This window comes from Megalobrama amblycephala, linkage group LG5 (assembly GCF_018812025.1).
Source record: "Megalobrama amblycephala isolate DHTTF-2021 linkage group LG5, ASM1881202v1, whole genome shotgun sequence".
Lineage (NCBI taxonomy): Eukaryota > Metazoa > Chordata > Actinopteri > Cypriniformes > Xenocyprididae > Megalobrama > Megalobrama amblycephala.
The window spans coordinates 32,558,324-32,630,412 of NC_063048.1; the positions used below are offsets into that span (position 1 = coordinate 32,558,324).

The window sequence follows — 72,089 nt, forward strand, 5'->3', positions numbered from 1 at the left end:
TCGGCTTATGTTGCAAGGCATGTGATTGGTTGCTCGCTACTGAATTCACACTTTCAAGTGCACAAGCTTCATCAACTCAGGATCAAAGCCTGATTTGACAGAGAAAGTTGATGATCAGCATCATGGTACCAACAAAGCCAGATTAGAGTGGTTTGGTTTTGTCAACTCAAAACTAATCCTGTAACTCTGAGTTATATATATATATACACCGATCAGGCATATCATTATGACCACCTTCCTAATATCGTGTCGGTCCCCCTTTTGCTGCCAAAATAGCCCTGACCCCTCGAGGCACATGTGCTGTGGTATCTGCACCAAGATGTTAGCAGCAGATCCTTTAAGTCCTATAAGTTGTGAGGTGGAGCCTCCATGGATCGGACTTGTTTGTTCAGCACATCCCACAGATGCTGGATTGGATTGAGATCTGGGGAATTTGGAGGCCAAGTCAACACCTCAAACTCATTGTTGTGCTTCTCAAACCATTCCTGAACCATTTTTACTTTGTGGCAGGAGCATTATCCTGCTGAAAGAGGCCACAGACACCAGGGAATACCGTTTCCATGAAAGGGTCTACATGGTCTCAACAATGCTTAGGTAGGTGGTACGTGTCAAAGTAACATGGATGGCAGGACCCAAGGTTTCCCAGCAGAACATTGACCAAATCATCACACTGCCACTGCTTGCCTTTTACCATAGTGCAGTGGTTCTCAACCACATAGTGTAGGCCCACCAACACTGCACATTTTGCATGTTTCCTCAATCAAACACACCTGATTAAGGTTATCAGCTCGTTGGTAGTGACTCAAAGATCTAAAATGGGTGTGTCAGACAAAGGAGACATGCAAAATGTGCAGTGTTGGTGGGCCTCCAGGAATGTGGTTGAGAACCACTGCCATAGTGCATCCTAGTGTAATGTGTTCATATCAAAAGTAAATGTCATGGTAAAATCACTTTAATGATTTTAAAATAGTTGTCTATTTATTCAGTTCTCTAGTATGGGAAAATACAGTTTAAACCATGTCTAAAAGTACCAGTTTTACTGACGTTCAGAAGTCAAACTGAAACCTGCTGTGGTTTGATTCCATCAGAGATGTAGATTGATCTGAACAAACATCTTGAGTGTGAAAGAACGGTGTGATTATGTTAGTTTAGGCAGTGGTGGATAAATGAAATCCACACTTGAGTAAAAGTATTGATGCACTTAAGGTCCGTGTATCTTTTGGTCAGTTCGTTTTTTGATTTAATAATGAAATCGAAAAAATGAAAAAACGGCACCTTTTTTGTTTTTCAATTTTTTTCGAAACAAAACGAAAACAAGAATTCCGGCTTGATTTTTAATTTTTCGTTCAGGGGTAGAAAATGAATAAACAACTTGAATATTTGATCTCAACATGTGGGCGGGAATGAAACGCCCCTTTCCGCTGATTGGTCAACCAAACATTAAACGGTGCCGTCATCAGTTCTTCTGCAGTTCAGCGCAGCAGAATAATAGTCCTTCTCTGCGATGGATTTAACGCGTTTATTGTAACTATTATTCTCTTTTAAATTTACATTTGATCTTAATCTCTATCTCTTTCTCATCAAACAGCCAGACTAACGAATGACTTGACACATAGGCTACCATATCGAGGCAGAGCCTGTGCTCCAGATTGTTTTTTTTAATGCTCCTTCCCTTGCTAACTTCCCTCCAGTCTCGTTGACTCAGATGTACGTCACTGATTACGTTGCACAAGTGCCCACTACTGGCAGAACCCTTGCAATGGGCTGAATTGGAACGTCCTAAGCCCTTAATCAATTGGAGTCCCCAATGGAGTTGATTTGTTATTTATTTTTTTCCCTTATGTTCTATATGTATATAGGTGTGTTTGGGTTGTTTTAAATATTCAAAAAAATTATGAATATATCACAGAGTGGGGTAAATTAAACGCGATATGTGGTGATGTCACAACCGTGTTGCATTGTAGTATATGGAGCTGACTGAAGTGTATGAAGTAGACTGTCCATATGAACTTCCCTCGTCCACTTCACAAAGATGTGGAACACACTTCAAAATGGCGGCAGGGATTCCCCCCGTGGGGAAGTGCTTAGGGAAGTTTGCGAGTGCGTGTCTAAAAGTGGAGTTGAATGCAGCCATGCTTGGCGAGAGCACAGAGTGATCATTTTGCCATTATTGTGTTGAGGAAAAAAATACAAACACGTGATTTTTAAAGGGAAGTCTTGTCACCATAAATGGTTCATTGGAGGCGTTTCTGAATGCTAATGACCGTGAACATGAACGAGCATGGTACTTACACACATGTGAGATTATCAACAATGATTGCTTAGCCTACTCATGTTGTGTGTTAGAATTGTGTGCGCACGTTTGATAAATACAGATTTTCTTGTACTTAGGCACATTCTAAATTTAATTCGTAGGACAAAATATAGAATCTTTTCTATGCACTGTTGATAAATGAGGGCCCAGAATATTTTGATGAAAGATACTAGATATCCAGTTTTCAATATCCAATCCAAATCATGGGATAGTTCACCTAAAAATGAAAATTCTGTCATCGTTTATTTATCCTCAAACCTGTATGAGTTTCTTTCTTCTGAAGAACACAAAAGAAAATATTTTGAAGAATGTTGAGAACTAGACAATTTCTGGTCCCCACTGACTTTTTTCATATGATTTATTTATTTTATTTTTTTTGTAGTTAATGGGTTCTAGCTACACTTGCTACAAGTGGCTGATTGTTAGCGACAAAGTGAATTTACACTGATGACATTCACTGATATGGGACAGTGATCATTGACAATGCATCATGTGATCAGCCTAATGCAAATGATCAGTTCATTACTGTGGAAGGAACACCTACTAGAAAATATACATCCTCCAGATAAAAATATATATATCAACTAGACAGAGATCATTAAATAATACTTAAGCTACAATCACTTGAAATGTTCAAATCTTAAAAACGATGACCTGTCAAAGACATTATTTTACAGAAACTTTAATAAGGTCTTGTAAAGCATGCATATTAACTCTGAGTGAATTTGAAAGAAAATTCTGTTATAATGTTTTTAAACCATTTCTCTTGATTGACTGTATATTTTTCCTTGCAGAAATCAAAGGAGCCTGTGCAACACAGTCTCACCCCCTACTCGTCAAATGTCTGACGCATGGTCAAGACAACTTGAATTCAATTAGCTAACTTTGCTAGCCTGCACATGTGGTGCAGAAAGCTATATTTTTATCAGAAATATCATCAGAAATATCATCAGTCATCAGAAATGGCCACCTTACAAATCTAAAGTTTCTAAACACAACTTCTTGTCCTGATTCAACAGTTTTTGATGTGTAATCCTTCTCTATTAATTAACGTTAACCCTTCTACTTACCGAGTGTAAAATCGCAATGGACCTTGGGATCGCCCATACGTTGACGTCAGTGTTATTAATTTAGAGGATTTAATAAAACAACAACAACAAAAAAAGATTAATTGAACTCAATCGTAGCATATTATATATATTTATTAAAATCAGCAAACCTCCGATAAAAACGTTATCCAGCATGCTATAATTAAAGCAGTGTCCTACCTATGACAAGAAAACTCTTAAAATGCTTACTTGCACGTGCCTTGAAGCGTTGTTAAACTCACCTTTTAATGCCGTTTTACCTGCAGTTGAGTGTTGCTTTGGTCAAACTCACCTTTTAATGCCGTTTTACCTGCAGTTGATTGTTGTTAAACTCACCGCTGAATGTGGTTGTACACCGTGTGCGTTGTTAAACTCACCGCTGATGAACGCGCTAAACCTTTATGCAGAGGGCACTTTGATATCAGATTGCAAGGGTTTTTAAACATCAAAAACCAGTTGGAGGGCCAGATAAAAATGATCTGGGAGCCGCCTTTTGACTCGCCCTGGCATAAATCACTTTTTGTAGACTATTCCTTTTTTATTTTTATTTATTGTAGTGTCGACCCATAAGGCAGACAATGGGTTGCGGTGTGCTGACCCAAGACGTCAAATTTCAATGCTGTTGAGTTCTATAGAAGTCTATCGGACTACCCTGCACGTTGAAAAATAACGCCAAAGGTATACCCAGTGCGTTAAAAAGTGACGCCAGGGTCTCTTGACCATGCGTCAGACATTTGACGAGTAGGGGATGAGACTGTGTTGGCCTGTGTATGGAAATATCAAAACCAAACACTAATCAAATACTCTGCCTGGATTTTTTTCTTTCTTTAATATATATTTTTCTTTTGCAACTCTCATAAGTTGATATTGTTTTATCTAAAATTGTGTTGCTCTGTTTTATTTTAATTTAGTGATTCATAAATGGCATATCATCCAGAAACTAAATGTTTTATTTGTATCTTAACACGCATGGAAGTTTACTAACTTTATTAAATATTGACCCTTCCTTCCCTCCCACCCTTCCTATTTAAAAACTGAACATAAGTGCACAGTTGCTCAGTTTTTCATGTTCAGCTGGATATTTTGGCAAATTCAGCACATCATCGCTCTCTAGTGTCCAAAGCAGACAATCAAATCTCTAATAATAGCTCTAATTTTACCCGACACAGTGCGCTATAAATAGATGCTGCAGTTCACACAGAGGAAGAACTGAAGAACCAATATAAGGAGCGTGTATCAAACTGCCACAGTCACGTGATTTCAGCACTGGTTAGAAAAGCCAATGGTGCGCCGCTAGGGGGCGATGATCACTGTGAACCCACGAACTTGTATGATTTTTACCTGATCTCAGATCAGTTTTTATACATTTGTAGGCATTAAATAACACATTTGTATAATAAAAAGTCTCTTGACTGATTAGCTCTCCATAAAACAAACAAAACAAGCCCGGAATTTTAGCCTAATAAGATAGGCCTATCACAAATTATAAAGATAGACTACTTCATCTAATGGTACTAGATGACTTATTAATTGTCTTTAATAGATTAGACCTTCAAAAAAAAAAAAAAAAAAAAAAAACATTTCTAATGGGTTTGTAAAAGCTTTTTTATGCATGTTTGGACTGAGTTTTCGCTGCTTTTACACTGTTCTGACCAGCAGGAGTCACCAGCGTGTGGCGATTCGAACCAGTGAATCATTTCGCGAAGCAATTGATTCAATTGATTCAAAGCTTTGAAAAGCATAATTTCTCACATTCCATCTGTCGGAATACTAATAAAACTTTGATTAAAAAATAATAATTATAAATTTTTGGAGAGTGTGGAAAAGTGAAAATCTGTGCTGTGAAAATGTCTTTCTGCATATGGATGGTAGGAGGAGAATTATGACTGGATATATCTCTCATAACACCTGCAAACAAACAAAGAACTTTACTGATTTACACCTTTTTCAGACTGAGACTCTTCCCCCAGTGTTTCTCATCTCAACAGTTTTTCATCTTTTTTTGTTCATTAGATTAAAGAGTCTTAAAGGGATAGTTCACCCAAAAATGACAATTCTCATGCTTATGTTGATCTAAACCTGTAGGTGTTTCTTGTTCTGAGTTACTGAACATAAAAGATGATATTTTGAAGAATGTGGGTAACCATACAGCTGATGGTAGCCATTGACCTCCATAGCGTTTTAGTTTTTCTTACTATGGACATCAATGTCTACAACTGTTTTGCTACCAACATTCTTGTGTTGTTCCAGATCTGTAAGAGTTTGTTTGTTCTGTTGAACACAGAAGATCATTTGAAGGGTAACGGAAGACAGAATTTAATATTTTTGGTGAACTATCTCTTTAAAAATCTGCTCATAGCAGGACAGGAAGACACTGTTTATATACAAACTGAACACACACCGAATGCCCACTCTCATCTGAAAGATGTTTACAGACCCAACAGATCAAACCACATCTCTGTATGAAACTGACCTCAGCCACTTTCAGTCTGACTCTGTGAGGATGAACCTGTGAGGTGGCAGTGTTGGGTTTCAGTTGTTAAATATCCAAAGTTTGTCAGAGTTGTAGAAACTTGGTGGCGTGTCTGATTACAACACTGGAAAAAGTACCAGTCCTTTAATTTACTGAGTTACTTTGCTTAAGCCTTGAATAATTTGAACAACCCAAAGCACATGGAGATACAAGGAGCAAATTCACATGACATGTTAAGAGAAGGACAGGATTAACGGGATGGGATGAACAGGATTGTCTTTAGTCACTACAAACCATACAAAAAACATAAATCAGTCTCATACAAACAATTCATCAATAAACATTAACAATATATATTCAATCCAAGATAATTATTAAACCCAGTCCAAATAATTCAAATAAAATTTGAATTAAAATCTACCATTTAGGTAGCAATATGAATTGCCAAAGAAAAGACCTTTCACACCAAACTCAAATCACTGATCATCTTCTGCTAATTCACACCTGCACACCAGGTGGCGCTGACCAACAATGCATTTTTCCTCATGTAGGCCTGCGTGTGTTTTAACATCATCCGCTGCACAATATACACTAAATTAAGATGAATAAAGTCCTACAGAAACACAAACTATAAGAATACTTTATACTGCTGGTGTTATTCTGACTGTAAAAGGCCTGATACACATCAGGATGTGCTGACAACACTATATCGACATGGTTTCAGGGTCTACACTTTAAAAATTATTATTTAAAATATGATTTTGAGAAGAAATAGGCCTATTTCGGTCTCTCTACTTCAAAATTCCACATTTAATTCTGTTACTTGTCAATTATTTGTAACTATTTGAGGAATTTACTAACAATTTCTGCAATAGATTCAAAGCCAGTTTTGTCAAAGACAGCATTAATCTGACTGATTTCAAAACACTAAACTGTATTTAAATGCAGCGAATGACTAAATCACACTCACTAATGACAGAAACACTGAAGCTGTTGATCTTTAGAGTCTGTGTTTCTGCTGTTTGTGATGTTCAGAGATCAGTCTGATGATCTTCAGTCTGTCAATGTAACAAACAGCAGAAGAACATCATTGATTCACACTTTCACTCCTCAAACAAACATACAAGAGACTCATGAACGATCATCAACAACTTAATGAACAACATATAAACACACATCATGATTTCACTTGTAATAAATCATCCCAGTACAAATAAACAAATAAAAAAAATAAAAAAATGGCAGTGTTAAATATAATCATGTGGTTCTGTTGTGTTTCTGTCTCTGTGTGAAACAGTTTCTCATGTTTCTGTAGATTAAAGTTCAAAGCTGTTCATGAAGCAGGACAGGAAGAAACTCTTCACCTACAAACTAACACAATCACACATGATCTCAGAGCCTGTTGTCTCACACATGAGATGTTTGTCCACAAAAAAAAGAAAAAGAAAAATCAACCACAGCAGGTTTCAGTTTGATTCAGAAGCTTTTTTTTATTTGAGAACTGAATAAATATACATAATTTCAATATCATTACAGTTTAGCCATTTAACACAGCTAGAACTACTTTTCAGAAACTATGTTAAATGATAAATATATATTATCCACAGTTAAAGTCTTATTAACAGTCATTAACTACATCATTATGCAAATGAAGCGATTGAACTGGGAGGGTCAAACTCTGTCGCTGGAGAATTCACACAGGTTTAATGATTGTTTTATTAGATCAGACACTGAAATGATGATGAAAATGTTTCACATGATTGTTTTGTTCTGTTTTTGCTGCTGGAGTCTGATTGGTAAGTTATAAATGCATTTTTTATTTATATTTTTTTCTATTTCAGAGTAAAGCGGCTGCTACACTCTCAGAAAAAGGTACAAAAGCTGTTTCTGGTGCGGCACACTTTCAAAACATACTATATGAATTTAGGTACTAATATATACCTTATTATATATATATATATATATATATATATATATATATATATATGCACCATATAGGAATAAATAAGTGTACTTTTTGAAAGGGTTCGGCTCCACTGACAGCTTTTTTTCTGAGAGTAAACTATTCAAATTAAATCATTTTTACTTGTTACGTATTAAATGAATAATGAATATTGTGAAATCCACCTACTTTAAATTCAGTTTCTGTTCAGAATTTTAAATTGAAATTTCCAGAAAGGTCATGACAATAATGGAAATCTCTACAGTGACTGTAAATCTCTGTTTTTAATCATTGAGGCTCAAGTTGGTTTCAAATATCAGGCCATTTTATATTCTTTAAAAAAATAAATTATATATACTTCTGCAGTCATAGACATCTACAAAAGTTATGGAAATGTATTAGCTGAAATGCACAGGAACCCTGAGAGAATTTGAAACAGATTCAGTCTTTAGTCAAAATGTTTCATTTAAATAAAATTTATTGAAAATATCCAGCAGTTTAATCTGTAATTTGAATCTGTAATTATTATATATTTGTTGTCAATAAATGATGTAACTTTAAACACTGATTGTCCTCTACAGCAGATGACTTTAAAACAAATGATTAAAGTTGTGTTGCACCAATAAGGATCAATTTTAATTAAAAAAAAGTTTATCTAATAATTGTTGCAATAAAATTTATACTTGTTTAAAAGTTACAGACCTTTGCTTTTACTTTACAATAAATAAATGTAAGTGCTGCTGTAATGTTTTCTCTGTCTGTTTTATTTCTCTCTGTATCATTAACAGCAGTTTATTATGAACATTTTCAATATTTTAACATTCAAGAGCTAACTTTTCTAGACAGTCAAAATTACAATTGTAAATCCATTGTGGACAAAAATAACCGTAATTTAAGTTCACATGTTAGAATTATTATCCCTGATTTTGTTTATCTGTGTTTAAAAGTAAGTCGCACAACTAAATGTTTGTCTTTACGTATCTCTCACCTTTCTTTGTGTTTCTGCTGCTGTTCTGGATGTTCTCGACTTCACATTTAAATGAGAAAATTTACAGCAGATTTCATACTTTATAAACCATCAGAAGAATTCTGTTCATCAGGTGTGTTTGGTGATTCAGTGTCAGTGATGGAGGGAGATTCTGTCACTTTATACACTGATCTTACTGAAATACATGAAGAAGAAGACATATTTTGGAAATTTGGAGCTGAAAATTCTCTGATAGCTAAAATGAAGAAAAATAACCAAATCTTCTGATGTTCCTGATGGGATATTCAGAGACAGACTGAAGCTGGACGATCAAACTGGATCTCTGACCATCACAAACATCACAACTGAACATGCTGGAGATTATCAACTAGAGATAAGTGGAGTGAAAAAATCATTAAAAACATTCAGTGTTTCTGTCTATGGTGAGTAGAGAAAGCATGATAAAATATATGAAAACTGATTAAATATTTCAATACGTGAGATGATAGATACTCACACAAAATTCACTCAACACACTGAATTAAAAATAAGATTGTTGATTAGATGTTTTCACAATTCACAAACTTCAACTGAACATGCTGGACTCTATGAAGTAAAGATAATCACAGCTAAACTGACATCAAAAACATTCAATATTTATGTCTATGGTGACTAAAAAGATCATTTGTCCAGTGCTTCTTGTTTATTAGCTATCTCCATATTTATTCCAAACAGGAATTTACAGGATTATTGAGTATTATAGTAAATATACTATTAACTTAAATATCATAAATATCATATTCATAACTGTCTGTAGATGGATCCTTCACAGTAGTGAAGAAACAAGCATTTTTATAGATTTCTATTCCTTTTATTCTCTTATTATGTTTTTCAGTTCGTCTGCCTCTTCCTGTCATCAGCAGTAACTCTTCACAATGTTCTTCATCATCATCATCATCATCATGTTCATTGGTGTGTTCAGCTGTGAATGTGAGTCATGTGACTCTCTCCTGGTACAAAGGAAACAGTTTATTGTCCAGCATCAGTGTGTCTGATCTCAGCATCAGTCTCTCTCTACCTCTGGAGGTGGAATATCAGGATAAAAACACCTACAGCTGTGTGCTGAACAATCCCATCAGCAACCAGACTCAACATCTGGACATCACTCACCTCTGTCACACATGTGCAGGTACAGCAGAGCTGATATATGTGATTATTTACACATTCACTTACATTAATGACTGTCTCTCTGTTTCTCTCCTTCAGTTCCTCCAGATTCAGTCTCTCTGATAGTGTTGATCTCTGCTGGATCTGTGATAATTATAACTCTATTCGGGATCTTCTGCATCTGCAGAAAATGTAGAAAAACTGATCAAGAAGGCAAGTGTTACTGCATTTAACAAGTGTTATAACAAATAATAATTATTAATACAGTAACTGTATGTTTGTAAAATATACTCTGTGGTTTTTTAGACTGATCTGAGCAGCTCTTTACACACACACACACACGCACACACACACACGCACACACGCACACGCACACTGATTCTGTATTTACTGTTTTACTTACTAGTGAGTGTGGAAAAAGTAATAATGTCATAATAAATGAATTTGTCATTTTCAAAACTAAAGCATCAAATATATTTCATTAATTGTGTGCAGTAACGCTTCAACTTCGACAGCACTAATAACACATGTTGTTCTTTTCTTGATCTTTTGTGGTTTTCATCTATTTGTTGTTCAAACAGTTCAGATTTGTGAAGATGAGAAAACTTCTGCTCTGTTTCATCATCTAATGTTCTATGAAAGAAACACAAATAAACCGGTAAGATCATTTATTATTAATTTATGTTGAGTGTTTTTGTCTGTATAACGATCATTAAAAGAGTGACAGATATTTTCCTATTCAGCTTGTGTTATGACTATAATTTATCATAGTTAGGCCTGTGCAGCTCATGTTAATATTATTACATTTCAATATTTGATATCAATGATTTTCCAAAACCACTGATATACTTTATTTTCTTGTGATCTTGTGTGTTTTCACAGAGAGCTGAAGAGTTCAGTCACGTTGAGTATGTGTCTGTCAGCATGAGAAGATGATACTGAACATGCTTTGATATGCAGAGCTTCAATAGTTAAATATTTTCAGCAAGAGCACAAGTTACACAGTTATTATTAGGAATTATTCTTGATATCACACAGTTTTTTTTAATAAAGATCACGTCCTGCCTTTATCTGCCAATGTCTGAGAGTTATTTTAATAATAAATTCAATGTATGATTCACTGTTGTAATATTTATGGCATTATGCAGATGTTCAGTGATTGTATTTGTCATCAGTTTTGGGGGGAAACAAATTAAAGGAGAAACACTGCTTACTTCATTTCTTATCCCTGCTGAAAAAAAACGAACAGACAATAAATTCGTCACAGAAATTCTAATAGTTTCTACTAGAAAATACCATTACAAACAAACCATCAACTGTTAACCATTAAAACCATTAAAACCATTAAAACATTGTTTCCTGTAGTGTGTTTTGGGACACACCTGTATTCCAATTGGATTTACTGGTTTTAACAAGCCACCAAAAAAGATGACAAATCACCAGTAGAGACCAACAGGGACCATTAGAGTTTCCATTAAAACCATTACAAATTCTGTGACAGTTTCTATTGTTTTTTGTTCATTTTTTGTTTAGCGGGGATAACAGTGCTGTTATACAAAGGCAAAATTCAGTAACTACACATTTTGCAGTTTAATTCAGTTATTTTTTAAGGTTGTGATCTGTTTTCTGACTCACATGTTTGGTTCACAAAACAAATTAATCAGAATTTAATAAAAAGCATTAATTTCTCACTCGCACTCACTTGGAGTGAAGCGTGACACAGTTAATGTCATGTTATATGTCAGAGATCACATCATTTTAGCAGTGGAAAAACACACGTCTATATTAAGAGTTTCAGTAGTGAAACACCTGCTATATTAAAATATAAATATAATATAATGCAATATGTAAAATAAATGAATTATGAATACAGAAGTTAAACTTTTTTTTGGTAAGGGTACACAGAATGAATAATAATGCATAGTATCATTTAATTTCATTATTTCTTTATAAAGCACATTTTAGGTTCAGCAAAGTGCTGAAAATAAAAATATAAAACTAAATAAAATGTAAAAGATATACTAAAATAAAACTAAACTACTAGATCATCATCTATCATAACAGAAATTCACCTTTCCAAGTTTAGCTCCACTATGTAATATAAGTAAATTAAAAACTTCTACTGAGATCGTACAGTTTTAACTTTACTTTCCCAATATGCTACAATTGAGAACTGAATAAATATAACCATTTAGCCTATATTTCACCATGAACAGTGGTTCATCCAATATTCTTCTATTTTTATATATTTATAAAAATATATAAAAATGTGTGTGTGTGTGTGTGTGTGTGTGTGTGTGTGTGTGTGTGTGTGTGTGTGTGTGTGCATCAGGAGGGTCAGACTCTGTCGGGGGAAGATTCACATGCAACATTTCTTCTGTTGTGTTTCTTTAGCTCAGTTGTTCTTTCATTGACAGTCTTATTAGATCAGACGTTTCTCTGAACAGCTGAAAATGTTTCACGTGTTTGTTTTGATCTGTTTGTGCTGCTGGAGTCTGAACGGTAAGATATAAACACATTTGTGTCATTTAGTCACATTTCAGAGCAATAACTTCAAATTAGATTATTTTTAGATTATATTAGATTATTTTTCAGCGATTACAATGCAAATCATCAATTTCTAAAACATAATTTACATAATTTTAAATACTTCTACAGTAATTATAAACATCTAAAAAAGTCATGGAAATACAATAATAACAAATACCTTGAATATATTTAAGCTTTTCAAGCTGTAATTTATTTATCATGAAACTTTTATTTTGCTCCACAGCAAATAACGTTAAAACACGTTAGAGAGCAAATTCACTAATGTCTGTCTGTTATGTGTGACTTTTCATTTTGTTTCATATCTCTGCTGCTGTTAAAGTTTACGGACTAGCTTTCTAAAACCAACAAGAGTCTGAATCAGTGTAAATCTGTTTGTTCTTCAGGTGTGTTTGGTGATTCAGTGTCAGTGATGGAGGGAGATTCTGTCACTTTATACACTGATCTTACTGAAATACATGAAGGTGACAACATACTGTGGAAATATGGAGCTGAAAACTCTCAAATAACTAAAATGAATAAAAAGAACCAAACCTTCTCTACATTTGATTTTTCTGATGAGAGATTCAGAGACAGACTGAAGCTGGACGATCAAACTGGATCTCTGACCATCACAAACATCACAACTGAACATGCTGGAGTTTATCAACTAGATATAAGTGGAGCGAAACTGACAACAAAAACATTCAGTGTTTCTGTCTATGGTGAGTAGAAAGAGCATTTATGCTAATTTCTATATGATAAAATGATTAAATATTTCAATACGTGAGATGATAGATACTCACACAAAACTCACTCAACACACTGAATAGAAAATAAGATTGTTGATTAGATGTTTTCACATTTCACAAACATCAACTGAACATGCTGGACTCTATGAAGTAAATATAATCACAGCTAAAATGACATCAAAAACATTCAATATTTCTGTCTATGGTGACTAAAAAGATCATTTGTCCCGTGCTTCTTGTTTTATTAGCTATCTCCATAATGAAATGGTTAATTATGTTATAGGTGAAGATGACAGACACAATCACTGCTCATCATCAACACACTGAACCGAAAGTAACACTGTTGTGTGGATTATCAATATTTCTCTCATGTTTTCCAGCTCGTCTGCCTGTTCCTGTCATCAGCAGTAACTCTTCTCAATGTTCTTCATCATCATCATCAAATTGTTCATTGGTGTGTTCAGCTGTGAATGTGAGTCATGTGACTCTCTCCTGGTACAAAGGAAACAGTTTATTGTCCAGCATCAGTGTGTCTGATCTCAGCATCAGTCTCTCTCTACCTCTGGAGGTGGAATATCAGGATAAAAACACCTACAGCTGTGTGCTGAACAATCCCATCAGCAACCAGACTCAACATCTGGACATCACTCAACTCTGTCACACATGTGCAGGTACAGTGTTATTAATATTGATTTACTCTCAGTTATACGTTGCTGCTGATGTCTCATAGTGTTTGTTTTAGATCTAATGGCTCATTTTATCCATTACAGATCAGATCTTACCTTTATTGTATGTAGTGTTGATCTCTGCTGGATCTCTGTTGATTGTTGCTGCAGTCGGGATCTTCTGCATCTGCAAGAAATGTAGAAAAAACGGTCAAGAAGGCAAGTGTTACCTTTTCACTTTTATTAAAAATTATTACAATAAATAAAACTTTGACAATATACTCTAAATATTTAAATCAATTGACAGTCCTAATGATCATTTAATCAATAATTATTGTCATTATTTTGTAGTTAACACTCTAGATCATTTATATGAAAATCAACCAAATTAATGTGTGTAATATGTTAATATGATATTGTATGGATTACATTCATTTTAGAACACGTCTATTTGTGTATAATGACACGGGGTGACAGCAGTCTTTACTCGTCTCTGACACAACAAAAGAAAGAGATTCAGCATTTCTCAAACTGATGAAAACATTTTTAAAAAACAGAAATGCAAATCTGCATTAATTTAAAAAAATCGTTCTCCATTTTCTGAACATAATTTTATGTGTTAAGTTGCAGCTGGAGCTTAAATTAACATCTCTACTGTATGTCTATTTAAGCTTAATGTCAAATTAAATGTGTTGATGACACTTTTTTATAAACTGCAGTGTTGAACATTTAATGATAATGTGTGCATTGTTGTTTTAATGTATCAATTGTTGGTGTTGAAACAGGTCAGACTCATGAGGACGAGATCACTTACGCTGATCCAGTGTTCTACAAAAGAAACGCATGTAAATCAGTAAGATTATTTATTATTAATTGATGTTGTGTGTTTGTATCATTTCAGCAGAGAGTCAGATGTAGATTTCCTCATATGCATTTCAAATCAAACTACTATTTTTCCATTTATTAAATCAACATAAAATGAACACGTGGCAGTAATGATACATTAGTTGAAAATGAGAATTAGTCGGAAATGAGAATTCCAGCAGAAAAATTCAATAAAATACAAAAATAATTAATTCCTATGTTTCATTGTGGTATTTGTTTATACTAGTAAATTACATGTTTTATATTTAAAATCTTTGCTGTGGTGTTTAAATGTTTTCATGAGAATCACCCATCTATAAAGGATCTGTATCTATATTGAGAAACACATCACAACACTTCATGGTTTGTACAACAAGACTAGAACAAGTCAGTTTAAACAAATAATGTTTTGTTAAACTTAAAAAAAAGTTCCTGAAACAGAACTACCCCTAACATGCAAAACCAGTTGAGATCCACTGATATAGATGCTGTTTGATGTCATTTCTTCAAGATGCTTAAGCTTGCATGCAGTGCTGATAAATGTTATTACAAAAACTATAACTATATAAACCTATATATCTTGTGTTTTTTACAGAAATCTAAAGATGAGGATCATGTGGATTATGCTCCTATCACAATGAGAAGATGATCAAACTTCAGTAATACCAGCTGTGACACTGAGTCTGAGACTATGGTTGAGTTTTTCATGAGAATCAGCAAATCCCAGCAGACATCGAGCAGGATCAATGTTTAAACTATAATAATTAAAGATTAAATCATATTGTCTCCTTAAAACAAACGTGCCTTTTTAATAAATGATCTAAACCATATGGTCTATTGGAGCATTACATGCTTGACTAAAGTTTTAAACAGACCATGTGTATAAATCTAATGAAAAAGTGCAAAATGTAGATGGAAAATACTCATCAAAAGGAGTGAAGAGTGAAGACCTGCTGGTCTCGTTTATTCACATCTGTACAGAAATGTGGTTTGATCTGTTAGACACCTTGTTCATGAGAACGTGTCCAATGTGGGACGTTTGTCTTTGATGTCAGTTTTCGAGTTTGAGTCTGAGGTGTGAAGAGTGTGTCTGTGAATAGCGTGTGGCTGAAGGGCTTTTTTCCATTCCTGCTCACATTAAACCATTGACTTCTGCTCTACACAACAGAAGTCTACAATACTGAACCCAACAAAGCTGATGTTTGATTTAAAAAAAGACTGTGATCAGTTAAGCAGAGATACGCTACCAAAAAAGGTACAACAGAATATTTTTATGTTCAAGGAGTCATGATGCTTATGTCTGAACAATTACAGAGGGTGTACTGTCAATATGCACTGCTGGATCGTACAAGTTTGTTAAATTGCTCACGCCTTCTTATGATTATTATTAAGGTACTACTTTACTGTACTTCTAAATTTCATTTTCAAATTGTATCACTGAAATGTGACCAAAAAAAAAAAACATCATGCCAGGCTTCTACAGGGAGTGCAGAATTATTAGGCAAGTTGATTTTCTGATCATATTTTTTTCCCAAGCACATTTTACCAATTCCAATCCACATCAATCTTAATAACTACTATTAATATTGTTTTTAATCATTTATAAGTGATATATAATTGTTCATGAAGGCTGGAAATGAAAAATGCCTTATATTCAGGTGTGCAGAATTATTAGGCAAGTTTTCTTTTACAGGCAAAATGAGCCAAAAAAGAGATTTAACTCAGACTGAAAAGTCAAAAATTATTAAATACTCATGAGAAGGACGCAATACTAATGCAATACTAGAAATTGCAAAGTTAAAGCATGACCAAGGGACAGCAAAATGCTCATTGGGTCAGCGGGGTCAGACAAAAACAGGTGGAAAAGAAAAGACACGTTAACTGCAAAATAATTATGAATTATGTGTGAAACCATCAGGAACCCTTTAGTCTCCAGCGCCACCATTTTCCAGAACTGCAACCTACCTGGAGTCTCCAGAAGTGCAAGGTCTCAGGACTTAGGTTAGCTAAAGAATCCTAAAAAATGACCCGCACTTGATAAGAATCACAAGCTGAAGTGTTATAAAATACATGAAGACTGGGTTTTTATAGGCCTTATAAACAGACAGCTTGAGAGTGACTCCTGAAGGACCAGCACCACATCCTCTTGTACCACTGTTTGAAGAATTTATCTTCCAGAATCTGGCAGTAAGTTTTGGAAGATCATTTTTAGTCCATCTCTGCAAGACAGACATTTCAGGATAAGAGATGGACTAAAAGTAAACTCCCACACCTTACTGCCAGATTCTGGATAAATTCTTCAAACAGTGGTACAAGAGGATGTGGTGCTGGTCCTTCAGGAGTCACTCTCAATCTGTCTGTCTATAAGCCCTATTAAAACCCAGTCTTCATGTATTTTATAACACTTCAGCTTGTGATTCTTATCAAGTGCAGGTCATTTTTTAGGATTCTTTAGCTAACCTAAGTCTCTGAGATCCTAACACCTTGCACTTCTGGAGACTCCAGGTAGGTTGCAGCTCTGGAAAATGGTGGCGCTGGAGACTAAAGGGTTCCTGATGGTTTCACACATAATTCATAATTATTTTGCAGTTAACGTGTCTTTTCTTTTCCACCTGTTTTTGTCTGACCCCGCTGACCCAATGAGCATTTTGCTGTCCCTTGGTCATGCTTTAACTTTGCAATTTCTAGTATTGCATTAGTATTGCGTCCTTCTCATGAGTATTTAATAATTTTTGACTTTTCAGTCTGAGTTAAATCTCTTTTTTGGCTCATTTTGCCTGTAAAAGAAAACTTGCCTAATAATTCTGCACACCTGAATATAAGGCATTTTTCATTTCCAGCCTTCATGAACAATTATATATCACTTATAAATGATTAAAAACAATATTAATAGTAGTTATTAAGATTGATGTGGATTGGAATTGGTAAAATGTGCTTGGGAAAAAAATATGATCAGAAAATCAACTTGCCTAATAATTCTGCACTCCCTGTATAAACAGAAGACTGTCTGGACTTAAACCTCATTGGGGCAAGCTGAGCCAATGTACACTTTTTTTTCCTTTTTTTTTATTTCATATTTTAGTTGTTCACATTACTGTCATGCCCACACTTTAAAGACATTTCAAGTAAAAACAGTCTCATATCACCCCGCTCTCCCCTTATTAGCACCTATAACTAAAAAGGTTTCGTCCAAGTGAGAGAGTGACATTTTTTCTGTGTTTCAGTATTATTTCCAGCTCTGCCAAATGTTGAAGAACCTTGATATCTTTTTCCTTATAAAAGGTCATATATCCTGATTTTTTTTGTTGTTGTTGTTTGTTTTTGCATTTTAATAATAAATGCAATGTATGATTTATAGGGGTGTCACGAGATCTCGCAAGACTAAAGTGTGACGAGATTTCTCGTTGAGGCGAAAAGTAGTCTCGTGATGTTGCCAGTGTTAGGATGATTAGGAAAGAATATGCCACCGCTACGTTTACATTACGCCTCCACTGTCTTTTTGCTTTGTGTTAAATAAAAAAACATTTAATTAAGTTGGATAACGGTCGCCGCCGCTCCATATTTAAACAGTACGCGGGATCGTGAAAGTGAAAGTAAACGCGCGCGCATTCAAACGTGATTTCAATACCCCGCATTTTCAAAGCGGCTCCCTGATGCATGCAAATATCTCAATATGAAAGCTATTTTAGGCTGGGCAGTGTAGTTGTAACCATCTCTTAGCTCTGTATCAAAGAAAAAGTTGGTCTTATTTGCACTTTGAATATTGAGAGTGCGATTATGGTTGCACTTATTGTAAAGTGTTACTATAAAAACGTTTTCTCTTAATATTATTAAGCACAAACAGTAAGGTTTCATTTGTTAACATTAGTTAATGCACTGTGAACTATCATGAACTAACAATGAATTACTATTTTTATTAACTAACATACCGGTAAACAAAGATTAATAAATACTGTAGCATAGATATTGCTCATTGTTAGTTGGTGTTGGTTAATACATTAATATTAATAAATGAGACCTTATTGTAAAGTGTTACCATTTTTATTTATACTGTTTTTATGATCAGTTTGTGGAAGGGAGTTCAGTTAGGAGGTCAAAAGCTGTAGAAGCTCATAAATCATGTACAGTAAGGTCTGAAGAGACTGAAATCATACAGAAGAGAAGTCAGTCAGTTTAGTTAGTGGCAAAACCATTTACAGTGTTTGAGTATTGTTGTCTTTTACTGCATATAATTCATACTCAGAAAGTAGAACTGAATGACATTCATTATAAGATGATTAGTTAAAACATTTCAAATACACCTGCAGAATATTTTTTCTAGTCATGTATTTCGCCATTGAGGATTTCTTAAAAATAGTGTGTAAAAATCTTGTCTCGTCTCGTCTCGTGAGATACCCTTCTCGTCACACCCCTAATGATTTATAATTTAGGTTTTATGGTTGTTGATCTTTCTTTTTTTTCCCCACCAGTTTTGAGGAGAAACCTAACGTAGAATTTTTTTCCAGTACATTAGAATGTGTTTTATTTTTGCCCAGAAAAATATAAAATTGTTGACTATATTGTTGACATATATTTTTTTTACCATGATTTACAGAAAACACCCACTAAAATGTCATTCAACATAATATTTATGTATCAGAAAATCTTATTAGACATATTTAAAACAGGAATCATTTGATGACATATTTAATAATATATTTAAGTAAATATTCCTAATTTATCTGTCAAATAAATAAGATGTTAAAATTGTTATTAATGCAGTGATACTGTCCTTCAGTGTAAAGAGAACTTTTCATTACACTGAATGACGAAACTTCTAGTACAGCTTATTGCAGGCCACCTATATCAAACAGTGAGCTTGACCAGTAAAGTTAATCATAATTATTCACAACATCTGCTTATTGTTTAAAAAAATCTAACAAAGTGTTTTTTGGCATTTCACTTAAAGACATGCGATTTTGTAACTTAGGCTACAACTTAGGCTATCAAATATTTAAGAACAATGAACTCACTTTTCTGCAGGTCTTCAGAAGTGCCAATTTGATGATATCGCAGAGATGGTCCTCACTGCAGAACACGAGATCCAGGGGGCGATGGATCCAGATCCAACTCCTCCCACTTCACATCCCGTCTCCGCCCCTTGGATCTCGTGTTCTGCAGTGAGGGGCTACTGCCCATATTTTGACATTTTATTTTCACAAACGGTATTTGAAATTGTAAAGTAGACACTTTAATTGCATTTAACATTCTTTTTTATATATGTAAAATTACTTTTGTACAGGGATGCAAAGAGGTAAGGGGCATATATATATATATATATATATATATATATATATATATATATATATATATATATATATATATATATATATATACCCTATATGTCCAAAACTGTAATTTTTCATGAAAAAAACAGAACAAAAAAAAACATTGTTACAACATTTTACCAAAATCAACATTTGGTTAAAATCTTATGTTATAAAAGACGAAGGGCTATGCAGGATATTTAAGACAATATTTGCTGATTAGACGGCATATATACTGTTTGCCACATCTCAGACCTATAATATGTAAAATATTACCCATTATAGACATAGTAATTTTTAAAGTAAAGAGTAAAGGAAACACTGTAGGCTACAGTACTTACTGAAACAACCAGCTCTTTATTTACCCTTGTAAGTTCACAAGTTCTCACTGAAAGGTTGAGGAGTTTGCATTTATGTTTGTAAATTTAATTTACAAAATGGTGACGTCTTTGACCCAAATAATTAGAGGCTGAGCTAAAGATAATTTCAGATAGAAAATCTCACCTTGGGTTCCCTTGATAGTGGTAAATCCAGGCACAAACTTATGAGAGGACTGCTCGAAATATATCTGCTCCTGCTCCAGTTCCCGCTCTGGGGTGCGTTTCCCGAAAGCATCGTTGGTGAACTATGGTCGTAAGTCCCATTGAACTCTATTGGTAACGACGGAACTTACGACCATGGTTCGCTTTGGGAAACGCACCCCTGACCGCCAATTCATGATGACGAGTAACAAATGGAACAAAACACGGAACGCTGGAATGAATAAGTATTAATCTAACAAATAATAAGCCACGTGTTATTTTTATTATTATTATTTTAACTTCATTAGAAAAAAATATTTTTTGATTTTTGATAAATTAATAGGCTATCTAATTAGCAAATACGTGGTTAGTGCGGTGTTCTCTCAAAGTCAAGTAGGAAGTGTTCTAGATTAATCTAGATTAAGTATATAATATAAGTATATAATAAGTAGTTATATAATAAGCAGTTCCATGAGCAGGACACAGTAGTTTGGTACATGCTATTCATCGCGTGACCACCAGATGGACACATCCAGCACAGTTTGAAAAGCTTAAAATGAAAAGTTCACACAGAAATGAAAATTACGTTGTTCCAACACTGTATGAACTCTTTATTCAGTGGAACAGAAAATAATATATTTTGAGAAACAAAATATTATACATTGGAAGCGCATAACTGTCTGAATAAAACACGTCAGCACAAAAGTCTTCCCGAAACACACAATGACACAAAATATAAAAGCATCAAACGCAATCTGTAATATTGTTGCTAGAAGACTTTTGTGTTGTTGACGAACAGTTACGAAACTATTTTCTGTTGTTTACTTCAATATCCCAGATCCAGCTTTATATGTTACCAGAGGTGTATAGTCCAGGGGTCAGAAAGTAGAAGTCCTGCCATATTTTTCATTTCACGCACTGAATCAGTGTTAAAAGGCTTGTTTGAGATGAGCAAATTCTGCGCAGAACCGATCACCGGTGATCACCGCGAGATGCATGCCGGTTAGAAATGTGTCCGAGGGTGGTCCGCCTTGCTCTGATGTCATGCTGACGTGTGTCAAAAACCTCTCGCGAGGGCGAGGCGGACGTGTCGGATTCTGCAGTCGAGCGCAGTTGCTCTCCACCGACTGCGCTGACCAAAAGCATGATGGGAAACGACTTGATGACGACACAGCTTAAAGCTTATTGGTTTAAACAACCGTGATGTATTGATCTCTTTTAAAATGTTTGATTTTAAAACACTAATACCATGATTTTATGCGTATAAATTATGTGTGAATATTCCAAAAGTCTCTGACAGTGTGATCTCTCTGTGGTTATGTGATTGTTATCATATTTATTAAAATATATAAAAACATGTCTGTAATTAAAATAAAATGATTGATACACACATCCTTCGAATGGAAAAAATAACAAGTACTTTGGGTGTATTGTTCATTATGTTTATTTTCATTTAAAAGCAACAGAACGTAAATTACATCCAGTTTATCAGCAACACAGTGCACAAGTGTGAATCCCGCGATATCCGCCTTTGATCTCGCAGGTGTCTGATGCACTACGAGAACGGAGAATTGTCCGTCTTGCCTGCACTTTTTCCACTCCTCCCCTCACTGCAGCCGCCTACTCTCGGCTGAACTTCAGGCGAGGCTAGGCGCATCTCAAACAAGCCTAAAGTTACTGAGATAATTAAGTGATAAATTGAGTGATGATTGAGCATTATTGAAGACACCTGATGATAACAAGCAGAATCACCAAAGGAGAAAATCACAATTTTTAAGCCACCATCACAGAGGTCAGGGTTTGTTTTAGTTGAGCTCTTGACCCTTGACTTTTTAATCTTGTTTGAGCTGTTAACTGAGTTGTAACAGCCAGACAAGCAAAGAGAAAAGATGATCAGGTGTTGGTTATAGTAATGGTGAAAATGAAGCTTTGTGAAGCACCAATGCTTTCCTTCTCAAGTGTATTGTAAAAAGGTTCATTACTTGAAGCTTTTCAACACGGTGCACACTAACGATATCTTGTGGTCAAAAGGTGGAAAAAACTGCCTTTGCGTCCCAGACGACGCAGCTATTATTGGACTGTTTCATGTAATAAATCAGTTTGTGCTATGAAAAGCGTATAAAACAATGTAAATTATTATTATACATTAAAAAAAGTCTTTCACGTGTCATTTCACTTACACAATTTGAATAAATGAGTCTGAAAAAAATTTGGGGGGAGAAATAGGCAAGCTTTGGCATATTATTATCAAAATAAATGATTGTCATAGAATGAAGTATGAACTGGGAATAATACAAACTGAACACATGTAAATATTCATTCGTATTATGACATTCTTTTGCTAAAAAGCAAATGACACTTCACATCTACGCAAGGGTTCACGTTATGTGAATCAGAATACGAAGCAGTCACGTGGTTGTGTGAGAAAACGAAGCTTCGGACGTCACCAATCACGTGGTTATGGCAAAACGAATCAAGTTCCGATACAGTGCTTCACTGTGAGATGTTTCGTTTTTTGATACAAGCTTCGAAGCCTCGGTGTCAAACATCACATCACTAGTTGGTTATGTTTTTACATAATTGTAATTTAACCTGAACTCATTTAGAGCCCAATCTCTGAGTTAGATTTACATTATTGATTACAGCAGCACTGTGATTCTACAGCACAAGATCAACTTTATCAATATAATCTGAGGGATTTTGCAAAAGGTGTTCTGATCAAAAAAAAAAATTGCTTTCATTTAGAGACACAGACATCAAGAATCATCCTGTGAATCTCAGCAGTGGTGGCCATCATAAAGCATGTTGCAGTGCATTCTGGGTGCCACCAATCAAAATTCATCCATGGCTCCCATCATGCATTGCTGCATGAATAAATTATGAGCTGAAGGCCTTAGTAATTTCCTTTATTCTCACTATTTTTTCTGTTTTCTGGATTATACACCTCTGCTTGTGAGTGTGGAATGACATGAGGGTGAGTAACAAATTAACCCTTTAAATCTTTAAGCGTTTGGCCAGACTTATCAGCATGAAAAACACAACTTTTACTCAATGGATTATAGCCTCAAATTAAGTGTCTTTACAATTACTAAATAAATCAATAATTCATCTCAATTCACACTCTCAAAGTTCCAGTGTCTACACTGCACAAAAAACCTCATTGTGTCTTTGTTATAGAGAGAGGATTTGCACGTGCGAGCAGAAGTCAGCAGCACTGAACAAAAACTCATTTTTGAGCGGTGACTGGATCCTAATTTAAACACCTATAATTGGCTTCAAGAGATCAAGAAACAAAAAATGTAATCGGTGACAACATATGCTAAACAAACAAACAAAAAAACCCATTCATTATTTTTAACCATATCAAATAATTATTTCACCTGTCGGCGAATACGTTCCCCTATTTCTTATAGTAATATGACCTCTGTCTCACTGCCTGTATCCACTTTTGTGTCCTTAAACATTCGTTTTTTTTGGGGTCGACAGCTTATAAAATACTTATTTCTGGGTTTTTTAGCTTGTTTGCTGTACACCATGTAACACAGCAGCTTTTAGACATTGTTCTGTTTGTTGTAATAAGTCAGAAAAGACAAGGAGGCAGCCTCTCATTTTTTTTTTTTTAAATAAGAACTCAAAAAAAAAAATTGTATTGATAAAGCATCTTGTGCTGTATACAGTGCTGCTGTAATCAATAATGTAAATCAATGGAGGGCTCTAAATGAGTTCGGTTGATCAAATAATTATGTAAAAACATAACCAACACCTGATTCTTTGCTTGTCCGGTGGTTGGTTTTAATGCAGTTAAAACTCCTCAAACAAAATCTAATATTAAAAAGTCAAGGGTCAAGAGCTCATAAAACAAACCCTGTGATGATGGTTTAAAAATTGTGATTTTTCTCCTTTGGTGATTCTGCTTGTTATCATCAGGTGTCTTCAATAATGCTCAATCATCACTCAATTAATCACTTATTTATCTCATTAATGCTTCAGTGGGTGGAATAAAAATATGGCGCTTTTACTCTTTGACCCCTGGATTACCCACCTCTAGAAATGACAAAGAGGCAGCCTCATGAACAAAGTCAATGGAACGGTGTTGTTTTCCCCCCGGTGGATGTGGTTTTCAATTATGACGCGTGTCGCTTTGTCTCTAAATTAATGACAATAAAGACTCTAAATGTCACTCTAAAAATGTCAAGAAACACATACTTTAAACATATAAACTGGATTTAAACATTCATTAATGACTCACCAGTGACAGTAACATTAAAGGTCTTGTCAGTGCTGTCGCTGCTCCTGATGCTCCTCAGTTCATAAACTCTGTAAACTCATAAAGATGTTTGTGATGGTCAGAGATCCAGTCTGGTGATCCAGCTTCAGTCTGTGTCTGAATCTCTCAGTGCCTTCATTACACTGAACATCTGTACAACTATAACTGAGATCTCCACTGATTTCAGCTATGTGAGTAAAATACCACTTAATAACTTCTTGTTGGTTTGTTTCAACACCAGTGTGAAAAATGACTCAATCTCTTTCTTTCACTGAAACATCATATGTATCCATACCAGACACACCTGAAGAAGAAACAGAAGTCAATCAAAAATTAATATTGCTGTGATTTCCCCCCTCCCTACATATCACAAAGACTTCGAGTAAAACAATAAACCAATCATAACATTATGACCACCTTCCTAATATTGTGTTGGTCCCCTTTTGCTGCCATAACAGCCCTGACCCGTCGAGGCATGGACTCCTCTAGACCCCTGAAGGTGTGCTGTGGTATCTGACATCAAGATGTTAGCAGCAGATCCTTTAAGTCCTGTAAGTTGTGAGGTGGCTCTGCCGGCTTGCCTTCTTCCCATAGTGCATCCTGATGCCATGTGTTCTCCAGGTAAGTGACTCACACGCACCCGGCCATCCATGTGATGTAAAAGAAAACGTGATTCATCAGACCAGGCCACCTTCTTCTATTGCTCCGTGATCAGTTCTGACGCTCACGTGTCCACTGTTGGCTCTTTCGGCGATGGACAGGGGTCAGCATGGTCACCCTGACTGGTCTGCAGCTATGCAGCTTCATACACAACAAACTGTGATGCACTGTGTATTCTGACACCTTTCTATCAGAACCAGCATTAACTTCTTGAGCAATTTGAGCTACAGTAGCTCGTCTGTTGGATCGGATCACACGGGCCAGCCTTCGCTCCCCACGTGCATCAATGAGCCTCGGCCGCCCATGACCCTGTCGCCGGTTCACCACTGTTCCTTCCTTGGAGCACTTTTGATAGATACTGAACGTTGCAGACCGGGAACACCCCACAAGAGCTGCAGTTTTGGAGATGCTCTGACCCAGTCGTCTAGCCGTCACAATTTGGCCCTTGTCAAACTCGCTCAAATTCTTAGTGAAGATAATCAGAGTAGGCTATGCACATATATTAATGTTTAATATTTTTTAAATGTAAACGAAAAGGCAGCTGTTTAATATTTCGTTTAGTTATAAATACTATGCAGACATTGAAGATAATCAATGAACGCATTGCCTGAACCACATTTGTGAGGCTATTAATGTTTGGTTTTTTTTTTAAATAAAATGAAAAGAGGCAGTGTGGTGTTTTATAACACATTTCATTTTATTGTTGCCTAAAATATACATACAGAGATAACCGGAGAAGCCAGATCGAGCTGAGTGACGTTATCAAGTATGTGTTGTTCCATTTGCAGAATCACCAGACTTTTCGTCCTCCCGTTCACGGGAGTTCGTTCTCCTAAATCGGACTTGCCATGTCCTAACTACCAAGGACGCAAGTCTGAACTTTGCGAACTTGGTATTGAGAAAAGGCTAGTATGAGTTCTTGTCTGTACTTGCAAGACTTGTGAAACGTCATCAGTCACTGTCCAAGTACTGTTCCAATTCAAAGTTCACATCTAACTAAGTACAGTTCAAATCCTCGGATGTGTTCTTGATCCACCCCTTTTATCGAGGATGCATCGAGAGGGGACTTGTGCGGACTTGAGACAGCCAGGTATCCCAGAATGCATCTACTCGCACTAACTAACAAGTGTCAATAGTAAAGGAGAAAACACATAATTTAATCATATTCATCTTTTCACATCAGGGCTGTGAGTGTAAAATTCAGTTTACAAATACAAATATTAATACTACAAGTTCTCACATTTAAATCAGCAACCTCTCGAGTTTTGCTACTGATTTACTTTCATAGCTACTTGATAACGTCACTCAGCTCGATCTGGCTTCTCTCTGTATGTATATTTTAGGCAACAGTAAAACGAAATGTGTTATAAAACACCACTCTGCCTTTTTTCGTTTGATTAAAAAATAAAAAATAAATGAATAGCCTCACAAATGTGGTTTAGGCAACGCGTCCATTATCTTCAATGTCTGCATAGTATTTATAACAAAACAAAATAGTAAACAGCCTCTTTTCGTTTACATTTAAAGAATATTAAACATATTAATATGTGCATACTCTGATTATCTTCAAATGATAAATTTCAGTTTACAAATACAAATATTAATACTACAAGTTCTCGCATTCAAATCAGCAACCTCTCGAGTTTTGCTACTGAATTACCTTCATAAGTAGCCTGCTGTGCCATATGCAGAATCACCAGACTTCGCGTCATCCCGTTCACGCAGGCCCGGATTAACACAGTGTAGTGCCCTAGGGTGACCACATTTGCCCGCCCGCTTCCCGCAGGAATCATTTGATTTTCCCGCAACCCGCACACGAGTAGTGTCTCACCGCCCGCGCCCATCAAATCTCGTCCCGCGCCGCACTCTGTTGCGTTGGGTCTCGCGGATCTCTACCGCGATGCGACCGCAAACTGGGTACTTTCACTTTCGCGATCAAAGGGGAAGGGCTCTTTATATTCTCTCTGTATATATTGTATCATTACCTGTTAATTTTGTATCCGTTTCTTTTGAGTTAAATATGTACAAAACATGATTAAAAAAAAAAAAAAAAATCATTATCTTAATCACTTGGTGCTCCCCTATTGGCTGGTGCCCCAGGGCACTCGGATAATCCGGCCCTGCGTTCACGGGAGTTCGTTCTCCTGAGTCGAACTTGCCAAGTCCAACTACCAAGGACGCAAGTCTGAACTTTGCGAACTTGGTATTGAGAAACGCCTCCAGATTCAAAAAACATGCAAACAAACGGCAAAACATTGATTCAAACATTCACTCGTCAGACGAGCAGTGTCATGAATGATACACGCAACATTCAAAATTTTGCTCCTTCTATATATTGAATATTACCCACAAAAATACTCATTGTTATTTTATTTATAGCGCAAAAAATATTTCAGGCTAAACATAAGTTATGTAATTGAATTACATACAAAATTTCCATCCATTTGGATTACATAGTTTTTTACATAAACTAATAAACTTAATGTGATTCATATTTGTAAGTCATATGTAAATGAAATAGGTAAGATTTATCTAATAGTATGCCCTGGCTATATAACACATTTACACATGACTTACAAATATGAATCACATTAAGTTTATTAGTTTATGTAAAAACTATGTAATCCAAATGGATGGAAATATTTTTAACCTACTTTATATTTAAAAGCATATTCATCATTACATTCAAGCTATTTTATAACAGTTTATGCACTGATATGATATTATGAAATACAAATTTCACGCCACTGAAACTTTTTCATCTGCTTTCGTGTGGGTTTATACCATAATGCACTATTGTCACACTAACCCTACAATAATCATACGGTCACTAAGAACGTCAACGCCTGTAGAAAGATAATAAAGTTCTTACTTACCATTGTCTATGAAAATCAAGATCACAGCGAGCAAATGAAAGGGAAGCGTCATTTCAGATGCTGTGTAACGAGATCTGTCCACTGGTTAGACCAGTTTTGCCGTCCCATCACAAAGTCACGTGTCTAATATCCCAAAATGAGCATAAAAATAGGTGGATGAAATTTACTCACCCTCAACTTAAAGTATAAATTTATTTGAACACTAAGGAAGATATTTTAAAGAATAAGGGAAAGAGAAGCAATCTGGGGCAACATATTTATAGTATTCCTACTAAGTAAATGGGACCCCAAATCTGTTACAAACTTCAGTAGAACAAAGAAATTTATACAGGTTTAGAATACTTGAGGGTGAGTAAATGATGACACAATTTTAATTTTGGGGTAAATTAACCCTTTAAGTAAACTTGACTTAATGACAGGGAACAGATAAGTTCCTAGTTCTGAGTATGTGAATTTATAGTGTACATACTTTAAATTTACTTTAAAGTAGCCTATTTTTCAAGCATAAAAAATACTTAAATAAAAACATGGTATACCTAGAGTAAAGAAAAAGTACAATTATATTTGCAGTATAAACCTACTAAACTAGTAGTTTGCTGAGTGTATACTTCAGTGTACTTTCATAAACTAAAAAAATGTGCAACAAGTCAATTTGACTTGATGTATAGTTGTAGTAAAAAAAAAATGTCAATGTGTACTCAAAGTTTACTACTGTAATAATGTACTTTTATAAACTAAAAAGTGCAAATTTATAGTAGTATTGAAATAGTACATTTTGTATACTACTAATATTAGTATACTTGCTACAGTATGTTCTAAAAAAATGCAGGGTAAAATATGGACAAACCCATATGTTGGGTTAAACATTTAATAAAAAACAACAACTACAACTCAATTGTCCTCATTTGATGCAATTGTATATTTAATATACTTCACCTTTATGTAAGTATACTTATAAAATGAACTGAAAGTCTACTTATGTTTTGCAAAGGAAGCTCAGGTGAAAAAGAGAAGGAAAAATCAGAGGAAAGTATCTTCTTTTGTCTCACATCACCTGCTGGTGGGTGTTGTAACTACACACACTGACAGCAATAAGCATTTTTCATTATTAAAGGGTTAATTCACCCAAAAATAAAAATTCTGAAATTTATTAGTCACCCTCATGCAGTTTTGCACCTGTAAGACCTTCGATAATCTTCGGAACACAAATTAAGATATTTGAGTTGAAATCCGATGGCTCAGTGAGGCCTCCATAGGGAGCAATGACATTTCCTCTCTCAATATCCATAAAGGTACTAAAAACACATTTAATCCAGTTCATGTGAGTACATTGGTTCAATATTAATATGATAAAGTGATGAGAATATTTTTGGTGCGGCAAAAAATAAAAATAAATAAAAAATAACAACTTATTTAGTGATGGCCGATTTCAAAACACTGCTTCAGGAAGCATCGGAGCACAGATGAATCAGTGTGTCGAATCTGCTGTTTGGAGCGCCAAAGTCACGTGATTTCAGCCGTTGGCAGTTTGACACGCGATCCGAATCATGATTCGATACACTGATTCATTTGTGCTCTGATGCTTCATGAAGCAGTGTTTTGAAATCGGCCATCACTAAATAAGTCGTTATTTTGTTTTTTTGGCACACCAAAAATATTCTCATTAAAACCATATAAAAACAAATGAAAATATAAATGTATATATTATATATATATATATATATATATATATATATATATAAAAAATAGAGAGAGAGAGAGAAAGAGAGAGAGAGAAAAATTCAATAAAAATGTTGCAGGTCCTGGTGACAAAGAGAAGTTGTTGTTGGTAGGTCCTGTTACGCAAAGATAAAAGCATGGATTTCATGAGATGACTCCAATGAAAAGCTTTACAACTACTTTAACTCTTGAACACTTGAACTCACTTCGCTTGGAGAGGAATAAAGTCAGATGAGTACTATTACAACCTGCTTGGCCTCTTTTTAATCCCCATAAATCATAAGCAGTGTCTCTGAACAAGCCGTTTGCAGGTTCCTGGCAGTGACATCACATTAGAAACAGACCCCGCCCACAAATGTTGACAGACAGCGAATTGTACACAGTCCACCATTGCGGCACTGACGAGAATGTCTCCCAAGAGTTTTAGGTGTTATGTAGCTGGATGGATTAATCCACATAGCTCTCTCCATTTACTCCTGAAATCTGAGCCACTAAAGACAAGGTGGATTCATTTTGTTTTCAAAGAAAATGCTCCCTCAACTCTACCGAAATTAATTTATGTCTGTGTAAATCATTTAACACTGGATTGCTTTGTGAACGAATGTCAATACAAAGGGAAAATACAATACAAAAGGATAGATTAGTGCAAACTGTTCATGATCCAGCTTACAGCCTCCAGAGTGATATTGGATACGGCAGTAATGAAGGTGAGAGCACTTTATTACAATTCATCAGAGTTTATTTACGGATTTAAAGTTTACCACCCGAAAAGGCATAAGGTCTTGATATATTTGTTTACTGTTAGTTGTAACAAGTGTTTCTGTGTACTTCGCTATGTGTGTTGATGATAATGCAAGGGAAAGAGAAAGAGAGAGTTTATGGATAATATTTTAATGCACACTTGCACTGTGTTTTAAGCTCTTACAGTGATTATCTAGAGTGAAAATGGACGCTTCATCTTTTGTGTGAAGTACAATAAACGTTATAACACTCATTGGTAAACAGGCTTGTAATAATATAGTGGATAAAAACAAGAAGACAATACAAGTTATAACTGTAATTGAACTAAACTATACCTGTTCTATCTCCATGCAGCATATTCGCAGTTTCTGACATTATAGTTCGTCCTGACTGAATCCTGACACCAGAGAATGAGCTCTTGAAGCTCCGCCTTCTTAGGCCGAGCACAGCAGCTCATTTGCATTTAAAGGGCCCACACTGAAATGGCGTGTTTTTGCTCAACTCCAAAAAGTGGCAATTTTAACATGTATATAAAAAATTATCTGTGGGGTATTTTGAGCTAAAACTTCACATACACACTCTGGGGACATCAGAGACTTATTTTACATCTTGTAAAAAGGGGCGTAATAGGTCCCCTTTAACATGGTAGCAGAGAAAGGTTTGCTAAAACAAAGTTACTGGGTTGTCCTTTTTCACGTTTTCTGGGTTGGTAAATGCACCGGGGACCCAATTATAGCACTTAAACATGGAAAAAGATCAGATTTTCAAGATATGTCCCCTTTAAAATGCATATTGAGTTACTGAAACAATCTTTATCATAGAATATACTCTTTTGTTCACATTAAGTTGACAGTTTGAACATTCTTGTTTATATTTATTTATTTTCACAAAAATTATCCATTGTTGCTTTCACTCAAAGAGACTTTTAGTTCGGCTACAAAGCTGGGAATACACGGTATTCAGACTCACATCAGACACTTTTAACATTATATAGAGCACATAAACAGTACCTGAGATTAGCATTGCCATACTTTGTGTTGTTGTTCCAGCCGCGACATCTAATGTCTCACCAACTAACCACTAGGCTACATCCTGTTTGTACAACAAATTCGTCAACCCAGTGGTGAACAATTGAAATTTCAAAACATTTTGAAACACTTATGACTTAATGAAGCCTCGTTTACTGAAATCATGTGGCTTTGGCAGTTTGATTAACGCTCCGAACCACTGATTCAAAACAAAAGGACGGAGTCGCGGTATCAAACTTCCGCCCAGACGACTGCATGATCATTTATGTATTTTAAATAGGCTATATATATTAAAAACAATTTTAAAATTCTACCTATAAAATAATAGGCTATTCTGTTTCTAGAGCAATACAATTTTTGAAACAGCAAATTCAGTAGATAAACTCAATATAATATGCCACTAGAAACAACTTGTCAGAAACGGTCCTGCCATTATAAATAAAGTTAAACTAACGTTACAGGAGATTGATTGCTATAATTAGAGTAGGCTATCATTAGTTTTCTCCTGCTAGTTATTATTTTATACCCATACAAATAATTAGTAGTGATAACAACTACCTTAAATGACCAAAACCATCTTTTGGAAAATTTTATTTTAAGCATAATTTATTTTCATTTTCCCGTTCATTTGTATTGAGAGGGCGGGGTTTATGACCTGTACTGCATCCAGCCACCAGGGGGCGATCAAAGAGCCCGCAGCTTCACTTTTCAGGACGTATGAGGCACACCTGGTTCTGAAGATGAACAGGTCTTACAGGTGTGGAATGACATGAGGGTGAATAATGTATGACAGAATTTTCATTTTTGGGTGAATTAACCCTTTAAGAGTCTAGTTTAACCGCTGTTTAGTGAAGGCGTTAAGTGTGAGAATCATTAAAAGCAGGACAGGAAGAAGCCCCTTCACCTAGAAAATAAAGGCACGTGCACTGACTACACACTTTTCATCTCTGAAAATAACCAACCACTGCAGGTTTCAGTTTGACTCAGAAAGGCTGTGAGATGGCAGACAGTTTTACCTTTTTCAGATGTTTCACACTGAATAAAATGTTTCACATGATTGCTCTGTTCTGTTTGTGCTCGTGGCGTCTGATCGGTAAGTTGTAAATATATGTTGTTGTTTTGTTTTCGTTTTTTTGTTTGCTTAATATCAGTAATATTCACAGATGATAAAAGTCATGGAAAATAATGGAAATTGTCTGGGGAAAATTTAGCACATTATCTTGATAAATGATAAATGTTGATTTGACTTATGATTCATAGATTTCATTTGAATTGATGGAATTCAAAAGCAATTCTTGCAAATTCATAATAATTCAGTATAATTTTTAGATTTAAATAAATTTAAATAAAATATATATAAAATAAAAATAAATAAAAATAAATTAATACATTCTCTAATGTGTTTTGAGCTAGAAAAAAGGACTGCACTGTTACTGCACCACAAGGCCACGTGGCTGCACTTTTATTTTACAGTCCTGTTCCCCATGTACTCAATATAGTCATTACTATAATTGGGTAATGTCTAATTACTAACCATGAACCAACCTCTAAACCTAACCTTAACCCATACAAGTTACCTTATACTGACCAATACTTTTTTTTAGGTAATTTCACCGTAAGTACACATACTGAAAATAACGCGCAACCCTCCCCATTAAATGGGCATCATAAACACTTTGACTCGATGTAAACAGATGTTTACCTATAGGCCACAGAACAAAATAACTGAATTAAAATAAACAAAAGACCCAGGTCAAATGTTTATATGCATTTGTTTCTTTGATTCTTATACATTCTGCTGTTAGCAGGATGATCAAAAGCTACAGACATTCACTGATGCTCAAGGCAACACATAAGAGTAAGAGCTTTTTGAACAGGCTGATTGGTGGAAACTTATTTTGTTTCAAGTTCTTATTTTTAGTATTGCCCTTTAGAAGCTACATAAGACACTTACATGTTTCAAGACAAGAAAGATTTACCCTGATCATCCTGTGCAAAAGTTTCCACGCCCTGACCCTCAAAGCATCATGTTGCCTTCTTGAGCATCAGCGAATGTTCGCACCTTCTGTGAGAGCTATATATCATAGTTTTCCTCGGGTTAAAAAGATAATTCAATGTTGGGATGGGTTTAAAAATGCAGGTGATTTTGGAAAATCAAAGGATGTTTTGGACCTTGAGGATTCTGAAGAAAATGCGCAAAAAGACACGTCATTATTGAGTTCTCTTTCGCGCTTGAACAAACAACTACATTTGACAAAATACCAGTTTTGTCAAATGTCCTCATGAGAGCAGTCTTAAAAGAGTTAAATAGCGTCTTAAATGAACTTTAAAAGTTGACTAATAATCCAGTTGCTGTGATGTCTGTCATTGATGTTAATCAAAGAACAAAGGTAACAGAAAATTGTAGCTTTAAATTAGGATTAATCTATATTTCATTTATAATTTATGCAGTGAAGTAACTTTATTCAATTTCTGTATATTTCTACCTGTTAGAAAAAAGGAAGGTCATAGGTAAATATGACATTTATTATAATGGGTTTATGTGAAGATTTTTCTACATTCATTTGTAGAATAACTGTGAAAGTATTACAATATAAAAATATTAAAAACGCCAATGTTTTAATCGTGATGAATTAGTTTTTTTTTTTTAAATCGATTGAATTTTTGATGAACATATCAATTCATGAAAACAATGAGTGCATGTACGTAGTTATGCTGATAAAATATTTTAGAGCTAAGTATATAAGCAAAACAATTCTATAATTATACACTATTTTTCATTTTATTTATTTCCATGATTTTTCATGGCCTGGAAATCCATCCATCCTCCACACCACAAGATGCTCACAATTTTAAAAGTCCTGTGAGTCTATCAATGGCTTGAGCTTGACCTGTGCAATATAATCATTTTAATGATGCATTGTGATGTGAATGATTCTGCTTTGATGCATAAAAACAAAATAATTGGTTGTTAAAAAATTTAATTAAGTATGTAGGCTAAATAAAGAACCCTCATTATATATTAAGTTGCGTAGGCCCATGTCTATCGGAAACAAAGCATGTGGGTCTGATATTTCAGCTTCGGTTTTGTTCTTTTTTTTTTTTAATAACATGCATGAATGTGAAAAAGTGTGGGACCTGCTTGATCTTAAACAGAGTTATTAAATGAAATAAACCATGAAAAAGATCTCACTCGTGAGATCACTCACACAGAGAAAGATGCCTCTCAACTGCTTCTCTTCCAGTAACCAGTTCTTAAAAGTAGTAGAGTAGATTTTAATATGAACATTAATAGGTTTGTATTAGGTTCTATAATAGTTTTTTTTCTTTTTCTCCAAATAAATTTTTATGACTATAAAAAACTTTTTGGGCAATGAAAAGTGGATCTTCAAAGAACTATAGATACCAATAATCTAAAATACAAACATAATCTGTTATGTCTTAAAGGGTTAGTTCACCCAAAAATGAAAATTCTGTAATTTATTAGTCGCCCTCATGCCGTTTCACACCCGTAAGACCTTCATTAATCTTCGGAACACAAATTAAGATATTTTAGTTGAAATCCGATGGCTCCGTGAGGCCTCCATAACCAGCAATGACATTTCCTCTCTCAAGATCCATAAAGGTACTAAAAACACATCTAAATCAGTTCATGTGAGTACAGTGGTTCAGTTATTGTAAAGTGACGAGACTATTTTTGGTATGCCAAAAAAACTAAATAACGACTTATTTAGTGATGGCCGATTTCAAAACACTGCTTCAGAAAGCATCGGATCATAAGTGAATCAGTGTATTGAGTCATGATTCGGATCGTGTGTCAAACTGCCAACGGCTGAAATCACGTGACTTTGGAGGAAAAAAGAAACTACATACAATTATATTTATTTTTACATTATCAATGTAATTAAAGTTCTATTTATTAAAACCAAGTCAATCTCATCAAGTTAGTGTTTTAAGTTTTTTTTTTTTGACATTTATTCCAAAACAATAACTAGAGGCAGTAACAATTTAACCCTGTATGTAGTGTTAATTTCGTCAGACGAGACGAGACGAAATATGTTCGTCAACGACCTTTTTTTTCATGACTAAGACGAGACGATGACAAGACTGCACCACTGTCCAAAAACGCTGACTAAGACTAAATTAACATGCATTATTGTTGATGAAAAAAGACGAGACGAAAATGTTTTGGTAAGGTGTTGTTCCGTCCTCTGCGCGATGTCAACTCAAACAAAGACATTTCAAGTTTTTCAACTTCGAATCTCTTGTCGTCAGTTTCAAGTGATGTAAAATATGAGCGGGAGTTTACACAGGGTGATTATTTTGACTTTGTTTTGTATTTGAGCTGCGCGTCTTGGAGGCGAGGGACGCTTCTCAAACGCACCGCGGCGCAGCTGGTGTAAACACAAGCATTGACTAGAGTGCCCGTGTATCAGCTCCGGTAGCCGCGTCGCAGCCGTAACGAGCCGCACACGCGTGCAGTGTAAACAAGGCTTTACAGGTCTCATACGCCTGTGGCTGCAACACGAAACTGCTGAACACACAACACCCAAAGCGAACACGAGTGACGAGCGACGACGACATGCTAGCTTTTGAATTGTGTTGGTTAAAATAAAATACTCTTTAGAACAGGTTAATCATTTGTGAATGTGTTTCCTAAATCAGAAATTGAAAACCAGACACGTTTAACATTTGCATTCAACAAAAATCTTTCAACAAGTGTATTTTGTCAGGTAATTATGACATTTAACCAATGTTTGAGATATGTGAAACACTTTTTTTACTGAAATGTTTATCAGTAATAATCTCAGTAATAATGTGTTATTTAAAAAAAAAAAGACTAGCCTACAATTTTTTGACTAAAACTAGACTAAAATTAAAAGACTTTTAGTCGACTAAAACTTGACTAAGATACCTTGAGTTTTCTTTTGACTAAAACTAGACTAAAATGACGAGACGTTTAGTCGACTAAAACTTGACTAACAAAAAAAGATATGTGAATGACTAAATATGACTAAAACTAACAAGGACATTTGGCACAAGACTAAGACTAAGACTAAATTAAAAATAGGTGACGAAATTAACACTACCTGTATGGTATGCAATAATATCAATAAGGAAAAAAATATTTGTGGTGTTTATTTCCTGCTTAAAATTGGACTTTATAACAATATCAATAAACATTCTAATTCATTTTTATTTATTTTTAAAAGTTCATAAAACAATCTAAAATAGACTGTGTTACCTTGAGGCAACACCGTACCATAGAGGGTTAAACAAAGTATTTTATTCCGGATCATCAGTCATGCTCGGTGTACACTGTCATAGACACAAATTCAATCATAGTGTGATGGAGACATTGCCTCCTCTCACGTAACTTTCCCCCATTCATTCTCTATTACCCCCCACAAAACCCACCGCGTGCTAGGAGGTCTAATTGATTTTCAGGATGGGAGGCAGGAGAGACGTGACTCCTGCTGTAGCTTTACCTGCGGGTGTTGTTGTTGGACAGTGTTCCTTTAGAAAAATGAGTGACTTGTACACTTCTATTGTTGCATTCTGTAATATTTGCGTCGTTTTATTTTTGTAATATGGATTATTTTCTCATCCTAATTTTTTGAGGAGGCACTGCCTCCCTTGCCTCCTCGGAGGAAACGCCCCTGATCTAAACATCCCATATTTAAGAATATGAAGGTGTTGAAAGTGCAGGTGAATTCACATTTTCATTTTGTTACTGACTTTGTTGCATTATACATTAATTGTGCTCTAAATAGCAGATAACTTTAAAACACCGTTAAATGATTAGTTCACTTTCAAATTAAAATTTGCTGAAAATTTACTCACCCCCATGTCATCCAAGATGTTCTTGTCTTTCTTTCTTCAGTCGAAAAGAAATTAAGGTTTTTGATGAAAACATTCCAGGATTTTTCTCCAAATAGTGGACTTCAATGGCCTCCAAACGGTTGAAGGTCAAAATTACAGTTTCAGTGCAGCTTCAAAACGTTCTACATGATCCCAGATGAGGAATAATGGTCTAGAGAAACCATCACTCATCTTCTAAAAAAAAAAAAAAAAATTGTATACATTTTAACCATAAATGCTCATCTTGAACTTGCTCTCTTCTTCTTCTCTATTAGAATTCAGGCAGTGTAGACACTGCTAAGTGTATTACTGCCCTCCACAGGTCAAAGTTTGAACTAAATTGTCATATACAATATGCTGGTGCAAGTATAACAATTAGTTCAAACTTTGACCTGTGGAGGGCAGTAATACACTTAGTAGTGTCTACACTTTCAGAATTCTAACAGAGAAGAAGAAGAAGAGAGCTAGTTCAAGATGAGCATTTATGTATTTTTTTTTTTTTGTTTTGTTTTTTTTAGAAAATGAGTGATGGTTTCATTAGATAAGACCCTTATTCCTTGTCTGGTATCATTTAAAGCCCTTTGAAGCTGCAATGAAACTGTAATTTTGACCTTCAACCGTCTGGAGGCCATTGAAGTCCATTATAAGGAGAATAAACCTGGAATGTTTTCATCAAAAACCTTAATTTCTTTTGACTGAAGAGAGAAGGACATGGACATCTTGGATTACATGGGGGTGAGTAAATTATCAGTAAAATTTAATTTGAAAGTGAACTTATCCTTTAATAACATGTTCATACGTCTCACCTTTCTTTTGCTTTTGCGTTTCTGTGGAAGTTCTGAATGGTTTTCCGTTATCTTTAGTTACAAACTACAGATGATTTCAGGTTTTGTAAACCTTCAGAAGTCTCAGTCTGTGTAAAATTTGTCTGTTCATCAGGTGTGTTTGGTGATTCAGTGTCAGTGATGGAGGAAGATTCTGTTACTTTATACACTGATCTTACTGAAATACATGAAGATGACGACATACTGTGGAAACATGGAGCTGAAAACTCTATCATAGCTAAAATGAAGAAACGGAAGCAAAACTTTTTCACATACAGTGATGTTCCTGATGGGAGATTCAGAGACAGACTTAAGCTGGACGATCAAACTGGATCTCTGACCATCACAAACACCAGAACTGAACATGCTGGAGATTATCAACTAGAGATAAGTGGAGCGAAAAAATCATCAAAGACATTCAGTGTTTCTGTCTATGGTGAGTAGAGACAAAGTCCCTTTAAGACAAGTCATTTCCATCTTTGAAACGCCTCTCGGGCATCCTGGGCATCATGCAATCTCTTTGAATGGGGAAACATCAAATTCTCCAAAACTGTTCGCCAACCTTACGATTAAATTTCACATTTGAAATCACCAATGAAATCTAACAACAACTGGCTCATAAAATTAGTTTCTAAACTCTCGAATCATGACAAAAAAAAAACTGTATTTTTAAAGCTGGATCAAGCTAATGCGCACGCGCAGACCTAAATGCGCGTCTCTTTGGAGGCGTGAGTCTGAGACCTTATTTACCAGAGAAACAAGCGTGCCGCCATCTTTATAAAATTGTCTTTGAACTTCCGTTTTGCGGTAGCTCTGTACATTTCTATGGCATCGCTGTCAAAGAATAATTAGTTGGTTAAGTGGATTTACTTGTTGTAGAGTTAATGAAAGTTATCATGAGCATTGTTATGTTTAAAGCAGATGTCTTAACAAATGTCAGTAGATCGAGAAGATTTTAAAACGAGCAGTTCATTCATAAATGTAATATCGCTCTGGAAATACAAACCGGAAGTCAAAAGACAACGAGCGCAACGCTGAAAAGGGGCGGGGCGACATAAGGTCTATCCGCTTGTTAAGTCGTGACGTAAGGAACGCCGTTTCCGGGTCCAAGCCTCGACTCGTTTCACTTGAGAATGCCATCGACAGCCGTTTATGAGCGCTATTTATTCATATTAAACATCAATCATTTTAAAAAGTTAAACATTTTAAATACTTACAGTCTACACAACAGTCTCCGTGCTCACAGCCTCACAGATATTAATATTTTAACGATTTATAAAAGATGAATCATTGTCTGGCCATCTGGAATTTTTGTATAAAGGTTATAATTATATATATATTTTTTGTAGTATTACACCACATCGTGTATGTATATTAGCACCATTTGTTGTTTTCTTGTGGTATGAGATAGAGCGTTAGGACCCGGAAGCGCTGCCGCGTGACGTCAGACTTAACAACCGAATAGAAACCGGTGATTCTAACGGCCGCTGAAGTGACGCGATGACTTTACCAGTCGGCGATTGGCTCTTATTTAGAAGGCGGGACTTATTCCGCCATATTGCGCGTTACACTTTCTCCCATTCAAAATAATACGAGAGACACGTCTTGTGTTATTCTATAGTCTTTGGTAGAGATCATCTGTCCAAACGTTCACATATTCTTTTTTTGTTTGTTTTGGTTTTGTTTTTTTGGTTTAAACATTCTGTCCTTTGAAATGATAGAAACAATCGCTGACCGTCAATACTCACTCAACTGAAAAAAAAAGATTGTTTAGATTTTAAAATATTTCTCTTTATTCTCTGATGTTTTTCAGCTCGTCTGCCTGTTCCTGTCATCAGCAGTAACTCTTCACAATGTTCTTCATCATCATCATCATCAAATTGTTCATTGGTGTGTTCAGCTGTGAATGTGAGTCATGTGACTCTCTCCTGGTACAAAGGAAACAGTTTATTGTCCAGCATCAGTGTGTCTGATCTCAGCATCAGTCTCTCTCTACCTCTGGAGGTGGAATATCAGGATAAAAACACCTACAGCTGTGTGCTGAACAATCCCATCAGCAACCAGACTCAACATCTGGACATCACTCACCTCTGTCACACATGTGCAGGTACAGCAGAGCTGATATATGTGATTATTTACACATTCACTTACATTAATGACTGTCTCTCTTTTACTCCAGTCTCAGTGTCTCTGATAGTGTTGATCTCTGTTGCTGCTGCTGCTGCTGGATTTCTGTTGATTATATTTGCAGTCGGAATCTGGTGCATCTGCAGGAAACGTAAAAAAGCAGGTCAGGAGATCATCATATGTTGAAATATTTATGCTTTATAATGCACAAATATCAATATAAGAATGAAAACTGTTGTTTTAACATATATGTGTTATATAGATGTTAATGCAGACCAGACCCATGAGAAAGACAAAACTGATTCAGCATTGTGTAAACCAACAAAACGAAAGAAGGTAAGATCATTTATGACTGTGTTGCGTTCAGTTAGTGTGACTGAAGTTTGCAGCATCAGATGGTCAGTGAACAGACGTGGCAATCCACATGTTGATGATGACCTGACACATGACATATTGACAAATGTCGAAAGGCTTTTCTTTTTTTTAAAGGTCTTCACTTCAGAAGGCCTTTATTCACCCCTTAGCTGTATGGATTACTTTTATGATAGATGCAATTTTTTGGGCTTCAAAATCTCAAGCCCCATTCATTACCATTATAAAGCTGGGAAGAGCCAGGATATTTTGATGAAAGATACTCATATCTTCTTGAATGGCCTGATAGGAAGTAAATCATGGGATAGTTTTTATTTTTGGATGAACTGACACTTTAAAGTTCACCTAAAATGAAAATTGTGTCATCATTTACTCATCCTCAAACCTGAGTTTCTTTCTTCTGAAGAACACAAAAGAAGATATTTTGAAGAATGTTGATAACTAGACAGTTTCTGGTCCCCACTGACTTCCATAGTATTTTTTCATATGAATAAGATTCTCATAGATCAGCAGCAGTTCTAGCTACACTAGCTACAAGTGGCTGATTGTCAGTGACGAAGTGACTGTACATCATTCATTTGAATGAGATGACATTCGCTGATATGGGACAGTGATCATTGACAATGCATCATGTGATCAGCCTAATGCAAATGATCAGTTCATTACTGTGGAAGGATATAAAATATACAGGCTATCCTCCAGATAAAAATAGATACATCAACTAGACGACAGTGATCATTAAATAATACATGAGCTACAATCAATTAAAATGTTCAAATCTTAAAAATTATGACCTGCAAAGACATTATTTTATAGAAACTTTAATGGTCTTGTAAAGCATGCATATTAACTCTGAGTGAATTTGAAGTTAAATTATATTATTAAAATTTTTAAAAAAATGTCTTTAAACCATTTCTCTCAATTGACTGTATATTTTTCCTTGCAGAAATCAAAGGAGCCCGTGTATGGAAATTTCAAATCAAAACGGTGATCAGATTCAACATCTCTGCCATCTTCCTGATTGTTTTTTTCCTCTCTTTCTTTAATGTTTTTTTTTTCTTTTGCAACTCTCATAAGTTGATATTGTTGTATCTGAAATTGTGTTGCTCTGTATTCATTTAATTTAGTGATTCACAAGTGGCGTAGCATCCAGAAACTCAACTAAATGTTTTATCTTAACACGCATAGAAATTTATTAACTTTATTGAAAATGTATTTATCCCACCCTTCCCGTTTAAAAAGAAAACTGAATAGCAATATAGTTGCTCAGTTTGTCACACGTTCTGCTGGATATTTTGGCAAAATAAGCACAACCACATCATCGCCCTCTAGTGCCCAAAGCAGAAAATCGCATCTCTCTATTTTTTCTACTTTTACTCGACACAGTGCGCTATAAATAGATGCTGCAGTTCACACAGAGGAAGAACTGAAGAACCAATATAACGGAGGTCGGCAACCCGCGGCTCTAGAGCCGCGTGCGGCTCTTTAGCGCCCCCCTAGTGGCTCCCTGGACCTTTTTCAAAAATGTATGAAAATGGAAAAATATTTTTTGTTTTCATATGGTTTCTGTAGGACAAACATGACACATTTTTAACGTTTTCCAATGCTGTAAAAATGTGTATAATATTAAATTTCAACATTTCTGTCAATGAAGATTTGCGTCATAGCCTGCAACACACGTTTCAGCCATAGACTGTAAAAGGTTTCAGCCTCAGCGCGGCAACGTCACTTTCCCGCCGAAAGCGCGCTCCCTCTGGACTGAGTGGCAAAAGAACCTGCTGCGTGACTGGATTTAATAGGGGAAACTGTGAAAACGCGAGTAAAACAAACGATTACACTAAAGGTTGGACTCGAAAGTATTTCTTACAACTTGTCAAATAAACCTAATCCATTGACATACAGCCAGGAGTCGTGTTTCCTGACATTAATATGTGCCTGATTTCCGCGCCGGGGAAATACATAAAGCAAATCTGCCTGTGAATATTTTATATAACTACAATATAGGTAGGTTTAAATCCGCGTAATCACTTATAATATAAGGAGCGTGTATCAAACTGCCACAGTCACGTGATTTCAGTACTGGTCAGAAATTCCAATGGTCCGCCGCTAGGGGGCGATGATCACTGTGAACCAACGAACTTGTATGATTTTTACCTGATCTCAGATCAGTTTATATACATTTGCAAACATTAAATAACACATTTGTATAATAAAAAGGAAATGGTGTAGTTAAAAGTCTCTTATTGGACTGATTAGCTCCATAAAACAAACAAAACAAGCCTGGAAATTTAGCCTATTAAAATAGGCATATCACAAATTATAAAGACACGTCATATTTAATGATGAAGTGTATTCATCATATTTTAGATGACTTATTGTCTTTAATAGACTAGACCTTCAAAAACATTTCTAATGGGTTTGTAAAAGCTGTTTTTGTGCATGTTTGAATTTAGTTTTCGTTGCTTTTACACTGTTCTGCCCAGCAGGAGTCACCAGCGTGTGCGATTCGAACCAGTGAATCATATCACGAAGCAGTTGATTCAGTTATGCGTGTAACTGCATAGCCATTGGTTGAAACTGGAGAACTTTTTGAACCAATGACAGCGTGGCGGAGTGCTGTGTGGAATGAGAGTCTGAAATGTGAGTAACTTAAAAGGTGTAGTAGCCCGTCCAGTTCACACTGCCGGGACGCAAATACAACAAATAAGACAGGGAACAAGTTAAGCTAAAACAGCTTGCCATATGTCTAGACATTATTGTTAATGAGAAGATTTGCAGGTGTGCAGAACTCAGTACTAGGAAAAAAAAAAAAAAAAAAAAAAAAAAAATGGGATTCTGACTTAATTAAATTCCTCTGATTGGTCATTGCATTTAAGAGCTCAACAAACATGTCTGTGGTTGGCTGTATTACAGATGCAAAAACATGTTGTAAATACAAACATACATTGTCCAGAGTGCTGTCACAAACACAAATATGCACATTTACTGACACATTTGTATTATAAAAAGTAAGAGCTGCATTTACAATCTCTTATTCGTCTAATTACCAAACTCTCCATAAAACGATCAACAAGCCAGACAAACAGCAAAAACAAACAGTCGCCCAACGATCATCACACAATACATCAGAGGACTGAACAGTGAAAGTAGTGCACCAGTGTTAAAAACCATATATAGGCTAACTCAGTTATTCAATATTACCTTATTTATTAATAAAAAAAAAAAAGAAAAACAATAGTTTTGAACTATATTTCTCATAACAATTCAGAAGAGAAAATATTGTTGTTTTTTCACTTATAAAGTTAAGACAAAAGAAAATGTCTAAAAACATTCTGCTCAGAGTGCAAAAAACACAATATTTGTTTAATTAAAATAGCTTATTACAAAAAGCCCCCACAGTGAAGACTAGTCATGACCACATATTGAACTCAGTACTAGGAAAAGAAAAAAAAAAAAAAAAAAATGGGATTCTGACTTAATTAAATTCCTCTGATTGGTCATTGCATTTAAGAGCTCAACAAACATGTCTATGGTTGGCTATATTACAGATGCAAAAACATGTTGTAAATACAAACATACATTGTCCAGAGTGCTGTCACAAACACAAATATGCACATTTACTGACACATTTGTATTATAAAAAGTAAGAGCTGCATTTACAATCTCTTATTCGTCTAATTACCAAACTCTCCATAAAACGATCAACAAGCCATAAAATTTAATAAAATATTACATATTGAGACACTTAATATTTAATGGTATTAGACGATTAGTTTATTGCATTTAATAGATTACAATGTGTTTGCAAAAGGTGTTTTTTAAGTAGGTTCAGGCTGAGTTTACGCTGCATTTACACAATTCTGACCAGCAGGAGTCACCAGCGTGCGGCGTTTCGAGACAGTGAATCACTTTGCGAAGCAATTGGTTCGATTGATTCAAAGTTCGAAAAGCTTCGTTTCTCTCATCACTATATCAACAGCTGGCCAACTGTCTGGGATAGGAGAGAATGAGCCCACGTGGAGAGGACAAACCTGCTAGCTGTGCCTCTTTGGCTGCTTTTATTGTTGGGCTTCTTCCTGCAGGTCAAGAGCCAATGGAGTGCTAGTTGATAGCCAGCCAATGGGGGAGGACAGGTGTATGCAAATAACAGCTGTCAGAGCAGCAGCAGAGAAGAAGAGAACAAAAGAGATGGAGAAAGACAAACAGCAAAAACAAACAGTCGCCCAACGATCACCACACAATACATCAGAGGACTGAACAGTGAAAGTAGTGCACCAGTGTTAAAAACCATATATAGGCTAACTCAGTTATTCAATATTACCTTATTAAAAAAAAAAAAAAAAAAAAAAAAAAAAAAAAAACAATAGTTTTGAACTATATTTCTCATAATTCAGAAGAGAAAATATTGTTGTTGTTTTTTCACTTATAAAGTTAAGACAAAAGAAAATGTCTAAAAACATTCTGCTCAGAGTGCAAAAAACACAATATTTGTTTAATTAAAATAGCTTATTACAAAAAGCCCCCACAGTGAAGACTAGTCATGACCACATATTGATTTTTTTTTTTTTTTTTTTTTTTTTAATCTTTAGCACAGGATTTTAGCATTTAGCTTTGACAATTAAATAACTTTTCTTAAAACACTTAGGCCCAATCCCAATTCTACCCCTTACCCCTTCCCCTTCCCCTTTGTCTCGCGCGTTCACGTGAAGGGGTAGGGGTGTCCCAATTCTCATTTGGTTGGAGGGGAAGGGGTAGGGGGAAGGGCCAGGTAGCCCTTCAAACGAAGATTTTTCGGGACCACACTTCAGACGAAGGGGTATGAGAAATTTCCAACATGGCCGACCGAGCGAGCAGAGAGACCCATAAATGTAAGTATTTTCTTACGGTAAACAGTATTTTAGTAATAAATAATCACTTGTTTTATGTTGCCTTTAATCTTGTGTTCATGTATACGGTTATGTTCTCCGAAAAAAGATTTGTTAAAATCGCTATGAAAAAAGTTTGCTAATGTTTTTTACTTTATGATAGTTCCACAACATTTTTTTTTATATTTTATTGAAACCCGCGTTGATTTGACAACATAAATTCAAATCCGGTGGCAGCTAATTGTCTTCTTTGCCGCATGCCTGATTAATGTATTGTTTTGTTGTGGTTACGTCCATAAATACGTGTATGTTACATGATATAAACAAAAAGTGCATTCAGTTTGCGTGCTTATTCATCAGTATTGTATGTAGGGACTCCGGAGGAAACACGCAGGCTCATACGTTTTCGTGCAGAAAACGAGCAGCGTTTCTTGAAATCGAAATACACAGCAAAACAACTTTGGGAGTGAGTCTGTTAAACGTTTATGTTGCTTGTGCCTGATTACTGTGAGATATGTGCACTAATAGTAAAATAGCTGTCGCCCAAGCAACAGAGATCACTACAGCTATCGATGGCATCTTAGAAGTGTGTGATAAACATCGGTGCATCTATGACGTAGGAGCTAGCGACGACTTATAACGGTCTAGTAGTGGTGTCCCATTTATTAGGGGAATATTTTCAACCCTACCCCTTGACACTCTGTTTCAAGGGGCAAGGGGAAGGGGTATAAAATAGAATTGGGATTGGGCCTTACTTGACTTAAATAAACTTCACGTCACACCTCTTGAGGCCATTTACATATTTACAGTGAGCACCACATGAAATACATATCCAAAAATGGGAACAAGGAAAACCACAAGTCTAGAGCATTATTTATATATTTATATTATATATATATATATATATATATATATATATATATATATATATATATATATATATATATCACAGACACTGGGTAAACTCACTGGAGTAGAACAACTTGGAAGTCTTGGGAACAAACATGGAAAGTCCTTAGTACAAACACAAACAGACAGTGAACTGAGGTGAGTGGAGTGCTTAAGTAGAGCTGTGGTGATGAGAGGATGACTTGCAGGTGTGGGTGATGATTGCTGAGTGGTAGAGTGAGTGCAGGTGTGGGCCAGGGAGGATCATGGGAAATGGAGTCCAAAGCAGACGGGAACTGTGACAGTAACATTCCTCTATCAGGTAATTTTCAAGTTTAACGCAGTGTAACACATATATTACATGCATAATAATATAAACGCTCAGCAAAGTGTTTCACCAACTTTAAAATAAATCATTGACTTTCCACGCTTATTAAGTCTGGTTTTGGTTCCAGTATGGCTGGTGGAAAGTGTTTTCTGATGAAGGTGGATGACTAATTGTTAGTGTGTAAACTATAATATTGATACAGTCTTCTCCAGTAATAGCAGTAAAAGCACCTACAGCATCAGTAGAGCAGACTGTCCTTGTGTTGAGGAGTAAAATCTTGCTCATAATGCCTGTCTTGTTGAGGTAATTATGGAAAAGCAATCAGTTCTATCCGTTATAAGAGAATGTAAACAGACGGGACAAAATAACTGATATGTCAAACTAGATCAGCATTATAGTGCAAATGACAAGAAAAAGACACTAGGTGCGTTTACATGGAGTATTGTAATGGGTTTAAAAGTCCAATCTGAATGAAAATGCTCCATATAAACACCACAATCGGAATAAAAATGCCCAAACCGAATGATAAACCTTTCTATAAATCAAACAAGTCTGCCATGTAAGCGTGTTAAACCGATTACTTTGCATCTACGCCATCACGTCAAGCGGTCAGAGGTCGTCAGAATGCACAATGGCAGCAGCAAAATTAAACTGGAGTAAAACTGAAACAACACATTTATTAAATACACTGAAGGAACTAAGTGAATCATCACTACGGACCTTCATCCACACGCTTCTGCTTTATGGAGGATGGAGGGGTAGTGTTGAGATGCTACTTGAGTCTTTTCCTCATATCCAGCAGTAATATGCTACAAATGTCATGCTGTTGCTTGATTAAGAGCAACACATTACATAAAAATAGCGTGCATAAGAAATAACGGACCTCCATGTTGACATGAATACACGGCGGCAAACAGGATATAGACTAATGTGTGCAGTCATTCCGATTGAAAGTGCATGTAAACACCATATCGGATTAGATAACACCTCATGTAAACACTCCACCGAATCTTTCATTTGGAATGACTTTATTCGGAATAAAAAAAAGTGCAAAGTAAGCGTGGCTAATGTCTCACGGTTCCTGTACCTCTACACACTCAAAGACATCAATCACTCGCAGCTATTGCTGGTAACGTGTTTTGTTTCTTAAATTTTTGCATATACCGTTTAATGCTTAGGGCCAACAGGGAAAATCAGTGTGGGAACGCTCTAATCCTATGAAAGCACGAATGGGAGTGTAAAGTTTTGCGGATGATTTACTGACTATGCGCACATTAAAGAGCACAGATGGAGCAGATCATTTCCATAATAACCAACACAATCTATCAAGAGCAGTGCAAATTAGTGTCTGCTGTAAGACATGCTTTAAATAATGGCACAAATATCAGTAAATTGACAAGCACAAACCTTAGTAAATGGTGTTGCGTGATTCATTTACTCTTCTCCCATAAATTTAGCGTCTGAACGGGGGAACTTAAATGCATATGTAATAAGGTCAGGTGCAAAGAAATTTGTGTCCACTCTTTTTCAGCAACATTTTTTCACTGCGTGTCTTCAGTAAATCCTGACAGTAGATTTTTTAATGACGAGAGGGTTTGCGGTGGCACAAGCTGTTAGTAAATCTGGCACTAAATATTTAAATTTTTTATTTAATGTTTCTTTAAAAGTCATATTTTTAGTCACATTCCCATCTGCCTCAAAGGAATGTAATTTGGATCAGGTGGCAAGTTACTTATTCTCCTGCAAAAAAACACAAAAGGTAAAAGTAATGAGGAGGATTGATGTCTCAGTCACACAAACGCACAAATAATACAGACTTGGAATTTTTTTTCCAGTTGTTTGTACAGAGGTTTTCTTTCCCTAAATATTCAACACAGTGTCTTAAACTTAAACATCTTTTGTTCCAAACCTGAAGTACTGTGATTTCAGTATCACATCAAAAATGCTTACTGATGTACTTTTTATTAAGACACTTGAAAAATAAAGGACAAAAATAGATGACTATTTATAATGTACATTTACACCACAATATATTGTAATAAACATGTATTCATACCTCTGTTATTTTAAAGGTTTTTGTGCAGAGTAAATGTCATATATCAAGTTAAATCAGCTGTATAATACTTACATTCTGTTGAACTGCTGTATGACTCTTGCGGTGACTCTTGCGAATCACACCAGCAGTTACAGCTACAACCAGCAGAACAACAACAACAGCAACAACTATTCCTGCTACAACACCTGAAGACAGACCTGAACCTGGAACAGCTGAAGACAGACAGTCATTATTACTAGAGAGTGAATGATTATACATCCAATATTTACCAATATCTCTGACTGATATATATATATATATATATTTTTTTACTTTGATCATCAGTTGTATGATAATGATTTAACTGATACATCCAGTTGTTTTTTTAGGCACAGCAGCTAAAACAGCATCAGCATTGTGAGATCAACACAGAATATTAGCAGGAAAACTATGCATTTTTCATGTTAATAACATTAGTCTAAAGTCAAAGCTTCTTCTTTTTAAAAATAAATAAATAAACAAACAGTCTACAACACGACACTTATGTGTTGGTTTAAAATTTCTCATTGGCTGACGTAATTCTGTACTCACCAGTGACAGTAACATTGACTCTCTTTACTCTGCTGATGCTGAATCTGCTGTTGTTGATGATGATCTTCAGTTTATATTCTCCAGAGTCTGTGTTTCTGGTGTTTGTGATGGTCAGAGATCCAGTCTGATTGTCCAGCTTCAGTCTGTCTCTGAATCTGTCATCACACTGAACATCTGTACAGATCTTACTCTGATCTCCAGTGATTTCAGCGATGGAAATCTCAATAAAATATGTCATCTCATCATTTGGCTTTCTTATTACTCCAGAATCTAAAGTGACAGATTCTCCCTCCTTAATTTCATATAGTTCAGCAGCAGGAACATCTGAAACACAAACCAACAGATGCTAATAAACTACAAAAAATGAAAGAACTGAAGATGAAAACCTTTTCTTGACTTTCAATCTGAAAAGAAACAGTTATGCATGATTTGTTCTTACAAACATATTTTACATATTTATTTTATATTATATTAATTTAAACCGATAATAATAGAAGCTGATCAGAGATCGCATGATTAGCCGCTCCTTCAGAGCTCAACTGCAGATATATAGAGAGGATTCAGGAGCAGAGCTCAGCACTGAACAAAAACTCTGGATATGTGTGATATGGTGTGAGTGATATGGGATTCTAACCTGATATATGAGTGATAACTGGATTCTAACCTGAATAGCCTACAGTACCTCTGGCTACTGCATTCAAGAGATCAGCAGACATGACTGTGATTGGCTACATGTGTTCAATTTGTTCAATGTTTTGAATTTTTTAACAAAATTATTTGTAATCAAACATCAGTTGTTGAAGACCCTTGTTGTGAAGTGAGATAATCTGAACTTGAAAAACAAGTTTGTAAAGATTATCTGTAAACAGTAGCCTATAAAAATCAAGAAACACATTTAAAATGTATTTAAAACATAAACTATATTGTCAAAAGTATTGGGACACCCCTCCAAATCATTGAATTCAGGTGTTCAAATCGCTTCTAGACTGCTTCTACAAACATTTGTGAAAGAATGGGTTGCTCTCAGGAGCTCAGTGAATTCAAGCGTGGTACCGTGATAGGTTTCCACCTGTGCAATAAGTCCATTCGTGAAATTTCCTCACTACTAAATATTCCATGGTCAACTGTTAGTGATATCATAACAAAGTGGAAGCAATTGGGAACAACAGTAACTCAGTCACGAAAAGGTAGGCCATGTAAAATCACAGAGCAGGGTGCACAGTGTGCAGAAGTCACCAACTTTCTGCAGAGTCAATAGCGTCAGACCTCCAAACTTCATGTGGCCTTCAGATTAGCTCAAGATCAGTGTGTAGAGAGCTTCATGGAATGGGTTTCCATGGCCGAGCAGCTGCATCCAAGCCTTACATCACCAAGTGCAATGCAAAGCGTCAGATGCAGTGGTGTAAAGCACACCGTCACTGGACTCTAGAGCAGTGGAGACGTGTTCTCTGGAGAGACGAATCACACTTCTCTGTCTGGCAACCTGATGGACAAGTCTGGGTTTGGCGGTCATTAAATTTCATATGCACGTAAAGGTAGGCGTCCCAAAACTTTTGGCAATATAGTGTATATAAACTGCATTTAAACATTCACTCACCACTGACAGTAACATTGAAGGCCTTGTCGCTGCTGCTGCTGATGATGATGATCTTCAGTTCATAAAGTCCAGAGTCTGTGGTTGTGATGTTCATGATGGTCAGAGATCCAGTCTGATGATCCAGCTTCAGTCTGTCTCTGAATCTCTCAGTTCCTTTATTACACTGAACATCTGTACAGATCTTACTGAGATCTCCCCTGATTTGAGCGATGCGAGTGTCATTAATATACCATTTAATCTCTTCTTGTTGGTTTGTTTGAACACCAGTGTTCAGAGTGACTGAATCTCCCTCAATCACAGACACTGACACTTTATCTGTACCAACACCAGACATTCCTGAAGAAGAAACACAAGTCAAATAAAAATATACAACATTGCTGTGAATTTTTTACATATAAAGATTTTGAGTAAAGAAATTTGCCTGAATTCAAAACACTTGCAAACAAACAGCAGAAGTGTTATGTGTGTAATACTGCTATTCCTCCATTGTCCAGTTGTTGTAATATTGTAATATTGTTGGGTTCTTTAAAGTGGTCATGAATCGAGAAATCAACTTTTCCTTGAGCTTATCATATATAAGAGGTCATCGTATTATAAGAATATCCTGTAAGTTTTGGAACTGAATTTTTTTTTGTTAGCCAAATAAAAGCTTGTATTGACATCAGGCCAGCAAACAACCAACCTAACAAGCCTACTTCATCATTGCAACGTTAGCAATGCCCACTGGCATGTTAGTGAGATGAGGAGAGAAGAACAATACAACATGACAAAAATAACTTTCAAAGGATCCTGCGAGGAATATGATTATTTAATTTTCAACAATGTGAATGTCTCAGTTGAGCTTTGTTTATTTCTATTCGATACATTTCCTTTGCAAACATACTTTTACGATATGGATTCAACAGTAAGTAAGTACTTGTAAAAACTAACATTAAATAAGTAAAGAGTCAAACTGCACAACTAAAGCAAACACTGACTTTGGTGACATCAAACCAAACTATTATTTTCAACAAATCATCAATATCTAAACCTCTTGTAATTCTCAATAGTGGCACAGTATGGTGCAGTTCCACACAGAAAGTCAATGTCAGCGTTCGGATGTAAACACGGAAGCGCTGATGTACGTTCACTGCATCAACTGCATCAGTCTGGCAGAAGAAATTGTTGAATAAAGTCGTTATTTTTGTTTTGTTTTTATGCACAAAAAGTATTATCATCACTTCATAACATGAAGGTTGAACCACTGTAGTCACATTGACTATTTTAACAATGTCTTTGCTACTTTTTTGTACCTTGAATGTGGTAATTCCATTGCTTTCTATGGGAGATAAAAAAAATTATAATTAAAAAAAAACCCTCTTGGATTCCATAAAAAAATATTTTAATTTGTGTTCTGAAGATGAATGAAGGGCTAATGGGTGTTGAACAACATGAGAGTGAGCAATTTTGGGGTGAACTAACCCTTTAAGTATTTGCTTTTGACCATTTAAATGCAGAGTTTTGTGCAGTGTGTTTGTTTGTCATTCTTACAATCACAATTGCAGAGATGGATTTATGTTTACAAACATAGCTCTGCTTATAACTGGCGGTGAAAAGATGACAAGATGCACTATGTGTTGACTGTCACGCTGGCTGCTCAAGCAGAGCTGAAGCAACATGAGCTCATTGTGCTTTTACACTGGTAGTGTTTGTCACATGCAACCGTTCAGACTGTTAATAATGTCGCCAGTTTTACCATATCAGTTTGAGTAGATTCACATTTTCATAATGTAACCAAGACGATCGACTGGAACCAACTTTACTTGAACAGAATGTTTTGAAGGGAAAAGTGTATATGTGTGTGAAGAGAACATGGCCAGTGTTGGTGAAAGTTACTTTTAAAAGTAATACATTACAATATACTGCGTTACTCCCTAAATTACAGATTGCAATATTGTGTTACTTAGTTACTTTTTATGAAAAGTAATGCATTACATTACTTTTGTGTTACTTTTTCTCACCTGGGCTGGGTTTGCTTATTTGTTTTTTAATAACAAAAAATATCTATTTATGGCAAAAAAATTTGGCCCTTTCACACCAAAAGTGAAATGAATAAGACTGAAGCAAATGCATATTTACAGTAGAGGGTGCAGCTCAAACAAACCTTTCAGCTGTGCTGCTGTTCTTATAGAAGAATAGGATATATGAGAAGGAAGTTCAACACTCTTATTTCTAAATCTAATCTAAAGTAATTTTTGCTTATTTAGTATGGTTTAGTTAGATCATTGAAGGTTGGCAAATACAATAGTTAATAAAATAAGATTAAATGCATAAAGTATATTGTGTAATTTAATATAGTTAATTATTACAGGTTTGTGTAAAACTTTATTCATTTCGAGGAATACTTAATGTTTTGTGCAAGTGAAATGAGTAAATGCATGTTTACATATGAGGATCATCCACTGTGTCCATTTTCAGGTGTCTGGGACTGTCATGGCAGTGTATTTCCCTGTGATGCGACCATGTTCCCCTCTCACACACACAGATGCAAAATATAACTCCAGTTTTTATCTTTAACAGGTGTTAATCCTATGACCTTGCTAGGCGTTATCCTCTTACATAATCAGACGCTCACAGAAATTGTTTGTAAAAATATTGTAACAAATTGTAACATTTTTGTAAATGTTACAATTTGTTACAATTTGATTGTAACAAATAAAGGTCTTACCTTTGTCAAGTAAAATCAAGATCACTGCAAGCAAATTAAAGAGAAGCTTCATTTTCACCACATTCTGCCTTCAGAAAATAAAAGCGGGTAGAGTTACAATCCACCTGGCTCAAGGCAGCTCAACGAAGAGGCCACACGCAAATTAAAGCAACCCAAAAGTAGAATTTTATTAATGAAATACATAAATGAATTTAGCAAACAACAAGAAAAATAGGACAAAAACTCCTGGTGTTGGAGAAGCCTCAAGTCTCAAGTGACAAAGAGTCTTTTTTATCAGTCTATTCATCACAACAGGATCTGCTGCTTGACTCCACCCTGAATATGCAAATAATTGAACAGGACTGTAACATTAGATACAGGCTCTAAGAACACGTTTGGAAAAACAGCAGCAGAAACAATATTCAATTTCATCCTACCCTTTGGATAATTTTGCACTGAAATATGATCATGAGTTTCCAAAATATGGTGATAAATGGGTTTATTGACCTAGTTTATATATCACCTACATATATCACCTTACATGTCTGCCCAATGAAATGATGGGCTGAAGTGGGTGTAGCCTTTTGTTTGGGATGATGGAGCAGTCATTTTAGAAAGCTGCATTGGACACAGTGCCACAAATTGGTAACATAAATAGCACTATTTAACATGTTTAAAATGAAATATCTTTAAATAAAAAATATATGCATATGCATCAATATGTAAAGAAGTATGTTTGATTCTAAAAAAATATTTCAAAACACGTGCTTTAGTGATTCGGAGTGTTATCAAACTGCCAAAGTCACATGATTTCAGTAAACTAGGCTTCATAACGTCATAACTGTTACGAAACCATGTACGAAACCAAATTTCAATGGTTCACCGGTAGAGGACGATGATAAAGTAAACCCATGAATCATGCAGATTCACTGAGAACTATTGAACAAGTGTCTATGAGCTTTACCCTATGAGTTTACCTGATCTCTGATCAGTTTTCTACATTTGTAGATGTTTTAATTAGACATTAGAATAATTTAAATGATTAATGGTAGTTATTTATCTCTTATTGGTCTGTTTAGCTTTAGCCATGGAACAAACAAAACAAGCCCTGAAAATTGATAAATGAACACATATTATACAGACACCCTATATTTAATCATATTAGATTAGTTAATTGCATTTGATAGATTTTACTTTCAATAAAACATTTGCAATAGATTTGTAAAAGGTGTTTTTATACATGTTTGGCCTGAGTTTTATTGCGTTTACACTGTTCTGACCACAAGGGGTCACCGTAGAGACAGGCACATTTGCTTCAGCTGCTTCAGTGTTTAGCGAGGCCTCGATCTGGAGGGATGCTGGGAAATGTAGTGCGGAGAGAGTGACTGAGCTGGTGACTGAGTGTGATTGTGAACTTAAATGTGCTTTTAATATACTATCTCTGTATTTAAAAAATATATTTAGATATCACTTATAGTACATTTGAACCCATAGTGTACTACAAGTGGTAACTAAATATATTTTTTTAAATACAAAGATAGTATTTAATTCCCACTTAATAAGTTTAATACATTTTAGATACAGCTGTTTTGATTAGAATGATTTATTTGCTTTATTTGCTTTCAATTTCTCAAATGCAATTTGTCATTCATTTGCGCAATTACAAATGAATGTACTGTACTATTTTCAAACTTTTTGTTGTTGCTCGTGAGCTACTTAGAAGAAGATTGGAGATCTTCACACAATCTTGGATCCATGGACAAATAACATTCCCATCTTATATGGTGATGACAGCATTTGTAATTTCAAAAATGTAGAATCTTAGAGTTATTATTCTTATTAAATCCGGAAAATTACCTTTAAACAAAATGGAGTGACCAATATTGTTGCTTTTCTAGCCATAATTTTCTCTTTGGACACCTTGTGCCCTGTTTCCCTTTTTGCCAGAGAACTCTGCATAGTCAAAAATCTATTTATGTATTTACCCCTAGTTGGTTAATGTAATAGCCCTCACTATCCCAAATCCAGCCAGTTTTAACTGATTGAGTCAATTAACTTACTTTTCTTTTATTGAGATGCAGAGTAGGGCTGGACTGGTACAGATTCAGAATGTTAGTTTAACAGAGAACTGCTGTGAGACCAGTGAATAATCAAAAGGAAACAAATTAATATGATAATGAACAGAATTTGAAGTGGTCTCTGTAGTTATTATTGAGATGGAAGTCCTTCTGTGTTCTGTGTGGATCATCAGTCAGTTGAACTTGTTGGGCTGTTGCATTGGATCATCAGACAGGGATGACACTCAAAGGCCTGGTGTTGTGGTGTGTGAGCTCCGTTTTTTTTCTGTCTCTCAGACAGTCTGGCTTGTGTTCGATCCTGCCACAAAATAGTCCTTAGGAAAAGTCTCAAGTGAAAGTTTTACCTTTTCCTGCACTGTATCAGTCCTCTCCATGCTGACCCCTCCAGAAGTGTCAAGCTTCCTCTTTCAGAAGGGGAGCTAAAGGCCCATCAGCCACTTCCTCTTCTTCTCTCTGCAGTCATCTGTTGAACAGACTTCAGTCTATTCACTCCTATTTGTCAAGGCAGCTGTTCCAGAAGCTGCCTGGTCTGAAATATGAACACAAGAAATATGAACCTACAGCTCTTGATTTAAAGTCTGTCTTTCTTAACAGTAATCAATGTCCCTTAATTCCAAAGGTCTCATCTGGTTAACACAACAGCAGTTCCTCATTCTATTAATAAGCTTAGTTCTTTGCAGGAAAAAGCAAGCAGATCCTTCTTTGCAAAATGCAAGAAAAAGCAGTAAACTACTCTTATTAATATAGAGTATGGTTTAATGTAATAGCAAATAATTATTTGTCTTTTCTCTTTGCTAGAAATGAAAATTACTGTAAGATGTCTGTTATGTGCCAGTTCAAATCATAATTTCTATTTAACTTGGTCACCAATCTCATTCTCATTCAACACATTGCACAAAAGTTATACTTAATGTAAACCAAAATTTTGGCATATCTGCAATGGATCAACTTTTCATATTGTCTCCTAGAGATAACAGGATAAACATTCTAGACGCCTTCAGATACAGAGTATAATATTTAAACACGCAGTTATTATCTTATTCATCATTAGTACCTATTTCTAAGCCAATACATATAGGCCTAGTAAATCAAAGTCTAACCCATAAAAGTTTCTCCACATCTCGAAATTTCATAATTCTCACAGAATGCTCCACAGGTGCATATTCCTATTATTTATAATTTTAACAATTCCAGCATTTACTTATTTATTTCAAAATGTAAAAATATTGATCTATTATTCATATTCAACTCTTTCAACATTATTTTCTTCAGAAATTAAGAGCCGTAAAGTCTTATTCAAACAAAGAGCAAGTTTTAGTGCTACAGCATCTCGGGGCATTTCCCCTTCCCTAATCTGGTGACGGCGTTCCGTTAAGAAGCTACTATCACTACCTACCCAAATTCGCAGGTGAGTGTCAGGTCTCTAGCATCTATACACAGGATCATTATAACTGACTCAGAATTACTGTCTCACCCTGAGCACAGGTCTTTAGTCGTCCAACACTACCACTACCTCGATTGTGATCATATGAGCATAGAATCTTTAGAACTTCTAATTCCAGCATACATGACAAGTTGCTCTTTGTAGGAACAAAGTTATATTGACAGCTGGCTAGGAGCACTCTCAATCACAACTAAAATACTCAACAAATACAACTATGAATGAATCAAACATAATTACTTACTGTCCTTACAGCCAAAAGTAAACATCATTTGAATATGATCACCAGTTTTCTTCAATAATAATTTACTAAACAGAATCCAAAATTGTATTCAAATTTACCTTTTATTTAATTTAGAAGCAATTCTAATTCTAAAAGTGTGGAGTCCATCGTACCTTAACCTTAAGTCCTTTTAGCCCATCTAGGAATTGTCCCTCTGTCAAGCAGGGGTCTGTAGTCTAGCAGAATGAAGACAACAGAAAGTTCATTGTCCCCATCCACTGACAAAGGGAGATTCCGAGGACTCCTGGCTGGCTCGCCAATTGTGGTAAATTTTCCCCTACGCACCTTACGTAACCTTACACCCAGGTGTCCCAGACACCTATAAATATGTTTATAATCTACTAAGCCCACTTCAGTGTCTGTCCGAGTTGACCAACATTTCAACCTGTTTAACCACTATCACCTGGTAATAAGATCTTTACTGCTCCACTAAACACTATCACTTGAGTATGGAAGTAAGATTTTCTAGCGTCTTGTCTGCTGCGCAGCCTAAAAACCAAACAGACTCCAAAGTGTCAAAAGCGAATGTACTGTAGCATTATGATAAAACACACAGTAATGGATGTTTCACTACCATACAGCATCATCATGCCATTCAGAAAGACAAATGAACCAAGTTCATGGTGTTCTCCTGTGTAGGCAGCCTCAAAAACATGTGGCGCTTACTTTTAATGTTGAGACCAGCCCTCACAATCACCTGTAAAACCTGTGTTAATAAAGTTGAGCTGGAGTTGAGCTGGAGAAGGTGTAATGTACGAAACTTCATACTAACTAAAATGGACAGTCAGTCCAGAAAATGAGGCATCAAAAATACATACTCTGCACAGAAATCTGCTACACCTTACCTGTTGACCTACCCTGCAAACAAGCCCTCAATGGGCCCACACAGGGCCCACTCTATTAATCTACACCAATAAATCTGGCAGAACAGGGTGTCAAACGTTTACCATTAATGAAAATAACGGTTAATGATTGTTAAAAAAGAAATGGTCAATGACTGGCAGGGGCATCTGCCACTCAAATGTACTCTGTCAAATGTAAATCTCTTTGATTCTGACCACTGCACAATGATTGAATCATCAATAAGTAATCAACTTCAACTAACCAGAATTTCTCTTGCAATTTTTGTTATAACAAATGTGATTCAGAACACACACCTTTATAGCAGCCAGAGAACAACTGATGCTGAAAAGTCAAGGGTCAAGAGCCTAACTAAAGCAAACACTCAACTCCATAATGGTGACTTGACTATTTTCAATAAAACATCAACATCTAAAAGTTTTGTATGAAAGAAATAGTCAAATTGGATTGTAATAAGTGAAGATGCTGAGTTCTAGACAGATCTGCTAGCGTTTTATGTTTTGTTGCTGCTGGTCATGTGACAGTGTTTTCAGCTAATTTAAATAAGGAGATTTTACTTTACTGACAGTCATTTGACCATTTTATCATCTGTTTTGTTATTGTATTAATTACTGAATATTTTTGTAATTTTACATACATTTGTATGTAATTTAAGAAAACAGAAAATACTGTATAAAATACAGTGATTTTTCTGTATAAAAAATGTGAATTATTGTAATTTGTCATTAACTTTTATTCCATCTGTGCAGTTATAAATGGAAGGTCTTTGTCACAGTTCCCATCTGCTTTGGACTCCATTTCCCATGATCCTCCCTGGCCCACACCTGCACTCACTCCACCACTCAGCAATCACCCACACCTGCAAGTCATCCTCTCATCACCACAGCTCTACTTAAGCACTCCACTCACCTCAGTTCACGGCCCGTTCTCATTTATACCAAGGACTATTCGTGTTTGATCTCCAATACGCCAAAGCTTTCTACCAGTTCCTCTCCAGCGTGTTTCCTCAGTCTCCATGCCCCTGTGTGTGTCATCTGACCTCCTACGTGTATCCTCACCATTACGATCACCCATCCTCTCAAGATCCTCGCACTGCAAGATAAAGGACAGTATTATCACCAGTCTCCACTTAACTACATCCTATTCACCTATTTCACTTACCTGCATCTCTGTTTACTACCTGCTGTTGTCAATAAACTACCACCTATTGCATTCCTGTTGTTTCCGACTCCTCTGTCCGTAACAGAAGAACGGACCAACACCGTAAGGATGATAGCAGCATCATGGGTCTCTTCCTCCTCCCAATCTCTCCAGCCGATCCCAACATCACCATCACAGCAGTGGACCGCCTGTGGAGTCTTCGGCAGAATGGTCGTCTGCTAGAGATGTATGTGGAGGAGTTTTCCGAGCTCTTTTGCTTGGTGGGCTGGCCAGATGCTCCTCTTAATGCATGTTTTTCAAGGATGTGATTCGCTATAGCAAACCTGCCTGTTATTTCTTTCTAGTCGAGTATATAAATCCGATTCTCTTTTTTAATGGTTCTAATTTTGAAGTAGAAGAAGTTAAAGAGAATAAGCATCCTCCTTGTCCAGCCCCATCAGAAACACACGTGGCCGGTTCCATCCACATACCCCTCGAATGACTCTATCCATTCCTGCCTGCCCGAATACTCTTGTACTTACAGGATGGCCGCCGCCACCTCAGAGCCTCGGGGTAAGATGGCTGCCATCGTGCCGGAGCCTCAGTGCAAGATGGCCGCCGCCGTTTTAGAGCCTCGGTGCAAGAAAAAAAAAAAATCTAATATAAAGAGAAAATGTATGTCATGTTTTTAAACATTATTAAAGGAGACATTTCAATTAATACAAAAAGCTTTTAAAATATATTTTGGTGACCCAATAGATAAAATACACTGAAAAAAGTCAGAGGGACTCTGAAATTGTACTGGTTTCGTGGAATGACTCAAAGATTAATCTTTGTCTCATCTGTTCATAAAACTCTACTGGCTCATCTCTGTGTGGTTTTGCAAGTTCAATTTGGCTTTCCTATTTTTGGTACTGATTAGATACTTGATCTTGCTGTGTATCCTCTGTCATAGTACTTTGTGGTTTCGGTTTTCAGTCCAAACAAGAACATTTTGTATCAATCAGATTAGAAAAGGTTTAAAACACCCTTTACAATCCAAATGAAATTATAAAGAGACTTGGCAGATTTATTCCGATTGACATGGTTACGTGACTTAAAGGTGCTAAAGAGGATGTTTTGTTTTATAAATTTTTGCAATATTACTTGAAACTGTCTTTACTAACTGATAAAAGACTATTTATTAGGTGCACTGAAAGTAATAATATTAATATACATCATCTGTGCACGAGGTAGGGCCTTTAAAACATCAGCCAATCGTTTACGCGATCATCGCGTAAACGATTGGCCCTCTGGCTTGTCAATCACTGCCGTGACGTTCCTTGTGAGAGACGTACGCGGATTGGCCCTCTGGTTTGTCAATCACTGCCGTGACGTTCCTTGTGAGAGACGAGCGCGGCTGCACGCTCCAATAACTTTCCACACTCCACAGGCGCCGCATGCAATGTTTTTGTCAGGAGACAGGAGAAACAACTGCAGATTATGAGTTACCTGCGGTGAGTCCGACATAATGAATCCACTAACACGACACAGCAAATGCCGGTGGTAAACAAACACTCGTGTTCCAATACTCGTGCACGACTTTTGGGAGGCGTTCTCTTGAAATTTACATTTACATTTACATTTATTCATTTGGCAGACCGCTTTTATCCAAAGCGACTTACAAGTGAGGAATACAACAAGCGAGTCGCCATGACGAGGCAAATAGTGCTCATAATACAAGTTATAGGCAGTGCTCAGATTATCCTAAGCTACAATAGAGAGGGATTAGAGGAAGTGAAAGGATAGGAATAAGAAGTTTTTTGTTTCGTTTTTTTTTTTTTTTTTAAGATGAGGTTAAGTGCTCACGAAAGAGATGGGTTTTCAGCTATCTTTTGAATATTGCCAGGGATTCCGGATCCCTGGCAATATTCAAAAGATAGCTGAAAACCCATCTCTTTCGTGAGCACTTAACCTCATCTTAAAAAAAAAAAAAAGGGAGAAATGAGCTGTGAAGGAGGGGGGCTGTTCTTACGCATACGCTCATTTCAAATACTTAGTAACAGTCTTTGGTTTCTCAGTCGACGAAAAAATCCTCTCTATCACCTTTAACTGTGCAACTAGTCCAATTACAAAAACAATTATTAGGGTCCATGTAAATGCAGCTATTCTCTCTCTATTTTTAATGGATTTAGTTACTTATCTGACTGTAATGTTGTTTTGTGAAGATATAAGATTCATTAAAAGCAGGACAGGAAAAACCCCTTCACCAATAAAGTAAACACAGATGCACTATTCACGCTCTTCATTTCTGAAGGAAACCACGGCAGGTTTCAGTTTGCATCGCATGTGAGATGGCAGATAACTCTTCTCACTTTTAACTTTTCACAATTGAAGAAAATGTTTTACGTGTTGGTTTTGTTCTCTTTGTGGTGGTGGCGTCTGATTGGTAAGTTATAAAGATATAATTTTTGACTTAATATTTGTAACATTTTTCACAGATGTTAAAAGTCATGAGAAAAAATGGAAATTGCTATGGAACTTTTTGCAGAAGAGACTCAGAGAGTGAATCCTCTATTAAGCCACTTTTAAATCCAGGTCAGGTTCTAGGATTGTGAAGATAAGACCGGATTCAGGAATTCTTAGATTCATACAATTGATTGTTATACTTTGTGCTGTTATCTGGATGATCAAATGCTGCATAAGTTCACTGATGCTCAAGGCAACACATATAAGTAAGAGCAAGGGGGTGTAAACTGTTGAACAGGATGACTGGTAGAAACTCTTATTTTGTTTAAAAATATTACTTTTTAGAACAGCCCTTTGGAAGATATAGTTCATGACATGGCATTTACATGTTTCAAGACAATATAAGAGCAATTTACCCCATTATTCTGTTCAAAAGTTTACACCTCGACTCTTAATGCATCACGTTGCTTCCGTGAGCATCCAGTTTCCACCTTTGGTGATATTTGTTTTTGAGTCCCTCAGTTGTCATCAGTGTATAAAGATGGATTCCCAAAATTATAGTCAATGTTAGAATGGTTTTAAATGTGTAGAAGATGGAAAACCAAAGAATGTGCAGGACATGGAGAATTTTGCTGAAGAACAGTAGCCAGTTTTACCTTTCAGGACAAACAAGGGATGCATAAACAACTATCACAAAACATTAAACAGCTTAATTTCTGCAAATGCAGCTATTTTTTTAGTGGATTATATTTTAAGTATCTGTAATGTAAACTAGCTTTTCAGTTCATATACCTGACAGGGACTGTGCTATTGGCATAGTTGGGACTAAAGTGTCCCAAGAAAACATTGCCCACTGCCGGCCTGTGTTCGCCCAACAGTGCATCCAGGTGTTACAGTTTCTGTTGGTAATTGGTGTATCTGCGCTTGGCCTTCAACATGATGCACCAGCAATCTCATCAGACCAGGCCACTTTCTTCCAATCATCCAATCTCAATGATCTTTTGTCCATTTCATGCGTTTTTGGCAATGGCGTGAAGTTGGCACGGGGACACGGCTGGGTAAAACTAGAAAAATTGATAATTTGGAGTAGTCTCTTAATTTTTTTCGGGAACTGTATATGAATGCTTGCAAATGCAAAAACGTCTCAGGTAACGCATGTAACCATGGCTCCCTAAGAAGGGGAATAAGACACTGCATCCAAAGGAATGTCTTGGTGTGACGATGTCTGGAGTAAGAATGATAACACAACAATGACACTGGCCTGCGACTGCCCGTGACATCACTCAAGTGTGACCGTGAGTATAAAAGGAGCACCTGTAGTACACGTCATCAGCATTTTGTCTGAATTTGACCTGGCCGGATAAACAGAGACATGGCAGTGAGACGCAGTGTCTCATTCCCCTTATCAGGGAACCATGGATACATGCATAACCTGAGACGTTCCCTTTTTAAATGGGAACTTGTACTGCGTCCAAAGACACTTTGGGGAACGAATACCCACTCGGCCATACTGAGGAAATAACTGCCTGATTAGGGATGACAAGCACAAGAAGGCTTAATGAACTAGATACCAGAAGCCAATTCCCTCCCCAGGTCAGCATGGACACTGGGTCAGTGACACTCTTCCCTAAGGCCAAAACCCAAGCTCATGCCCCAAAGCTTATCAAGGTGGTCTCAAAGGAAGCCAAATGCATGATGTTACCATCTGACATAAGCCCAGAAGAGCAGAGGCCTCAGCAGAAAGACCCTCTTATAGTGAGAGGAGGCCAAACAAACTCAACATGTTAAACTTATCAAGGTGGTCAAAGAAGGCCAAATGCAAAGTAGCTTAAATAGGGCTTAGATGAGCAAAAGAGAACACTTGATGCTTCTATCAAACTGTGATCAAACAGACACCTGTTGTACTGTTTAATTTAGGGTTTAGATGACTGGACTGTTAATACCAAGGTGGCCTAGAGAGGGCCAACACTTGATATTCTATTCTAAAGGGAGCTCAGACGGGTTTGCTTCTTTTTAAATAAAACTCGCAGTCAGAGCTAAGTAAAAGCAGGCCTCAGCCAACTCCACTTTATAGACAGTTCATCAAGGTGGCCACAAGGGGGCCGAACACCTAATGTCACTATCTCACTGAAAGGCGGGGGCCTCAGCCGAACACGCTCAGAAATGAAACGGGCTGAACTTAAATGAGACTGCAAAACTAGAGCTCAGAATTATTTAACATAATAGAAGTGCCTCCCATACTCTCACAAACAGGCTTTTATCAAACCATCAGAATAACAGTCAGAATGCGTGAAGCCGTTAAAACATCATAGGTTCGGTTTAGGGCCCTGGTGTGAAGAATGGCACAACCTCAATAGGAGGGGGAGGGAGTTATTACTTCCCTATAGCGTGGGGCAGATTCTTCAATCACCTCTCTCAAATCCAATTTTATTTTTCCTCGAGTCCCGCCTCTTTTGGGACTTACGCCTGGTATCAGGAGGAGGATCCCAAGAACTACACTCTGTCTCTGGGCCTGTCTGTGGTCCGCAGACCCAGATGGCCCAGGAATCCCCAAGGTTTGAGGCATGAATCTGGAACAGTGTTGTATGAGTTTCTTAAAGGCTGCAGACCACACCCTCACCTTTCAAAACCTTTCGACCACCGCCTCGATAGATGTGCCGAACAGCTCAGAGGGCAAGGCTGGTGCATAGAGAAGAAAGCGTTTTTCCTTCTCCCCGATGTCTATGTAAACTCGCGCATAAAAAAAGAATATCCTCCCACATTCAACTGCTTTTCTCCAGCTAATTTCTTATTATGTGTAAATATTTGTATGAACGCAGGTGATCAGAGACCCAGAGCATCTTTCCTGGTGTTTTTCATGGTCAGTACAAAGGTCTCTTTAATGTAATAAGTTATTGGAACTGTGATATTAATTTTCTTCCGCATGTTAACCGTTAGTGTCTTAAGGAATGTTCCACAAGTGCATGTGCAATAATTGTTTATGGATAATCAAACAAGTTAGAAAATCATGAAACACTTTCCAATAAAGAAGGATCTTAGCTTATTTACTTTAAGTAAAAGCTTATTTGGATTTTACAAAAATCTCTTTAAAATACAGTATCCTGAAAAAACAATATTTATTTTTATTTATATGTAGGTGTTGGTGAGTCGAGTGTGTTTTCAGAAGTCTTACTACTGAACTGTACATATTTTAACTCTCCACAGCTTACGGGTCGAGGAGGCGGAGTAGCAACTATTTTTAAAGAACATTTAAACTGTTGCATTTGTCATCTTACTCCTATTCCAGCTTTGAACTCAATATTTTTTAACTAAGTCTGGGTTTATCATCCACCCAAATATAACAAAGACTTTATCAAGGAGTTTTCTGATTTTCTGGCTGGAATTATGCCAAAATATGATCTGGTTTTAATTGTTGGGGATTTTAATATCCATGTGTGCTGTCCAGCCAAACCTTTGGCTAAAGCTTTTCTAAATCTTGTGGAGTCTTAACTATATATATATATATATATATATATATATATATATATATATATATATATATATATATAGTACGCTTTCATAAAAAATGTATATTAATAATAAACAATTTAATAATTTTTGTTGTTGTTTATGTTGAACAACAACATAAGTTATATAGTTCATTGGTCAAAATGATCTACAGATTTAAAAGTCCTACATTTAAGAATGTCAAGATGTTGAATATATGCAGAGGAATTCAAAATTTGATGTTGTAATTGTATCTTCATACATTTATTTTGCTGTACATATCATTCATGTTCATATATCTCACCTTTCTTTTGTTTTTGTATTCCGGCTACTATTCTGAATAGCTTTCATTTTACACATACTTACAAACTACAGCAGATTTCAGGCTTTGTAAGCTGTCAGAGGCTTTGATCAGTGTAAAATCTGTTTGTTCTCCAGGTGTGTTTGGTGATTCAGTGTCAGTGATGGAGGGAGATTCTGTCACTTTATACACTGATCTTAGTGAAATACATGAAGACGACGACATACTGTGGAAACATGGAGCTGAAAACTCTATCATAGCTAAAATGAAGAAACAGAAGCAAAACTTTTTCACATACAGTGATGTTCCTGATGGGAGATTCAGAGACAGACTGAAGCTGGACGATCAAACTGGATCTCTGACCATCACAAACACCAGAACTGAACATGCTGGAGTTTATCAACTAGAGATAAGTGGAGCGAAAAAATCATCAAAAACATTTAGTGTTTCTGTCTATGGTGAGTAGAGATCATTTGTGATAATCGTCAAATATTCTTGTTTTATTAAAAGAATATTCATATTTTAAGCAAGTGGAACAATGTGAGGGTGAGTAATTAATGACAGAAATTGTATTTAATTTTGGGTGAACTAACCCTTTAACACTTGTATTGTGTCTCCAGTATTACAATCTCAGTGTAACGCAGATTTTTTGTTTAACCCTCTGGTATTGTTCGTATGTCGCATTTTTTATTAATATTTAATTTTTAAGGGGATTTTATGTTTTTTTGTTTGTTTGTTTGTTTTTTTATTTAATGGCACAAAATTATATTTATGCAGTAGTAATAAGGATTTATTCACTTTTTGACCATGGGCCTGAAAATGGAATTTCCAACTTAAAGTCGTGAACCAGAAGTTGCAAACGTCTTTTCTCCAGTGTTGTGACGTATTTCCAAGTGAAACAGAATATTGAATAGAGGGCGGAGTTTTACTTTTGTGCTCCTCCTCTCCATCTCTCGCGCTCCTCCTCTCCATCTCTCACTCATACCAGACGAATGGTTGGAGGGGAGTGGTTTACGCGTTTTCAATCCAAGCCGTCAAACTGTCATCATCCAAGAAGGAACGCCATTCCAGACCGGAAGTAACTTTTCAAAGATTTTGATCAAAGATTACCGTGACAATTTTTTTTCCGTGTATTAACTTGCATGGATTAATTGCTCACCACAAGACTAGTAATATGCACTAACAAAGTAAATAAGGTCCATTTTGATTTTATTTTCATTTGATTTTCTTGAATACTTTGGAACACAGACTTACGTTTGGTCTCTTTTTAAAGACAACATTTGGAAGTTTATTGCTGAAGTGGAAAAAAAAAAAGTTAGCAATTTACATTAATTGTTATGAAAAATGCACAAAATAACATTTTCGATTTTTAAATGAAATATATATTTTGCAAAACAAGTTTTACTCTATAACTGTGAGAAAATCTAACAAGCTGTGTTCCAAATTTGAGGCTGATATCTCAGACAATGAGCTTTCAGTAAGAATTTGTTTGTGCTCAGTACCAAATGCTTCCAGTAGATGTCATTTGTCTCAAATTCATTCAAGTGTGACTGTTTTTTTTTCAGGACCATTTAACCTTTTCGAATCATGTATAATGATTTTTATAGCAAATGCCAAAACCATTACCAAGTTTCGTACCATTCCAATGAAGTAAAAAAAAAAAATTCTAAAAACAAAACAAAACATAGTATTTTTGAGTCATAAAATTACCAAAAAGTACCAGATGGTTAAACATTTTGTCATTTGAGATGATATAAACACTTGCTGACCATAAACACCCTAAACACTCACTCAACACATTCAGATAGAAATAAGATTCTTGATTTATCAATATTTCTGTTTATTCTCTGATGTTTTTAGCTCATCTGCCTGTTCCCGTCATCAGCAGTAACTCTTCACAATGTTCTTCATCATCATCATCATCATCATCATCAAATTGTTCATTGGTGTGTTCAGCAGTGAATGTGAGTCATGTGACTCTCTCCTGGTACAAAGGAAACAGTTTATTGTCCAGCATCAGTGTGTCTGATCTCAGCATCAGTCTCTCTCTACCTCTGGAGGTGGAATATCAGGATAAAAACACCTACAGCTGTGTGCTGAACAATCCCATCAGCAACCAGACTCAACATCTGGACATCACTCACCACCTCTGCACATGTGCAGGTACGATAGTGATGATATATGTGATTATTTACTGATCTGATCTTGGTCTGATTCAATCACTTACATTCATGACTATCTCTCTTTTCCTCTTCTTCACCTCCTCCAGACTCAGTCTCTCTGATAGTGTTGATCTCTGCTGCTGTTGGATCTCTGTTGATTATAGTTGCAGTCTGCATCTGCTGCATCTGCAGGAAACGTAAAAATTTAGGTCAGAATTGCATGCGTTGAAGTATTTGTTCAATATAAGATTGAAAACTGTTGCTTCAATATACATGTGTTATGTTATTGTTCATGCAGTTCAGACCCAGGAAAAGAACAAAACTGATTCAGTATTGTGTAAATCAACAACACAAAAAAAGGTAAGACACTTCATGACTGTGTTGCAAGAAGTCGTTGCAGTCTGATTGAAGCTTGATGATTGAAGTTTTGTGTGCAATTTTCATCAGTAACATTAAAATATTGTTATATTCAATTATTAGTTCATCCAAAAAAGTTAATTTACTCTCCATACTTTTACAACCTCACATATGAGTTTCCTTCAGGCAGAATGTGATCCTCAGTTATGATTCAATTTCATGGGCGGAGCAAGGGGGTGGTTTGTTTCAGTACTTTTTCCATACAATGGGCCTCATTTATGAAATGAACGTATCCAGAAAACTGGTCATTTCCACGCAAAACTTGGCATTTATCAGTATGGACGTGAGTGGCGGCTAAAATCAAATCTCACGGTCTCAGCTCGTGTATGCAAGTTTTTGAGTTAGTGTGAACTTGTGTGTATAAATCTGGTGGAGAAATGTAGGCCTAATGAGAGCATTTTGTTCATTTCAATTATTTTCCTGTACGACGAAGCTTGTGTCAAGATTAACTGTTAAGAATGTCGTATTAAAATTATTAAAATGTATATGCTAGCCTTAAAGGGATAGTTCACCCAAAAATCCTCAAGTTGTTCTAAATCTGTATGAGTTTATTTCTTCTGAAGAGCACAAAGGAAGATATTTTGAAGAATCTTTTAACTAAACATTTTTTGGTCCCCATTGACTTCCATAGTATTTTTCCCATACAAATAAGATTCTCGTGGATGCTGAGCTGAGTTCTAGCTACAAGTGCTAGATTATCTGCGAACAAAGGGACTGTAGATCATAAATTTGGATTAAGCTGATGACTTCTGCTGATACGGGACAGTGATGAGTAAATGATGACAGACTTTTTGTGTGAACTAGGCTTATCTCTTTAAAAATCTGCTCATTGTAGGACAGGAAGAAACTGTGCATCTACAAACTGAACACTCACTGAATGCCCACTCTCACCTACAAGATGTTTGCAGACCCAAAAGATCAAACCACATCTCTGTAGAAAACTGACCTCAGACCACTTTCAGTCTGAACCTCATGTAGCCCTGTTGAAAAAATACATTTTTACTTTTATTTTACTTTTTATCAAGATTTACCTTTATATTTTTTGTGTGTTTATTTATATATTGTACATGTGTTCTCGTCTGTATTATAAACAATTTTATATTGTTAAAAGTGTATAAAGGTTAGATAGACTCTGATTGGGTATTTACACATGTCAGTTCGATATGGAGATATGTGATTGGTCAGAGGGGGGCGGGAGGAGAGTGCGAGAGAAGTGGGGACGAAGACGAGACGGAGAGTGACGCAGTTAAGAAAAAGCCCTGATTATTATCAACTGATGATTCGTTGTATTACCGGAGACTGAGCTCCTCCGGCCGCGTTGGATTCCCATATCCAGGCGGCGCTTCAGGTGGCCAGAGATTCCTGAGAGCTCCCCTGGCATCGCTGGATTCCCAGATCGGGACCGCACGGTGATGCCGTCTTCTCCGTCTTTGACTCTCCACGTAGATCCTTTCGCTGGCCTTAAATACGAGCTACAATCATGATTAATAACATTGTTTCCCTTCCCTTTTGGCTCTTTAAAGAGTAAAGCGGCAATATTGTTTTGATGCCCCAACGCACACGAGCGTCGTTCAGGCCTGCACCGTATTTTATTTATTTATTTTGGGACTATTTTGAGTTTAATACATTTACAAGAGTCTGGGCCCAGTGAAGTTTACTAACTGACAGAAAAGTCATGTAAAGTGGTGTAAAAGTGTGAAATACACACAATGAGTCCTGTAAAGTTATAGGCCTATACTGTGAATAATACATTCTTTGAATATTCAGTTTCTCAAACCGAGTAAAAATTCAAGTAAAATGAAACCAATGATTATTTTAATATGTTTTAGTTAATTTTCTGGGCACTGAAAGTGTAAAATGAACTTGCTGGCGAATAGAGGCCCGCCCTCGGCCGCTGACTGACAGTCCTGCATTACCATAGTTTCCACCCTCATCCCCTTCGTGATTCAGCTTCCTGGATATATTTTAATGCACACTTCTTGCAATGTGTTTTATTAAAGGATTAGTCCACTTTTAAATACACTTTTCCTGATAAATTTACTCACCCCCATGTCATCCAAGATGTTCATGTCTTTCTTTCGTCAGTCGAAAAGAAATGAAGGTTTTTGAGGAAAACATTCCAGGATTTTTCTCCTTACAGTGGATTTCAATGGCTACCAACAGATTAAAGGTCAAAATTACAGTTTCAGTGGAGCTTCAAGGGCTTTAAACGATACCAGATGAGTAATAAGGGTCTTATCTAGCGAATAGGCCTTTTTCACAAGAATCGGAAATCACGTGACGCAGGGTAAAGTTAGTTCCGCTATGCGTCTGCGGCTATTAGATTGATATGCTCTTTTCTCAAATACCGCTTCTTACCTTTTCTGTTTTGTCTGTTTTCCAAGTCGCTTTTGTATAATCTACAAAGAAATTATTTTCTACTGGTTTGTAGCTTGTACGGCCGCTAAGACGTTGCTCGAATTTACCGGCAGGTGGATTTATATCACCAGCTGTCATACAGTAAAGGCTACGCAGCTCATTCATCAATTTTCCCGATCGTATTACATACGACGAACATTATTTATATAACTTATTCATTAAAAAAATAACTCCCAATATATACTTTAATGGGGGATATAAAATCGAGATACATAATATTGTCGTGAGTTTAATATGTTTTAAAAATATATAGCAATCTCATATGGCATCATCCCACATTCAAGCATATGCTATAACTAATCCTGATCGATTAAAATTATTAAACTAAGACATAACTAATTTCCAACACCACACTGTACAACAGTCTTTGCATTAATGTTGCAACAGCACAATAATACTTCGCATAATACACACTTTAAGATGATGACGACAGGAAAATGAGTGAGAGACTGAAGTGTTTATATCCAGAAATATCAGGGTGCGAGCGGTCCTGTTTCATGAATCAGAGGATCAGTCTTGCTTGAGGGAGCTTCCAGCTGATCATTTCCCCAGCACGTCGCTAAAAGCACTCTATACATCCCAATGTGCATACTATCCACCCTAAATAGCACTGAATATTACACACAGACTACTATTTAGGATGGATAGTATGCACTTTGAGACGCAGGCACTGTCTTTACAGCACATGGAGCACGATATGCACAGCCGCGCCAAACAGGCACGAAGAATATAACCAGTTTAACCGCCATCACTTCAAATTATTTATTAAATTTAGCTCTTAATGAGAGCTCTGTAGTCTCATCAATAATTCACCAAGAACGTTCAAACATTTTCATGACATTTAATTCGTAAAACGACTTTGATTCCCGAGCTGGTCCTGATCGAGGCTATCTATCAGTGTAACCGGAAAAACTTTTACACTGCGTGGATCGTTCCGGAAGCCAAAAACCCGGAAGTGTGAAATTGGCCTATACAACCGTTTATGCTATATAAACAAAATATC

General features: G+C 36.0%; 1 protein-coding gene and 2 long non-coding RNA genes across 3 annotated transcripts; 1 reads left to right on the forward strand and 2 right to left on the reverse strand.

Moving 5' to 3' along the window:
* Positions 1–9,852: 9,852 nt before the first annotated feature.
* Positions 9,853–28,467, reverse strand: LOC125269116. Its single transcript, XR_007185034.1, has 4 exons — positions 28,389–28,467; positions 24,835–25,156; positions 14,012–14,081; positions 9,853–10,132 (listed from the first exon to the last, which is right to left on the reverse strand). It is a non-coding gene; the product is annotated as an uncharacterized LOC125269116 (long non-coding RNA).
* A 12,081-nt stretch (positions 28,468–40,548) lies between these two features.
* LOC125268236 lies at positions 40,549–42,857 on the forward strand. Its single transcript, XR_007184845.1, has 3 exons — positions 40,549–40,852; positions 40,952–41,025; positions 42,008–42,857. It is a non-coding gene; the product is annotated as an uncharacterized LOC125268236 (long non-coding RNA).
* Positions 42,858–45,616: 2,759 nt separating this feature from the next.
* LOC125269118 (carcinoembryonic antigen-related cell adhesion molecule 1-like) lies at positions 45,617–55,085 on the reverse strand. Its single transcript, XM_048191881.1, has 5 exons — positions 54,073–55,085; positions 51,366–51,701; positions 49,769–50,092; positions 49,271–49,410; positions 45,617–48,882 (listed from the first exon to the last, which is right to left on the reverse strand). Exons 1-5 carry the CDS (start codon positions 54,122–54,124, stop codon positions 48,871–48,873), a joined length of 864 nt encoding a protein of 287 aa, XP_048047838.1. The 5' UTR covers positions 54,125–55,085; the 3' UTR covers positions 45,617–48,870.
* Between the last annotated feature and the right edge of the window lie 17,004 nt (positions 55,086–72,089).

Excerpts from the sequence above, each read along its gene's own strand:
- LOC125269118 (XM_048191881.1), bottom strand. The coding sequence starts at position 54,124 with ATGAAGCTTCTCTTTAATTTGCTTGCAGTGATCTTGATTTTACTTGAC. Across the intron at positions 51,702-54,072 it reads CTTGATTTTACTTGACAAAG|GAATGTCTGGTGTTGGTACA; the intron begins GTAAGACCTTTA and ends TTTCTTCTTCAG. Across the intron at positions 49,411-49,768 it reads AGTCAATGTTACTGTCACTG|CTGTTCCAGGTTCAGGTCTG; the intron begins GTGAGTACAGAA and ends GTCTGTCTTCAG.